At 41.3% G+C, this 72089-nt stretch overlaps 4 protein-coding genes and 1 long non-coding RNA gene across 7 annotated transcripts in view; 2 read left to right on the forward strand and 3 right to left on the reverse strand.

Moving 5' to 3' along the window:
- Positions 1 to 15254: 15254 nt before the first annotated feature.
- LOC119478824 lies at positions 15255 to 25987 on the reverse strand. 2 transcript variants are annotated; one of them, XR_005204510.1, is made up of 4 exons: positions 25896 to 25987; positions 17353 to 17621; positions 15807 to 15962; positions 15255 to 15709 (listed from the first exon to the last, which is right to left on the reverse strand). It is a non-coding gene; the product is annotated as an uncharacterized LOC119478824 (long non-coding RNA). The 2 variants fall into 2 exon arrangements; XR_005204509.1 differs by having other exon boundaries at positions 15265 to 15709; positions 17457 to 17621.
- zdhhc13 (zinc finger DHHC-type palmitoyltransferase 13) lies at positions 23222 to 41645 on the forward strand. Its single transcript, XM_037753813.1, is given in 18 exon segments — positions 23222 to 23409; positions 24540 to 24745; positions 26960 to 27082; positions 27685 to 27762; positions 29744 to 29888; positions 29999 to 30063; positions 31755 to 31917; positions 33017 to 33142; positions 33242 to 33375; positions 33515 to 33615; positions 34607 to 34731; positions 34837 to 34899; positions 34991 to 35084; positions 36163 to 36246; positions 36333 to 36490; positions 39051 to 39148; positions 41055 to 41143; positions 41146 to 41645. Coding segments are annotated over 18 exon segments (1977 nt in total). The 5' UTR covers positions 23222 to 23331; the 3' UTR covers positions 41193 to 41645.
- Positions 41646 to 45811: 4166 nt separating this feature from the next.
- csrp3 (cysteine and glycine-rich protein 3 (cardiac LIM protein)) lies at positions 45812 to 53598 on the reverse strand. The gene is made up of 6 exons (XM_037790233.1): positions 53442 to 53598; positions 51682 to 51793; positions 50235 to 50403; positions 47406 to 47547; positions 46321 to 46414; positions 45812 to 46150 (listed from the first exon to the last, which is right to left on the reverse strand). Exons 2-6 carry the CDS (start codon positions 51791 to 51793, stop codon positions 46086 to 46088), a joined length of 582 nt encoding a protein of 193 aa, XP_037646161.1. The 5' UTR covers positions 53442 to 53598; the 3' UTR covers positions 45812 to 46085.
- A 1747-nt stretch (positions 53599 to 55345) lies between these two features.
- e2f8 (E2F transcription factor 8) lies at positions 55346 to 67775 on the reverse strand. 2 transcript variants are annotated; one of them, XM_037758185.1, is made up of 14 exons: positions 67450 to 67775; positions 66236 to 66296; positions 65904 to 66149; positions 65646 to 65799; positions 64273 to 64587; positions 63877 to 64038; positions 61983 to 62120; positions 61599 to 61814; positions 61417 to 61498; positions 60036 to 60531; positions 59567 to 59833; positions 59335 to 59470; positions 58148 to 58491; positions 55346 to 56155 (listed from the first exon to the last, which is right to left on the reverse strand). In XM_037758185.1, the coding sequence occupies exons 2-14, from the start codon at positions 66287 to 66289 to the stop codon at positions 55988 to 55990; spliced, it is 2778 nt and encodes a 925-aa protein (XP_037614113.1). In that variant the 5' UTR covers positions 66290 to 66296; positions 67450 to 67775; the 3' UTR covers positions 55346 to 55987. The 2 variants fall into 2 exon arrangements, with proteins under 2 accessions (XP_037614113.1, XP_037614121.1); XM_037758193.1 differs by lacking the exon at positions 67450 to 67775 and adding an exon at positions 66643 to 66851.
- A 2523-nt stretch (positions 67776 to 70298) lies between these two features.
- The window catches only part of nav2a (neuron navigator 2a), a 412350-nt gene continuing 410559 nt past the window's right edge, over positions 70299 to 72089 (forward strand). Inside the window, 3 exon segments of the mRNA XM_037796117.1 lie at positions 70299 to 70478; positions 71082 to 71168; positions 72014 to 72089. The exon segment at positions 72014 to 72089 is cut by the window's right edge and continues 420 nt beyond it. The gene's annotated coding sequence lies outside the window, so the exon portion shown is untranslated.

Raw genomic sequence — 72089 nt, forward strand, 5'->3', positions numbered from 1 at the left:
GATATTCTTTTATTTATTGTTGCACTGCAGTATTGTTTAAGACTGGAGGATGCAGGGATGAAACAAATGATCTCAGTTATGTAGTGATCAAACTCTCCATCCTGCAAGCATGAAATATCAGTATCAGGTTGCACTAATGTCACAAAGATACATCATCATTTTTCTGGTGCCATAATTCTGTAAGTGGATGTATTTGCAGTTGAAACAAGACCTAATGATGGGTCTGTTTAAAATGTGTTGTTTAAAATTTCTAGAAAACACACTAATTCCTGCAGGAAAGACCGCTGTTTTCACTTCTAAGTAGCATTAGCTTAGCATGCCAGCTAAAATGCTTTAGCTACTGTAACAAGAGTTATACAGTGATGCTACAGCAGTCAGGCTAGTCTCATACACTGTTCGTAGTTATACCTACGAAAAGTCAATTTGTGTGTAATTCCCATAATCGTGAACCATGAAATCTAAAGAGCAGTGAACGCTGCGTAGGGAGGAGTTCGGGGTGGATGGGTCGTTCAAAAACTACCAGAAGTCAACGTTGATTTGTCACGTAGCTTCTGTACTTAAGTAACGCTATTTCTGGAGTTATTTTAAGCCAAACCATGATCTTTTCATAAACCTAACCAAGTAGTTTTGTTGCATAATCCTAACCAAGTTGATCTTTTCCTAATCCTAACTAAGTAGTTTTGTTGTCTAAACCTAATGAAGTTGTTTCCTGTGAAGATGGAAGTTTATTTTGAAAGGACTGTTTGCATGTAACAAGCGGACATTGACACTGGGCATTTGTAGGAAAATGAACGAAAAAGGAGGATTAACTTTTTTCACCAAAATTAGCACGTATAGGCAGGTTTTTTAAACCCAGGAAAACCCACCAAAAATAAGCGATAGACTAATTTCCCATTGCAAGTAGACATCTGTTTTTTGTTGTTTTTTTTCTGATGCGTCACGTTCATGTAGGAAAACAGTAAACAGTGAAAATGTTACAGTGGTTACTTCTTCTTTTAGATCTGTTACTTATTTAGTCGCTCTTCAAACTCTCAAACTCGAGTTGGTGATTGTAGGAATGGTGGTAAGATGAGAGTAAATGTTTGAAAGTGTGTTTTGATGATCAGTGAGGTAAAATGACTGTTGTCTGACTGGAGTCTGGTGGCTTTGAGGAGCACATATTAATTGTATGTCTTGTTGTATGTTAATAAATTGTAATAATTGTCCAAATCCCTGTTGATTATATTTGTTATATATTCACTTCAACATGCGTCACATAATATCGTGCCAATAAAGGGGAGAAAGTTAGCGTGTCCACCTGGGTGTCATGTTTCCGATCGCAGCTGGAGTCGATAAATACCCGTGACTACTGCAGAGTCATTTGTCCTGTGAATGAAGGCAGAATGTAACCTTTCACACTGAAGACAAAAGCCAGATGTCAGCAGGCGCTAGTAGGTTTTTTGTCCAGTGGGAAAGGGACTTTACAGACTCACCTTTGACCATTCAGTGCTCTCAACATACATGGACACGCCGGAGTCCAACAAACACAACGCTCCGATCCAGGAGACCGCTGTTCATGTCCTGTGCGTTACGTTGCATTTTCACTTTGCAACCAGCTGATCGTTTGTGTCCCGTTCACAACGTTCAGTTTCATTTTCACTTTACAGATGTGGTCATTTTAAGCCCTACCATGTTATTTTTTCCTAAACCTACCTAAACCTTTGTTGCCTAAACCTAAGAAAATGTTTTTGTTTAATTCACAACGATAAGCACGTGTTAACCTCGACTGAAAAGTGACGGTAAGAAGTCTGACAAAGCGTCAGTATGTGACGAGTTGGAATGAGAACGTGCAAGCATTAGGAAAATTAGAAATATTGCTAGGAGAAAATAGGGAACAGATAAATAGTTAAATGGATGCAAAGACCAAAAAAAGGGGAAAAAATTAGTTGAATAAAACAAGCTAGTTAAAGATAAATATATCAAGTGTAAAATAAATAAAGTTTTACATTCTCAGCTGATTGGAGGTAAATGAAAAGTATAAACCCTGTGTTATTTCAAGTTATTTTTAATTCCAATATGCTTTAACGTTTGATAACATTTCTTAGTTGTAGATGGCAAAAAAACACACAACACACTCGGAAAAAAAGGGCATTCATTATAAGCTGTCTAGAAATAATCATGTTTCACTCAGCGAGTCGAACAACAGCAGGTAGCTTCATCTGAGGCATTTATCTAAACACCCTCAGGCAAAAACACACACACACACACACACACACACACACACGACCCATGGGGTTAGCAGTGTAATCCCAGAGGCTGCACCCTGACAGAGGGCAGGGTAATCTCCAGGACAGACCACTTCAGGAGAGACGACACACATTATAACAGAGCAGACGACGTCGGTGTGGAGCAGCTGGTGCTCGGACCAGGTCGACAAAATACTGGAGACGAGGGGAGGAGAGAGAAAAGAAAAAAACAGCGCAAACACTGAGGAAAATATGCAGCCGGGATGGAGGGGAGCGCTTTAGCAAGAGGGAATTACAGAAATAGATATGAATGAAGAGGAGAGGTGGGGAGGCAGGGAAAGGTAAAGAAAAGGTGAATGTGTGAGCGTATGCACGGTGTTATCTCCTGTTAAAGCAGATGTGCTTTATCTGCCAGGAAACAGGAGGCTGCTTCTACAAAAGCCTCTTTTCACAGGTGAAGCCCCAGTCTTTACTTACAAGACTCTTACTGCCAGTTTGGCCTTTTTGAGATTGAACCTGAAATGGAGATTTCACACACACACACACACACACACACACACACACACACACACAGTCAGTTTTAAGGCATGCCAAAGAAAACGGGCGTCTTCCCACTGACGCGGCGTCCACTCTGGTTATTTTTGCACACCATCCCTCCAGGCCGTTGTTGGTGAGAGACACTCTCAGTGATGCAAGGCTGGAAATTTGTCATTTTAAAACGTGGGTCAAACGGCCTCTCTGGCTATTGATTGGCTTGTCCTCCTCTATTACTCCTGTGTTATGTATTGCACCCTTTATCAGGGCTGCGACAGCCACAAACACATTAAACTTGAGCAGCTTCGATCCGCCATAAAGCGCCACAGCGTGCCGGTCGGCGTGCCTCGCTGAGCTACTGATCAAGGACAGGTACGGGCACAATGTTCTCGCTGCTCTGTTTTCTGGAGTTACGACCCAAAGTCACAGAGTCGTGGCCAGAGTGAGAATCTACAGCTCCCCTGACTCCACCGCCTCACCTCATCACACAAGGTCACTCACTTCTCCTTGAGGAGAGAAGAACTGCCCGTCCGCAGACAACACAAGACACACCGTTTGATACTTTAACCGAGTTTCTGCAGAATATGAAAACTTAATGAATTACTTTTATTCGTCAACAAGTTAACAGGACTAAGCTGCTTATTTTTAGAATTCATCTAGCTAACGTAAAAAGACCCTCTCATTAGCAAGCAGCCCAGTTGTCAGGAAAAAAATTTTGGCATTATAAGTTTCTGCAAACCGGATACGTTGAATGTCGACGTTTTTGCATTCGGTCAGCGCAAGCAACTTGATCTCATGGGAATGGCGTCATGTTTGACCCGTCCATCTCTCCCGTCCACCATACGCTGTCTCTCTCTCACTTTTTATTCTACGTCACTAGCTCTGAGTGTAGCATATTCACGCAGATGCATTGACATTGCAGTCAGTACAGAATACATGGTGTACAAATGACACGCCAAAAGCAACAGAGGCGTCGTTACTGTGCGCAAAATGTCTCACAAATCTTACAAATTGCTGTGTCATTCATACGATATTTGATGAGACCGGGCTGGAGCAAGTGACGTAGTACAAAGAACAACGCACAGAGCAAGTAACGCAGTATATCAAGTGTCCGTTATTGAAAGTTACGAGGTATAATAACAAGTTCATCAAAGTTCAACTCGATGTGATGTGATGCCTTCGGACCTGCAGCGCGTTCACGTCATCGTAACATAAATCTACCTGGCACAAAAAAATAATCACATTCTGGTAACACAGTGTTACTTGGATTAATAATTGGAATATAACTACTGTTTTGGAAATTGTAGTCCCTTGCACTACTCGTTACTGGGAAAAGTTTTAATATTACAGTGCACAACATGTAACGTTGGTATGCTTGTTACGTTCAGTAATGTTAAGTAAGATGTTTGCTAAGGGCGGTTGTTATCTATCTACGCTAGTTGCGTTTTTACATTACATTATTATTTTAACACAGCCCATGAATTTTTTTTCCAACATTAAAGCTGCAGTAGGCAGTATATTTTTGGCATCATTGGGATAAAATTCTATAATAACCTTTCAGTATATTGTAATTCAAGTGTTCAGAGAGAAAACTAGACTTCTGCTCCTCCTCATGGCTCTGTTTTCAGGCTTTAGAACTTCTAGCCCGCGGGAGACTTTGACCAATCACAGGTCATTTCAGAGAGAGAGCGTTCCTTTTGGCTGTGCTCCGGCTGGTGGGCGGTGCTTGGTATTTCCTCAACCTGATCTCAACATGGCTGCCGGGTCACAAACTTTCTCATTTTACAGCTAAACCGTGCACTACAAGGTGATTCTGAAAACATTTGAGGAGAGAAATAGACATTAACGTAACATAATATTGATTCATATTTGATCAGCGCTGCCTAGTTTGACCGTTTGGTCGGAGTTTGCAAGTGATTGACAGCCGGCTCTCATAGACAGCAGATGGACAGCAGACCTCAGATCAGCTCTGACTGCTTGTTTTCCTCCGGTCTTTGAAATCTTGCAGACGCCGTTAGAAGCACCAGAGGACACCGGAGGACACCGGAGGACACCGGAGGACACAGAGGGACATTATTTTTTCAGATGACGTGTCTCATGCACTACTATCAGAATATAGTGACCGTTTTATAAAAATAACTTATAACATATTTGTTCCATTTCTACCCACTGCTGCTTTAACCAAGTATTTTTGTTGTCTAAACCTAACCAATCGTTTCACATCGTTAACCACGCGGCTTTGTGCGTTTCTGCAAGCGTGATACAAGGCTGATATGAAACATATTTATGAAACGTGTTTTTGATTCAGAAACGTCAACATTCAACGTATCCACTAATTTCTTTAACGCATTAAAGCAACTTGCAATTTTTAGGTTGTTTGCAGGTAACGCTCCAACGTTACACTAGATTTTGGAGAGGAAAAACTGACATGGCCATATTCAAAGGGGTCCCTTGACCTCTGACCTCCAGATATGTGAATGTAAATGGGTTCTATGGGTACCCACGAGTCTCCCCTTTACAGACATGCCCACTTTATGATAATCACATGCAGTTTGGGGCAAGTCATAGTCAAGTCAGCACACTGACACACTGACAGCTGTTGTTGCCTGTTGGGCTGCAGTTTGCCATGTTATGATTTGAGCATATTGTTTTATGCTAAATGCAGTACCTGTGAGGGTTTCTGGACAATATCTGTCATTGTCTTGTGTTGTTAATGATTTACAATAATAAATAGTTAAGATAAGATAAGATAAGATAAGATAAGATGTTCCTTTATTAGTCCCACAGTGGGGAAATTTGCAAAAATAAAAAATATATATATACATTTGTATAAAGCAGCATATTCACCCACTCCCATGTTGATAAGAGTATTACATACTTGACAAATATCCTTTTAAGGAACATTTCACAACACTCGTGACATGCTAAATACAAGTATTACAAGGACACACTTTTACCTGTTCGTTGCTTTAACCTGACAGGATCAGTGGTGTCTCATTCGAAATGATATGAAACACATTTATGTGAATACAACTGTCACTGACAGAAAGATGAAGGCTCTTGTATTTCAGTGTTGTGTTCAAATGAAAAGTGTTGGCCCAGTTCTCCTTTAGTTGCCAAAAGAAAGCTTCCATGTTTGAGTGGGCGAGGGAATCCCACAAAGACAGTGAAATTCCACTTGTACTTCATGAAATAACTGGTATTGATGTGAGAAATTTAAATAATTCACTGAACTGCTTTTGTGGCTGTGAGCAGATGGCCGTGGCGGCGGAGTTCACACGAGCAGATTAAACACAACTTGAATGCCGTCCAGTGAAGACAGTTGCCAACCCTTCACTCAGAAATGCCTTTATCTCACAGAAGGCGTTTAAAACCCACGACGAGTTAAGCTCACCTCGTACGCCGCCGGCTCACAGAGTCAGCTGTGCTGCACACAATTTACATATCCACAAAAAGGTGTTTTTATTAAATCAGTGGTGCAGATGAGGCAGCAATATATTTCATGTGGAAGACGGTTTCCTCTGAAGTTCATCTGGCTGCTTCATGACTTAATGGGAATCATTACTTTGCAGAGTGGGTTCATGTCCTCCGGGCTTAATATGAGTTATTTATCAACGCATTAATGGGACAATTGTGATGTCATTGCAAAAGGTGAAATTTACTTTCAGATATTATGACGCTGTTATATATCAGTCAGTGATGTTTGTTGTGTCCATTGGTTACTTTTAAGAGCCGTGTTGTTGTAATTATCTTTTTACCCACTTTCACTGAGTCTGCCATGTCTGCTTCCACCCTGGTGATGTCCCACATTTCCCACAGTGTAATAACTGATTTTGGTCTCAGTGTTATTTGTCACTGAAAACAAAGAAGTCTCATATTGTAGGGTTATATTATGCCCATACATTGGTTATACATTTTTTGCCTTTGTTACTAAATGTTTTTTTCTTTCTTTTGTTAAAGTGATTCAAATACTGTAGCTCTGTCATCACAACCAGTTGATCAGCTACAGTCTTGACTTTCACATTTGATGAAGGTGACAAAATGAGGAAATAATCATAAATAATAAGGACTCTCTGTCATGTTTCATGTTATATGGACTTTGCATCAATAAATACATAAATATATTCCTTTTGTTTGCCACAAAGGTCATTCACCGTCAAATAATTGTGCAGTATATCATCCCAACACGTTCTCATCCCAACACGTTCTCATCCCAACACGTTCTCATCCCAGCACGTTCTCATCCCAACACGTTCTCATCCCAGCACGTTCTCATCCCAACACGTTCTCATCCCAACACGTTCTCATCCCAACACGTCATATAGTGACGCTTAGTCAGACCCCTCAGCGTCACTTTTTGGTTGCAGTGCTTAATTTTGTGAGGTAAACAAAAACACTTAAGTTCAGGCAATAAAACCACTATAGGTAGTTTGTGGAAAAAGCAACATGGTTGGGCTTAAACTACGACGTCTGTACAGTGAAACACGTGTGAACATGGGACACGAACGAACAGCTGATTGTAACGTGATGCACGGGATACGGACAGCGGTCTCCTGGATGAAAGCCCTGTGTTTGTTGGAACCATCAGCCCTGTGTGTCCTTTCGCTCTTTAAACACTCCAGCCGCACTTCACTGCCATGGATGGGTTTACATTGTAGTTAATGGAAAGCCTGGTGCGTCTTATACAGACGCTAAAGAGCGCCTTGTGCATCGGTATCTAATGACGGCTGAGACGAAGCGTCTGTATTTGACGCCCTGGGAATGAGAATGGACTGGTCATCCTACATGTCCCTATGTGTAGGGTCAATTAGACCTCTGAGAGGTCTAAGTTCCTGTTAGACCTCTATGAACAAACTCCAATAACAGAAATATAAATAAATGTATTTTTGATTAGTAGTGCTGCATTAAAAGTACCATCGACACCAATCACAGATATCGAGCAGATGAGAGACTAAATGGTAAATGGACTTGCATTTATAAAGCTCCTTTCTAGTCTTCCGACCACTCAAAGCTCTTTACACTACATGTCAGTATTCACCCATTCACACACACATTCATACACTGATATCAGAGGCTGCCATGCAAGGTGCCAACTTTGCCCATCAGGACTTGATCTAAATACTCATTCACACACCGATGACACTTTCGGGAGCAGTCTGAGGTTAAGTGTCTCAAGGACTCAAGGACACTTCGACATATGACCGGAGGAGCCGGGGATCAAACCACCGACCTTCCGATTGGTGGACGATCTGCTCTACCCTCTAAGACTGTATGTAATGATATTGTACAGCAGGGGTCTCTGAGGCCCAGAACATTAGGGCGAGAGCGTCACAGGGTCGTTCTTCCTGTAAGATTTAAATAATGGAGGTAAATGGAGACGTGCATGGAGACAGAGAAAACTTCAAGCTTATGGATCAATAATTCTATAAACTGGACTACAGCCTCATCCCTGACTGACCCCTGCAGTGTGGTGTCTGAGAGCGACCCAGTCTGGGAGCGTATACTGTCCAGACAGCACCGGGCCCGTTACATAATGCATGACGACCGACGACACGGCGGGGCCGAGCCCTGCTGAATCAGCGACAGAAAAACGCCACTGCTCTGAGCGAACACGGGCACGCTGAAGACAGGCAGCCTGTACTGCCCTCCCAACCTCTCCCCCCGCCCCTGAGAAGAGCACTTGATCACTCAAGTAACCTTTTGCATGAGTGCACTCAATCTGCCACTCACCAGAGAGCCAGCGCAGACACGGGGTAGACAGGGGGCATTAGGTGGGATTATCACCCCCGCTGCCCTTTGTTGTTTTGATGTCCGTCCCTCGCCAGCTCACCCCTCCTCCAGCGCCCCATCCCCCCCCTCCGTATGGCCCTGGCACCGCTACAGAGAGGCCGTCCACTGACAGACTGGAAGCAGAAAACCTCCCCTCAGTAGCCCACTTTCACAGCCACAGACACATGCAAACACACTCTCACACCAACCAAAGCAAACACACAGAGACACACAGCGACTGTGCAGGATAATGGGGGTGCTTTCTCTTTTTAATGAAGGACATGATGAGGTGAATTCAGGTTAAAGCCATTATCGCTCATTGATTTCCTTTACTAAATCGAAAATGTAATCACAGAGGTGAGATGTTCATAAAGAAGGGAAGAGAGGAGTTTTGAAGCTGTGAAAACCTTTCAGTGTGGATGACTTACAAAGCAGATTGGTTCCCGAAAAGTCAGAAGTTTGAAAATACAAGATTCACTTAGCAACGATTCTTTTTAATTTACAGGAGTAGAATATATATCACAAATGTAATTGAAAGTAAGACTTTGAAGAGCACACAACTCCACCAACTTCAGCCTCCTGCTACACCCACACACATCAATCCTCTCACTTTAAAGGGGACATATCATGAAAAACACAGTTTCTCAGTACCTGTGCTCATACATCTGGTATCTGGAGTTCTTACCAACCCACAAGCTGTGAAATAAGACAACCCAGTCAGGTTTTTGACCGGTGTTTTGTTTTGTAAGTTAAGTTTTTTATTGTTGTTTTTTATTTGAAGCCCAAATCTGACGTTTTCCATAACCCTAACTCTCTTGCCTGAATCTAAGTTTGTGTTTTTTTTGCCTAACCTAACTGTGGACGTTTGTGTTGCACACAAATGACTCGTGAAAAGGCTACAATGTGTACTCATGACACGCTGACACATGCAGTCTGTGTAACTTTGTGGTATTTATACGCCTTCAGAGGGTGAATACAGGTATATTCAGACAGACAGTATGAAAAAATAATGTGTTTTTTTTACATTCAAGCATGTAAACATGTTCTAGTAGAAAGCCAAAATACAAGTATGAACCTGAAAATGAGCATGATATGTCCCCTTTAATATTTACATTAAATTGATTGCTCAAATCTGCAGATGTAATCATTTTACTTTCATAATCATGGCAGAAATCACAGGTCCAAAATCAAATCTAAATCTAAGTAACCTCAGTAGTGGAGGAAAAGTCAAGAAATCCTACATGAGTTCACACATTTATAATGTTTTCTTTTGTTTTGCTTTTCCCCCAGACTTCTCACAGATGGCCCGACTAGCACCAAATATATGTCAGAATACAAATATTTTTTGGAAAGCAGCAAAACAATCTCACCACCGGGTCTATTTAGCAGCTGTTAAGATTATATCACGTGAGCTTCATCAGCAGATGGAGCTTGCTCAATCCAACATGTTATATATCTACAGTTCCATGGCCAGTGATCAAACTCCATGTGAAGAACTTGTGATATGATTTAAACCGACCTTGTGATGAGACTGTTTTCTCAACTGCTGTTTGATAAATGTGTGATTTTCACCTGTTCTTAAATGATGTATCTGAATATTTCTGCATACTGGGGTCCCTAAACTGTCTTGAATTCCATAAATTGGGTCTCACTGTAAAGCTGAGACTCTGGTGAATCCAATGAGCCCAACTGTATTCATGTGTGATGATGTTAGTCCCCATAGGAGACATTTCATATACAGGTAGTTAGACCATTTTTTGAAACTTGACCTCCCTGTATAAAATGACCTGTGGTGACCTCTAGGATAATCACAGCCTAATGAAACTTTACAGCCACAAACTACAGACCTAGAGCATTCAGAGGATGGATGGATCAGACTAGAGACCTAGAGCATTCAGAGGATGGATGGATAAAACTAGAGACCTCGAGCATTCAGAGGATGGATGGCTTTCCTAGCTAGATTGACAATAAGGGGGTTTCTGAGCAGTTTACACAACAGAAGTGCTCGCCATACAATCACCAAAAATGAGATTCTTGCAGAAATCTCCAAATGTCAAAAGTTTTTGATCCCAAATCACAGCAGTCTTAATGTGGTATTTTTGAGGGATTATTGATCATTTTGATCAATTCTCCAGTGGTAAATATTTTTTAAATTTAGCACCAAATCTGTTTAACAAATGGTATCAACCCCAAAACTGCTGCAACAACTTATGAGCCATAACAGAGCATGGGGATGGCCATCATATACATCCATCATAATGTTCTAAACCCTTATACACTTTCACAATTTATTTTAATTCATTCATTCCTGTTTATTTCTTATTAATGACTAGAAGAACTTGACACACAGCGCTGAGCTGCATCTCAAATTAATCTCCAGGTTCCAGCTTTCAGATGATGTACATTACTTCTGTGACATCTACTGTTGACCTGCTATCTCCCCCTAAAGACCCCCTGTCCCTCACTAAAAAGACAAAAATGGGTCTTTATGGGTCTTTAACTGGATATCATCATGCACTTTTCCTTTATTTGTTGGATCATATTAACCTCTGCATATATGCTGGCTATGTATCAGATTTAAGTGCAACATTATTTGTTTGAATGCGGCCTGCAGCCTCTATTGAACGTCACTCCCCTGACCTCTCCTATCTCATCGTGTGATGTTGCTGCTTGACTCCGTCCCTGAACTCAGAGAGCCAAACAGCGACACAAAGCTCTGGTGTACCCTGAACTCTGACCGGCACCCTGAATGTCTGTCACCTGATTTTCTGGCTTCATTTATCGACTCTAGCCTTGTAAATATTCCACTCCACACAGACATAACTGCCCATATTCACACTGATTTACTTCTGAGTGTCTTTTAAAACAGATTCATTTCCAACGCCGCCACCAGCCCTGTCAGTATTATTAGCATGCAGGGTGCTGAAGAGGTCAAGCAGGGTTTTGTGTGACCCTGGCTCTCATAGGCGGCGTGTTCAGGGCCGACCTTTGACCCTGAATACCGCTGGTCCTCTCGGGTTCAAATGCAGACATGAAGCCCGTCTGTTAAACAGTGTTGGCCGCGGTCGGAGGACGCGGGGGAGACCGTAGCTTTGGTCTCCAGGACCGGAGTCTCTGCTGTACTCTGCTCCTCTACTCCTCTGCCTGCCTTCACTCACACATCGCGCTCGTTCTCACTATTTTGCTCCACTCTCACGTGCATGCTGCACACTCCACACTGCAGAAGAGTTAGTTTAGCTCTGAGAATATCTAGTGAATGTACAGTGGACGTTTGTGCAGAAATAACTGCTGCAGCTCCTCCAGACCAACAGAGGTTTCCCATGTCTTGTGAAGTGACGGGGCTCCGCAGAGAGAAACGTTATCGTCTCCGACCAAAACTCCGGTGTCTCCCCTGTTCCCTCCGGCCGCGGTCGGGAGGCTGAGGCAGGAAAAGCCAACACTAGGATCAGCATTGATTCATGGAGAGACCTTGGTCTGGTCAGCTAACATTACTGCCAAGCAGCTGAAATATAGAGTGATATTGTGCTTTTAGCTGACGTGTGTCGCCTCACTGTTTTGAGCGATGCTCGTTCATGTCTATGTAGAGCGAGCACAAGCGCGAGCGCGACGCTGACTTTCGTTGACTTAACGGCCACAGGTGTCACTGTTAACAAGCATTTCTGATTCTTACAGAATGTTTCCCTTTAAAGGAAAACATCCCCTTAAAGTGGTCAGACACTAAACATCTATCTATTCTGTTCAATGCATGTTTAGTCTGTCATGAAATTACCTTTGAAACCAATTTCTTTCTGTCTTACCCTCCTCTATTACTCTCGGGCTGTGAAAGTTAACACGATAATAATGTGTTAACGCAAATTCGTTTTAACTAACCAATAATTTCTTTATTGCATTAACACAACTTTTTTAGGATAACGATTTTTAGGTTGTAGTGGGCTCAGCTTTAAAGCTAAAGTGAAGATACTGGCATCATATGAAACTAGAAAGGAAGGAATCCATTAGTACCAACCATGTCATACTAGCTTGTCGCGACCACACTACGCTAAATAATGCTTCAAACTTATGCTAAATTTTGGCCATTTTCAAAGGGGTCCCTTGATCTCTGACCTCCAGTTGCGTGAATGTAAATGGGTTCTGTGGGTACCCATGAGTCTCCCCTTTACAGACATGCCCACTTTGTGATAATCACATGCAGTTTGGGGCAAGTCATAGTCAAGTCAGCACACTGACACACTGACAGCTGTTGTTGCCTGTTGGGCTGCAGTTTACCATGTTATGATTTGAGCATATTGTTTTATGCTAAATGCAGTACCTGTGAGGGTTTCTGGACAATATCTGTCATTGTTTTGTGTTGTTAATTGATTTACAATAATAAGAATATACATACATTTGCATAAAGCAGCATATTTGTCCACTCCCATGTTGATAAGAGGATTAAATACTTGACAAATCTCCCTTTAAGGTTCATTTTGAACAGATTGAAAATGTATGATTAATTTGCGATTAATTGCGATTCAATATTTGAATTGATTAACAGCCCTAGTTACAACAAAAAGCTCTTTTTTGCACCTATTGTGAAGTGGATTTTATGATAAACTGTAGTGACTCACCCTGGGGAAGCTGAAGTGCATAGTTGTGGTTCAGATGAAGATTTTCTGATTCTCATGCTCTCAAACAAGAAAATAAGTTGCTCACATTAGGACTCCTCCTCCTCCTCCTCTTCCTCCTCCTCCTCCTCCTCCTCCTCCTTTGTTTTATGAAGCAACCAGTAGAGAGTCCAACAGCCACAACAGACAGAGATGCAACGTTCAGTCCCACCGGCCACCACACACTTTATTACTATAATTAACTTCCGTCGGCTGGGGTCTTCTCACTTTCATATCTGCGAGCGTCTCTGGAGAGTCTGAGCACAGCTCAGCGTGAACACAGCAGGTTGCTCAGCATATTAATGCTTTATTTATTCTCATTACGATGAAACAGTTTGGTGTCAGGTTCAGGATGCGGAGTGTTCTCAAGTAACGCTGATCCTTCTAGAAAAAGTGCAAACACCTTAAAATGTTTGTCTTTAAGGGGAAACAACAGGGAGGTTTGTCTCCACTATTTTTATATTAACAGTCAATCAAATCATGTTGTGTAATGTGGCAGGTGTCACTTGAGACCAACTCACAGGGAATTATCACATGATTCTGCTGTTCCCCTCAGTTCTACGGAGCCTTTTAGCCTTTTTTATCTCATTGTTTTTATTTTACAGCACTTTTCCTGTAAAGTTTAGCCTTGCGGCTTATTTCCCAGCAGCAGGCACACAATACCTGCCCAGCACCGACCGGCAGACAGACAGAGCTAGCCATCACAGCTTTGTCAGGGTGTTGCGTTTTCAGAGTCTTTTTCTAACACAGCTATGTTGGTATAGAGAGTAGAGGTGATAATCTAGAAAGATCATCACTTCAACCTGAAGTTGAATGGATTTTCACTAAGTTAAATGAGGAATTCAACCTGTCTCCTTTTCTAGAACAACTTGTAGAACATAGTCTTGGTGAAGATGGTTGAGGTTGGGATAAACATAATGGCACTGTCACACATGCGCGAATGCAGGTGAGTGACCTGATATTCACCTGAAGGTATACACTAAAGTCGACCTCCACTCGAATGCAAAGCTGCGAATTTGCTGCGAAACCAGAAGCGAATGTTTTTTCCCCCCTTTTGCTTTCATAGAATGCAAGTGAACAGAAGGCGAATGTTAGTTTGGTGCATGTGTGACTGTGCTTTAGGTCGTTGGACAGCGAGTTTCATGAGAATTTTCGCACGCTTTCGCAACTTGTGGGTAACCGCCTAGATGACCTTTGAATACCTGGCAGCGACCAGCCCGCTGTGGACAGACCCAGATCCTGCAGTCTGAGCTCCGCACCCGGCAGCGACGGCTCCTCCTCCAGCCCCGCTGGGAGCCAACACCCATGCTGCTGGAGGCTCAGGCCGTATTACTGGGCCCGCTGGAGGGAAGGAAGGAACGGAGAACCAGAACCAGGACTGAGCGGGGTAGACTGTCAGACCCTGCTGCAACTAAATGAGAGCTTTTCTAAAGGGACTCAACACAAAGTAAAAGATAGTGGTAGCTTTAATAACAAATGTATTCATTAATGAGTTGTTAAAGGGTTTCAAAGGCCAACATGTTATGTTATTCACAACGTGCCAAAAACAGTACAAATATCCCAAATTGGAGTTATGACAGCATTGTTAAATTCCACAAAGGCTTTAATGGGAGCAAAGTCTGCTCACAGCGATCCCCTCTGCTGCCCTATCAGCTGTGAACCACACATCCTCTACATGTTTTCATTGGACGGCCCTGCTTCCTTAATCGCTCCGTATTTAACGACTCCAGTGACTCGTTGAAGAACACGGACACATACCAAACATGAAGGCCGTATATGTGTTGATGACAATGCACAATCCTCCTTTTCCCTTCAGAGAAATACTGTAATTCCTTTTCATCTTGCTTCTACTCTCACGTCTCATCAACGATAGTCATCTCGACCCTTAGTCCTCTTCACTGTTATGACTTCCTCCCTGACAGCTCAATTACTTCTGCTTGGCACATGCACTCAAGATGGTGGTGACTAGGCTGCATGTGTTTTAGTTGAAAATTAAATTCATATAAATCTGTTTTTTAACCTTAAAATACTCAACTCAAATTTGAGTAATCAGAGTGGCACAGATCAACAGGAAAATGTTTGTAAGTGTCAAAATCAGACTTTTATCCCATTAAATGAAACAAAAAACAATGAAAATGAACACCTGGCAGATGAACTATTTGTTTTCTGGCGTCAATGTGTGCTGTAATTAAAAACTAAGTGCAGTTTTTATCAGGAACAAGGAAGGTTATCGAGCTACAACAAGCACAGGCCCTCTGATATGAAAGGAAAAACTCACAAGAAAGTGTTATCGGGGTCATGCACATTACATATATATGTTCATTTTTGTGTTTGATTTATCAATACACCCACAATAACACTCTGGATTATTTAGTTTGGTCTTTTTCAAAAAAGTCCTGCAATATATATATTTTTTTTATTTATTATTTATTTGACAGGGACAATACGGAGGCATTGTTACATTTGAATAAAGTGCAACCGATGCAATGTATAGGACTTCTAGCCAAAGCTAATGTGCAGACCTTGTCTCTGGTTAGGCTTTCAAGAAAAAAATACATAATACAACATCATACATTACAATCATGCATACATACATACATGTAGCAAGCATTTAAACTTGTGAACGAAAGCTTACCAGTTTGATCCCTCGGCCGGCAGGAAGTATCTGCCCGGGGAAAGTGAAAGAACAGCACCTTGATTGTTGCTGCTGAGGTGCCCTTGAGCAAGGCCTTTAACCCCCGACCGCTCCAGTGGAGAAGCTCAGCGGCCGGCAGATCACACTGTAGTCCAACTAGTCATGTGGATGGTGAAATAAGAAGGTACAGTACGTATATTTATTCACAGTCCTTATTCATTTAACCATGGTAGTTACATTCTGAATAAATCTCCTTGGCAAAGGAGGCACACGCACTAAGACGTGGATACATTCTATGGGTGTAAATCATAAGTTTCATCACGATACGATATATTGATTCTTTGGGCAATGATACGATATTTGCTGTTATCACAAAGTCTGCCACGATGCAATTTCGAAAGCAGCTAAAATACAATTTACAATCTATTCTTTTTAATAAAAAAAATAAATATAAAGTGGGAATTTGAAAATAAAGGCGTATTTTAAAGTTGATGATATATATTGATATTTTCACTTTGCATTGATGATATCGAAGTTGTTGATCACTGAATCGATATATTGATCCAGATCGATGTATTGTTACACCCCTAATATGTTTCACCTGTTTGCACAGCTATCTTTTATATAATACCAGTGTTTGTCCATGTTTTACTACTGAGCTTACCGTTGTAGTTCTGATGTTTATTTCTACCTTTCAGCCAGGTGTTAGTTTCAATCGGAAATTGAGTTTTAAAGGCTTAAAACTGGGTGTTAACTCAGTGCAGACAAAACCTGCAACACCATGCAACACCATGCAACAATTAAATCTGATTTGATGTTTACTGTGATGGATTATCTATCTCAAGCTAATCTGAAGAATCTATTTATTAGTTACACCCCAGAATAATAACTAAATTAACCTATACATGATGTCATCTTTATAGAGATGGTCTAAAATGTCCTGTGCACTGACGACACAACATATAAAATGATCTTCCAGTGGTCCTTTTGCTGGTGGATTGAACGATGGTGCCATCTACTGCTCCTCACCTGGAAGTGCAAGACCTGATTGAGGTCTTTGGTTTACTTCAATTACATATTAGTTTGGTTATTTGGGAAGTAAACTATATCACACACACAAGAGTTATATTTGAGTATATATTTTAAGAATAAAATTATATACTTATTGTATTATTATTGTTATAATTAAGTGTTAAAGTTATTGTGAAATAAGACACTAAATTGGGTTTAGGTTTTAGCTCTCAGTTGAACAGTGGCACCATTTATCTCAGCCTCATAAAAGAGAGTATTTGGTATATATGACACTATCTAGGTGTACAGTAATGTAGCTGCAAAATAGGACTCTGCTTTTAAAATGTTAAAATGCGGTTGACTTCCTCGATAAAAATACAAAATTGAGGATATGATTTTGTCTCCTCACTTGCCATGTGAAGTCAGATTCTACCTGATCTTACAATTTGCATGAAGAGGGCATATTCATAATTAAACACAGGGCATTGGGGTCTCCGAAAGCTTAAAAAACTCCAAATAAAGAAACAAAACTCACCAGTGTGACAATTTCTGAATCAAAATTTGAGTATGAAACAAGAGGGAAGTCAACTGTTGGTGGAAATACTGTCTAGTAAAGCAGATAGGATGCTATTGTCTCACTTGATGTTTCCATGTTAATGTTAGAGTCCACAGGTCACAGTCTGTGTTCTAACAGCTCCATGGTGACGGTCACCTGCAGTCAGCTGCAGGATTTCTGAGGCTTTATTCGGTCCATGTTTACCTCCACCATGCTTAAAACCTCCTCTCCAGGCCATGTGATCTCATCTGTGGAAGCAGAGAAAAACAGATGCCAATCACAGTTTTCTCTAACGTTCATACATTACAGAGGAACATAAGATCTTTGACTATAGAATTCACTTTGCCACTATAAGATTAAATAGTTTTGCTTGCATGGTGTGTGTTTCAACATTTAATTTACGCTACATGATTCTATATTGAGTTAAAGCTGAAGTAGGCGAGATTGGAGCAAACTTGATTAAAAAAAGTTATTTTTATAAAACGGTCACTATATCGTGACAGCACTACATGAAACAGGTAACCTGAAAAAAATCATTCTCCGGCATCTGCAAGATTTCCCAGACCGGAGGAAAACAAGCAGTCAGAGCTGATCTGAGGTCTGCTGGTCACATGACCGGAGCACAGCCAATAGGAACGCTCTCTTTGAAATGACCTGTGATTGGTCAAAGTCTCCCGTCATGGGCTAGATTTTCTAAAGCCTGAAAACAGAGCCATGAGGAGGAGCAGAAGTCTAGTTTTCTCTCAGAATACTTGAATTATAATATGCTGAAAGGTTATTATGGAATTTTTGCCCAATGATGCCAGACATATACTGCCTACTGAAGCTTTAAATAACCCAAGATTTCGTGTTATTATGACTGCACCACTACATCAAATGGAAATATGTATACTTGTTTTGTACACTATAGCATTTTTATAGCATTATATACACATTTCACCAAAATTCAGCATGACAAAGTAGGCACGTTTGGTAACTTGACTAAAATGTGAAGTAAAAGGTTTGAATGACACTTGTCCACACAACATGTATTTGTAAAGGTAAAGAAGTGGGCTCAGCAGAGTTGAAGAAGCAGACACAGTAGCACAAAATATGTTTTTGTCTATGAAAACAAGATGTTTTCCACTTTAAATTGCATATACGTATATAACCAAACAACCAAAGCTCTGAATAGTACAGAAGCAATTTATAATCAATATAAATTTCCATTCAAACTGTCAGTTTCTTGGACCCCAAACTGAAGCTCAAACTGTTGTCCTGAGTTTCCGTCAGTCATTTCTGTCAGTCCTTTATTCATTCATTATCTTTAAAGCTTTTCAGTTGCCTTCGACTTCATTCAGACTTTTCCATTTATTTGTTCATGTTTTTCCATACAGCTCCATCTTGACTTCTGAGTCCGATATTACAAAAGGATTCTGATTTGAAATCAAAGGTTTCTTTGGCCAGTTAGTGAATTTCAAGATTGCACCATGAGTGAATAAACCCACCTTTCTGTTTATTTGATATCACACTCAACTGAAGACTTATTTCCCTACTGACAGTTTTGTGAGTTTTTTTTTTTTTTTACGATTTTCAATTGTTGATACTGAAACCAAAACTTGTTCATCCTTCCATCTTGGTGTTTCAACCTCAGATTAGCATGCTCCAATAACTTGTGTGAAGTAGATGTTTGGATTAAATGTCTACTTGTTACGTAACATCAGTAATGTATTGCCTCCCAACAATCCTTTGAGTCCAAGTATGGGTCTCAGCTCCATGGTGAGTCTGTTTCAATAAGAAAAACACTGCAGAAATGTATGACATGTTTTGGGAAAAATGAATTATAACTCTAATGTCTGAGTTTCAAATTCAACACAGCAGATTGAGAGGACATCTGCTGCAAACATAAAAGTATTAGAGAGTTGGGATTTTCCAAACATAAACTGCTATTGGTTTTCAGTTATGATACCAAAGCATATTTTCCCAGAGAACATTTATTTTGAAAAAGCCTTTATTCACAGTTTGGTTTGTTTAAAACCCAACATGTCTCTGATGAATTCATAATAACATAATATGCATGTGTTGTTTGTTCCAACCAAAGCAAACTTAGATTTTTCTTTGTATTCCCACTGGGACACTGAAGCATTAAATACTTATTTACTTATTTCTATTGTTGAATAATGCAACAGCAGCAAGAAAGGCCTGAGAGTAAAACAATAGCCCAATGAACATTACTGTTGCATTTCCAGGAAGAAGGAAGAAAGAGTGAAGCAAGATGCATCAGGCTAATAAAAACGACCTCAAAGAAGACTTCCTGTTTAATGCCTTTGCTTTCAAAATAAAATGTCAACTGAACTCCAGCGGCCCTGAACCCTAATTACAAGGCAACAGTGATAGTGGTATGATGTGATTAGTAACAACAAAGTCAGCAAGGTTTAGTGTAAACACCAGTACACCAGACGACTATATCATATGATTAAGTAATGATACTTAATGTTAGTCTGTATTAATATAGAACTATAATACAGTATGGGATATAAGCTATATACGGTGAAATGTAGTAGTATAGTATAACATAATATATAGTATACTACAGCAATATAACATATAATATCAAATATAATAAAGTATACTATAGTATAGTATTGTGTAGTATAGTCATCATATATATATACAGCATATATACAGTATATATATATATATATATATATATATATATATATATATATATAGCATGAAGGGGCTTTATTGGCATGAAAGTTTCAAGAGCAATGTTGCCAAAGCATCAAAATACAATTTGTATAATATCGCATATATCCAGCAAAAAAACATCGGAGAGATTTAGAATTGATATTGAATATTCTTGTACTTTCTGTGAATTAGAAGAAGAAACAATATGCCATTTGTTTTATCAGTGTATGTATACCAGAATATTATGGGTGGATGCTGAACATTATTTAAGAAGGAAAACTGGAAAAACAATTCAATTTCAGGAAAAGGACATTCTTATGTGGTTTCAAGGTAATGAGAAGGAAAAAGATATTATTTTCTTTGTGCAGTCAATTATATTTTTGGGGAAAATTTCACATTCAAAAGAAGAGATGGTCGGACTCCAAACCTAATTTTGAACAGGTTTATCAAGAACTGAGACAATACGGTGCCACGATTAAAAAAACATTAAGAATAAGAAGGCAATCAGAACTATGTGTTTGATAAATGTCTTATGGACCGATGACAATCTATTCTGATTGTGTATCACTTTTTCTCTATATAGATGTATATTTTTTCATTGTTTGTTGTATTTTTTTTCCCTTTTTCCTTTTTAATATACCCATGGCATGAACAGTTTTGTATGTATATAGTGTTATTGTACTTATATTTTCTAAAATAAATAAAAAAATAATTTTTTCCTTTACTGTATTCTCGTGACTTTTATTTTGAAAAACCCACAGCGGAAGTTGTGTGTTGATTGTGGTCCGTGCAGCGACAGGAACTTTCTCTTCGTTCCTTCAGAACAACATGGACTGGAAGGAGGACGAGAATGTGAGTCGCTTTATTATGTGTTCATGAGCTGCTTCTTTTACCTGGCTGGTACTGTCTCACCTGCTGGACACCTGCTGGACACCTGTTGGACACCTGGGTGACCTACTTTGTCCTAATAACGTTACGAGTGTCGTTGCAGGTTGTTAGCATTTACCAGCTAGCTGTGTGTTTGATTTGAGCTGGTCGGAAGTTGCTGGAACGCGGAAGAACCTGTTCTCTGTATACATCCATGGTCCGCACTGATACCCATCTGGTCCACGTCAGTGAGCTCCAGACGGAGCAGGTTACCTGACAGTGTGTTGGGCGTACTGTAGCTAGGAGTGATCAGTGAGCTCCAGACGGAGCAGGTTACCTGTCAGTGTGTTGGGCGTACTGTAGTTCGCCTGCTGCTGGTTCCCTGACGTTCAACAGCAGCTAGCTAGCTAATCTCTCCTCAAACCCAGCGGGCACATTCAGTTCATCTTCTTCGTGTAAATGCATTGATGACGTGCACGTCAGGGAAAGTGTGTGTGATGTCTGGATGACATGATGATGCACTGTGTGTTGAACCATGTCTGTACGTGGTTCCCTTTCTGGTCTTCCCAACCTGTAATCCTCTTCCACAGCTCATCTCCGGGCTGTTTTCTCATAGCCGTTAGCTGCTGGTGTTCATCCAAATCCACATGTGTTTCTACTCTTTCGAGTCAGACAGCGGTTAGCTTCTGCCAGATGTTAAGTTAGACATCTGTCTGGATCAGAATATATGAGCGTCAGCTTCAACATCCAGACTGACAGAGAGAGCATCCAGTAGATCCATCCCAGAGGAGGCACCTGGCACACTTGCACATGAGCATATTTATTAGATTTATTTATTTATCTAGATGTATTGTGTTGATGTTGTCTCTTGATTCTGTTTTACTGTGAACCCTGCCTGCAGAACAATAAAGATCACCTTGATGGAGATCAGCAGCCAGGTGCTGCCGGTGGTAAAGCACTAGTTCACACCAGAATACAAAATGAACCCATTCACATATCCATGGCAGTAAAAAAATTGTTGAACCCCCAAACAGAGCAATATACTGTACTTATAGTTAGGGCTGGGCAATATGACAATATATGATAATATATATTGTCAAAACTTTATAAAATACTCTGTACTTTTTATTTGTCAAGTATTTCATTCACAGGAATATACAAAAATAGGCTTTACCATGTGGTTATTTCATAAAGATTATTTATTGATTGATTTACCTGAAAACATGTTATATCGTCCTATATATTGTTATCAAGATATGAAATTTATGTAGGGCTGGCCATAATGCCCACCGCCTACCAATAGTAGTGCCATATACATTAAGTCTACTCAAATAATTCCATATTTATATTTTACAGTCAGCTTGTTAGGAGTGGGCCAAATGGATACAATTGTCTATTACAGTATATTTAATTATCTTAGGACTGTAACTAGCGATTGTTTTCATTATCAATTTGTTTAGTGAGTGTCAGAAAAAGTGAATAATGTCCGTCATATTATCCAAAAATGCACGAAGATACCATCAGTATTCTATAAATATTCAATTTACAGTGATATAAAACAGAATATATGGAATTTTGGCTCCACAATCCACTTGAACGCTTAATCGATTAAAGAAAAATTCACCGATTAGTTTTCTATCAGTGGACTAATTGTTTCAGCACTAATTATTTACATCATGATACATATATATATATATATATATATATTAGGGGTGGAACGGGGGTGGAACGGTTCACAAAATTATCGGTTCGTTTCATTTCTGTTACAGCGAGGAGGTCATGTTCTGATTTCAACATGATTTTCATTTATTTGGCAAAAATAAGTTCACAAATGTTTGCCTTAACAAAAGTATGTCTTCCATAAGGAACATAAACTCTTCTTCATTGTCAAATCTTAATTGAAAGAATATTATAGGTCTTCTACAGTAGTTGGTGCAAACAAAAAATGCAGCTTTGTGTTTTCATATGATATTACATATGATGTAATTATAGACTGAGGCCATCAACAATAAATTGAAGCATAAGTTTAACCAGACCTATACTAAAAAAACAAAAGAACAGTTTAACATAAGTCTCAATTCCCTGATTATCAGCTCTTTATTGAAAGATTAGTTTTTCCACTCACAAAGTGCAATATTTGTAGGAATACCTTGGCTTTACACTTGCAAAGCAACGGGCGCAACGTCAACTCGTCTCCACCGCGGCCATTCTGATCAGCTGTTCATTGACTGCACTGTGTGTGTTGATGTGTGTGGAGCTCCGACACAGAGCAGCAAGGCCTATAGAAGGAGGCTGGGTCACGGGCGGACATGGCTCTGGGGGTATGACACCTGCGCAGTGTAACTGAAGCTGCGTTGTGATTGATTCCATTTCGGCGAGGGCAGACCAGATTTTACTGCGCATGTGTTGTACCCCAAATATATGACTTGTACTCAGCCTCCTTCCATAGGCCTTGAACAGCAGCAGGAAGAGGGTACAGCTTCAGCCCCGGGGGGCTATGTACGTACTACCTATTATGCTCTGATATCGCCATTCAGTTTTTTGTCTCGATGATGCATCATCAAGTTTTTATAATGCGATATTTCGTGGCGTGATATTTCGTCACACCCCTAATGTTTACCAGACATGTACTCATAAGTTTCTTAGAAATAAGTCATTCAGCATGAAAAAAACATAAAAAACGACTGAAGAAGTCTTAAGGCGCTGACACACCAAACCGACGGTCGGTCGTCGGACAGTTCGGGGCCGTCGGTGAGCGTCTGTCGGTCTAGTTTCTGCGGTGTGTCCCGCACCGTCGGCTCTAGTCTGTCAGAGGTTTTTCGGCCGATTCAGCATGTTGAATCGGCTGCGGAGATCATTGGTGAGAGAAATCACTCTGATTGGCTGATCAGCTTTAACGAATCAGTCCACGAGAAGAGAAACGGAGGAAAGCAAGTCAACGAGTAAAGTCAAGAGCACACACACAGAAGGCTCTTCTCATGTTTCATCTTCATCTCATCTGATCGTTCCAACACACGGATATTTTCACAGTGACATGAACATCTGGAATGAAGCTAAGTGGTGAGTGAGAGTGGTGTGAAAATGGTCGGCAAACCGCTTTGTTTCACGTACGTATCATAACAACGGCTTGTATATCCGCCATCCTCGGTCTTCTGGTTTCCCTTTTTGAATGATGAATACAGACTACCGCCACCTGCTGGTGGGGAGAGTTATTTCATCTCACGCAGGCGCAGAACGTACCGGGTGTTGGCTGTAGTCGTTGTGGTGTGTTCGAGTGCAACATTTTGACGAAAACAAAGGCGGCGTGAGGCGACGCAATGGTTGGTCCTCATCGCCGCTCGTTCTTTGATATTGGGTTGGTGTGTCTAGGCCTTTAGTCTGCTAAGACCAAAACGACTGATTAGTCGACTAATCGACTAAGAGGGGGCAGCCCTACTTATTTACTTATCATACTACTTATTTTGCACAGTGACACCTGCCAAATAGAAAATGCAACTTCAACCTGAGAGCAGTTGGGTGACCGCAGTGAGCAGTGAGCAGTCAGCCAGCTTTTGTCCCTTCAAGGCTCCATGAGTCTGATTGTGTGACTGACTGACCTAACCCTGTGTGTCCTTGTGTATGTGTTGCAGGGTCACGGCCACATGCATGACAGCTGTAACCACGGACACCCAGGTCACTCTCACAGTCACGGGCCGAGAGCGGCGCCCCCCTTCATGACAGCTTTTCACGGACAGTTCGCTAAAGGTGCAGATCAGGCGATGGACATCAGCCAGCAGCCGAAGAGACGGTCGCACATGGATGACAGCGGCAGTTGGGACATAGTGAAGGCAACACAGTAAGTGGTGGGACATTAGCTCTCTGTCAGCTGGTGGACATTTTAATGTGCAGTTCCAATTCCTGCAATGCCACAACTGTCAAAGAAGGTCAATAAGCAGTAAATTCAGGTTGCCAACCTGATTTTTACCCATCGGACTTCTTTTTAGAGACGTGGTGTTCCCAGATCTACTACTGATGGAAATTATTGCCCAAACTACAAAAATACAACCCAAGTTGTAATAAATTAGATTTTTTCTTTAAATGTTTGATATATATTTGATAACAATACAGAAAGGCCTTTTTCTGATATCAGATTGTATCGTAGATATATACAGATATTGTGCAATCAGACCAATGTCTGACAGTTGTTGCATCAAACACACACTTCCTCTTTTCCTAAGGTTGCAGATGACCCCGTAAAACCTTTGTCAGATAATATTTTGTGTCAGTATTCAGGATCATATTGTTTATTTGGCCTTAAACATTTAGTTTTAGTAATATTAAATGAAACATAACAAGATATAATTTAGATGTTACTTACTAAAACCTTCCCTTGAATGGTTTATGACTGTAACCACACAGGAAAAGATGTCACTTACTGTGATTATTTGTGTCAGTGTTTTGTGCTGCAGCTCTTCAACCAATCACTGAATTCAAAACATTAGGTTTGCAGTAAAATAGTAAGACAATACTGATATTTTCTTTAGGAAGATATATATATATATATTCATATATGTTAAAACTCTGGAGCACAGAAGTAACTACACACCTTGTATGTATTTGCATAGGAGTTGCGCAACAAAACTCAAGGAATGCACAACGGCTCCCAGAGCTCTGTGTTTAATTAGCAGTCAGAAGTTGATGAAACATTTTTTTTTCCAGTTTGAAAGCAATTTAGAAAGGAAACAGTTCAAGTGACGGCTGCACAAACCTTTCGGTGTGCTTTAGTTGAGATTAGAACACAGCAACACTCACAGCAAACTGAAGAACCAGCTGCTTTTGCTGACTGATAAAGTGAGTTGAGGTGCAGCAGAACGAAGGTCGCTCTTATTGTAAGACGGGGAATAAATAAAAGAAAAGAGTTTGCAGAGCCGCTCCTATCTGTCTGTTCATCTCACTGTCTGTCTGTAAAGTGGAAACCACATAACTAAAATAAACATATTTCTTACCAGTCTAGGAGGAAGAGGGCCAATTCAGGATCGGCTTTTATTCCTTTCAAATCATGCAATTCTCTCCATCTATTGAATGACCGACCAAGGGTGAATCTTGTTTTTGCTTGTCCTCTATCACTGTCCCTTTTAGCCTTTTAGTATCAACCATAACCACAAAATATAACATCAAAAATAAAATGATCTAAGGAAAAATCTATTCCTGCTTCCTTTTAAAGGGACTGTTTGTAAGAATCAGAAATGTCTTGTTAACAGCGACACCTGTGGCCGTTAAGTCAACGAAAGTCAGCGTCGGGCTCGCGCTTGCTCGCTCTACATAGACATGAACGAGCATCGCTCAACACAGTGAGGAGACACACGTCAGCTAAAAGCACAATATCACTCTATATTTCAGCTGCTTGGCAGTAATGTTAGCTGACTAGACCAAGGTCTCTCCATGAATCAATGCTGATCCTAGAGTTGGCTTTTCCTGCGTCAGCCTCCCAACCGCGGCCGGAGGGAACGGGAGACACCGGAGTTTTGGTCGGAGACGATAACGTTTCTCTCTGCGGAGCCCCGTCACTTCACAAGACACGGGAAACCTCTGTTGGTCTGGAGGAGCTGCAGCAGTTATTTTACTGGGCAGCTTCCAGGTGTGAATGTGATCAGGGCGTTCATGAAAAACAGAGCATTGCTCTCAGTGAACCTCCCCCTGAATAAATAAAGGTAAAAAACACACCCAGCGTGTTTGAAACAAGCCGTTAGGATTTCTGTCCATTTGTGATGTTACAAATCTACAATATTTAGACCATTACACGGTTTTAAACGTAAACATTCTAAATGTGTCTCAGTTTATTTTCCTGTTGCAGTGGATGTGAATGACGTCAGCTGACAGGAAGTAAACATGTTTCAGACAGAGAGTAAATACAGGTATATTCAGACAGACAGTATGAGGACAATAATGTGTTTTTTGAACATTACAGCATGTAAACATGTTCTATTAGAAACACAAAATACAAGTATGAACCTGAAAACGAGCACGATATGAGACCTGTAATGTGTTTTACTCTGTGTGATCCTCTCAGGTTCGGTATCCTGGAGCGCTGTAAGGAGCTGGTGGAAGCAGGATACGATGTAAGGCAGGCGGACAAAGAGAACGTCACTCTGCTGCACTGGGCGGCCATCAACAACCGCTCAGAGCTGGTCAAGTAAGACCTGCAGATAATATCCTGTCTATCTCATTACAACGGACTTACCAGAGAGACACAAGGAAGCTTATACATTCCACTGCAGGCCACTCACCACATCTCTCCAAACACAGAGGCTGTCTGGTCTGAGTAGTAGCCTCGGCTCACTTGTTCAGTTTCAGGGAAATGTTTTGAAAAACAAGTAAATGAGATGCCGTTTGTTGAGACATATAGGGCCATTATATTCAAAATGTATTGAAATGAGTTAGAAGTTAGTTATCATTTTGTCTGTTTTCAAGTGAAATCCCTCTACTGTAAGTTCACATAAATAACATGAATTAAAGTACTTCAGTCAAAAAGTAAAGTAAATGGTGTTGCTGCAGTCAGCTGGACATCATATTGAGAACAACCAGCTTCAGTGCAGTCAGTCGTCCTCGGGGACTTCATGTATTTTATTTCTCACTGTCAGAAGCGTCTGAGATGAAGCACAGTGCTTTGAGCAATAATAAACGGCTTCACAAGAAACATCCAGAAAAGAAATAGAGACAAGTGAACTGAAATAGAACAAGCTCCAACATGAACTGTTCTGAACGTTTTGTTGCTCTCTGTGTCTCTCCTGACAGGTATTATATTTCTAAAGGGTCGATAGTTGACCAGCTTGGAGGAGACCTGAACTCTACTCCTCTTCACTGGGCCATAAGGTGAATGAATGACCACAGTTTCTTACATATCATTTATCATAAATGAGTAGGTATTCTGTCATTATGTTTGGTTAAAAATGTAAATTCAAGATAGATGGAGTATTGTCTGCCTGAGCAGAGAATTAAAGCTTCAGTAGGCAGTTTATTTTTGGCATCATTGGGCTAGAATTCCATAATAACCTTTCAGCATATTGTAATTCAAGTGTTCTGAGAGAAAACCAGACTGCTGCTCCTCTTCATGGCTCTGTTTTCAGGCTTTAGAACATCTAGCCTGTGACGGGAGGCTTTGACCAATCACAGGTCATTTCAGAGAGAGAGCGTTCCTATTGGCTGTTCATTCGACGGAGGCAGCTGTCTATCACTCGAGAACCGCGATCAAACGGTCAAACTATCTTGTAGTGTATTGTTTGGCTGTAAAATGAGAAAGTTTGCTGCGGCTGGTGGGCGGTGCTTGGTATTTCTTCAACTGATCTCAACATGATCTGCTGGGTCACAAACTTTCTCATTTTACAGCTAAACAATACACTACAAGATGTTTCTGAGAACATCTGAGGAGAGAAATAGGCATTACAGTAACAGAATATTGATTCATGTTTGATCAGCGCTGTCTAGTTTGACCGTTTGATCAGAATTGGAGAGTGATTGACAGCTGCTCAGAGACGGCAGACTCCAGATCAGTTCTGATTGGTTGTTTTCCTCCGATCTGTGAATCTTCCAGATGCCGTTAGGAGCACCGGAGGACACAGAGGCACATAATTTTTTTCAGATGACCTGTCTAATGCACTACTGTCAGGATATAGTGACCGTTTTATAAAAATAACTTTTTTGAATCATATTTGCTCCATTTCTACCTACTGCTGCTTTAAGTCTCTCTCTCCCTCTGTGTGTGTCGTAATCACAGCTTCTCTGTGCTTTGTTTACATAGCCAGGCGGGCCGCACATACTTTTAGTGCATGTTAGGGCATGTGAGCATGCCCCACTAGCTAGCTCATGGCCACCGTTTCAGCTGGTAACGTAACAGAAGCGTAGCATTCGCTCTCCGGTTCCCCCCCACGTTAACGCTGTTAGCTGTGTCAGCACTGTTAACGCTGTTAGCACCGTTAGCTGCGAGCCGCCAGCTCAGCCATCTCGCCATGTTGACTGCCGAGTGGAGGCATTAGATGTGCTCTGAATTTCTCATTTAGCACCTTTAAAGACAAATAACTCTACATTTTATCAGGGCTGCCTCCTTTTAGTCCATTACTCCACTAATCTGACGTTTTTGTTTTAGTAGACTAAGATTTCTTTCGTTGATTAGTCATTTTTTATAATTTTTTCATGCTGAATGACTTATTTCTAAGAAACCTTTGAGCCCATCTCCACCACCAACACCAGATTTAAAGTGGTTCTGTTGTGTGATTCTTTATGGATGAACTCAGTTTTACAGATCTGTCGATGAAATCAACTAATCAATTAGTCGACAAAATAGCGTGTGTTCGTCAACTAAGAATTTCTTTGGTCAAGGACAGTCCTAGATTTTATTGTAAACACTGCACACATACGTTAACCCATGTGTGACCAGTGATGTAGACAGACAGAAACACAGATCCCAACTTTGCTTTAATCCTCAGATTCAAAAAGCAAAAGGGATCCTCAGTTAGATCTGAATTCAGAACTGGTTCTGATACCCAAAGCTATTGATGGCCTCTGTAGGGGCTGCTTTGCTTTGGTTCGCATATGCACTTTTTCTTCCACTTATTTATCAGACCCCACAGGTCACATGTGGACAGAAATGGGGGGTACTATGTTCTTCGGTAATGTGTAGTTAAAAAGGAATACATGTAACTGCACCGCAACGGCACCAACTGAAATTAAACACAAGACAAATGATGCATTTTGTTTCCACTCGGTCACAGTCCTTTCTGCATGTTGACTTGTTTTGAAACGTAGTTAGTTCCGTGCTTCCTCCATAAAGCTGTCTGTGGGTTTTGTCAATGATGAGGCAGGGCCACCTCCCCATGGTGATCCAGCTGATGAGATACGGAGCAGATCCCTCCGTCGCAGACGGAGAAGGTTACCGCGCTCACCACCTTGCAATCCTCTTCCAGCACATGGCCATAGCAGCTTATCTTATGGCTAAGGGACAGGTCAGACTCCAGACACACTCCGTAACACCTCTATTTGTTTCAACAGTCTTTGTAAAGGCCTTTTTCACTTGGTGTAAGTTTATTTTTATTTTCCTCTGATTGATCTCCAGGAAGTGGATGGGCCCGACTGCAACGGACAGACACCACTGATGTTAGCAGCCCAGAAGATCATTGGGTAAGCATCCTAATCCTTTACAGATATTTACTTTAAACCCCAGTGGTTTCAAGACGATATGTGAATACCTAAATATGATTGACTAGTGATGGAGGGACTGCCCTTGTGTTTGACATGAAATCATTGTCGGTGTATTAATGAACAGGGAATAGGAAAAAACGATTCCATTTAGAATCAGAATCCAGTTTATTGCCGAGTAGGTTTTCGCATACAAGGAATTTGCTTCGATGTTTTTGATACATAACATAAACATAGTAAGATAAATAAAAACAAATAAATAAAAGCAAGTTGAATTCAAAATGGAAGAGCTGTGCAGTTTTTACATTTGGTAGTTTTGTGCAAAAATGTGCAAAATTGTCCAAGGAATGTACAAAGGTTCACAGGATGAAATTAGAAACGTTGTGCATAATCTGTGAAAAAGCTGCCTGCATTGCAGCTTTCTTTAATGTTTTTGTCTATTTATTAGGGCTGTCAATCAATTCAAACATTTAATCGCAATTAATCGCATATTTTGTATCCGTTCAAAATGAACCTTAAAGAGAGATTAGAAAACAATATGCTCCAATCATAACAGGTCAAACTGCAGCCCAACAGGCAACAACAGCTGTCAGTGTGTCAGTGTGCTGACTTGACTATGACTTGCCCCAAACTGCATGTGATTATCATAAAGTGGGCATGTCTGTAAAGGGGAGACTCGTGGGTACCCAGAGAACCCATTTTCATTCACTGATCTGGAGGTCAGAGGTCAAGGGACCTCTTTGAAAATGGACAGGACAGTTTTTCCTCTCTAAAATGTAGTGTAAGTTTGGAGCGTTATTTAACCTCCTTCATGACCAGCTGGTATAAGATGATGAGTTGATAGCAATGGATTCGTCAGGTTTTCTAGTTTACTATGATACCAGTATCTTCACTCCAGCTTTAAAACTGAGCCGCTACAACCTAAATATCCCAAGTTGTTGCATTAGTGCCGTTAAAATGAATTTGCGTTAACGCGTTCTTATCTCGTTAACTTCGACAGCACTAAAATAAATAAATAAAAGCAAGTATTGCAAAAAAATAATAGAAACATTATAATAGAATAAAAGAAAAATACAATAGAAATATGAAAAAATACTATTAAAAATATATACAATATATCTGAATTAAAAATGGATGAGTTGTGCAAAATTGTAAAGGAGTGTGCAATGGTTCAAACTACGAAATTACAAAAGTTGTACATAATGTGTGTAAAAAGCTGCCCGCATCACAGCTCTCTGAAATGTTTTTGTGTATTTATTAAAAACAAACTGCAAAAATTTGAAATAGTTCCTCAGATGTAAAAACACAGACCACAACACTCCAGAGAGGACCAGGTGAAGTATGTAATACAAACTTCAAGTTAATTCATGACCTCTTGACATTAGTATCCACAGAGGTTGTTAAAAACTAAACAGACTGCTACCACAGACAACAAATTGTTATAAATCAAGGTTTTAACATCTATTTATTAACATCTATCTCTGTAAATTTGTACCTTTGTAAATTTGTAAATGTGTAAATTTACTTAACTTGACTGTAGCTTTCTATTTTTTGCTGCTATTACTGTTTTCATCACTGTTTTTTATTTAACTACATCGAGAGAAGCCTGTGAAATGTCATTGTACCTGAGTATAATGACAATAAGGATCATTCTGATTGGTCTTCTGTCCCAGGCCTGAACCCACCAATTTCCTAATCAAAAACAACGCGTCTGTGAGTGCTGTGGACAAAGTGAACAGGAACACTCCGCTGCACTGCGCCGTGCTGGCAGGAAACGTAGACGCCGCCCACATCCTGCTTGAGGCCGGGGCCAGCGTGGACGCAGAAAACATCAACGTAAGTCTAATAGTTTCAGTCTGCTCTCACATCCCTGTGAGGAACACATGCCTCCAGTCAGAAACGGATTTCTCTCAGCGCTAAATGACCAAAGAAAAACATGTAACTAATAGATATCACCATGAAACTTCCCCAGTTGATTACTTACATTAAGACAGTTCTTTTTTGTATTAGAAGTTTTTGGAAATTGTATGTTTTAATATGCAAATGAGGCATTATCTTATGAAATATGTGCAAATTTGCATACATTTCCAGAACAGAAATCTGAACATTGGATAAAGCCAGGTTCAAAATTCTTGTTTCATTTTGTTGACATATTAGAGTCAAAGGATTTTATAGAGGGGATTTTGGACATCTCTTTGTATCACTCCATAAATCAGAAAATACCGTCAACAGCCATAGAAAAATACAATTTTTGCCATGTTTTTATGACTAAAATGTTGTATAAATCAGGCTATGAGTGATATATAGACAAACCCCTCAGTAATAACCTTAAGGATACAGATAGGAATGTAAGTGTAAAGTTTGGTGGGTGTGCGTGCTGCTGAAGTGGAGATCTCTGGCTCAGAGTCTGAGAAAAAACTCACTTTGAGGAAACAGCCTTTAAAGATATGGATTTCAAAATTCCATTTATTTTGAAGACACTACAGATGAATAAGGGAAAAAATTAACAGATATCACCATGGAACTTCCTTAGTTGATTACTGACATTAAGACAACTGTTTTTTGTATTACAAGTTTTCTGAAATTTTATGTTTAAATATGCAAATGAGGCATTATCTAATGCTAAGTTTTGGTGAATTTAAGAGAAATCTACAGATGCAAATAAACAAAGTAGTAAAATAAACATCTAAATGTGTATTTTGAATGTTTTCTTTCCACTAGTCTGAAAGAAGACATGTTATGGAAGCAAAATAGCCCAAAATCTCCAAATGGACCAGTGTATGAAAGACATTTTTGCCTCTAGTGTCTCGCATTAAGTGACTCACAGTGTGTTTAAAAGCAGTACGGTTAAAACACTTGTTATTACCTTAGATTTTGAATTGAGTCAATAATGCTGCATGTCTTCATGGTGTTTTTAATGCTTCTTCTTCTTCAGGGTCACACGCCCATCGACTTGGCCCACCAGGTGCACAGCCCGCTGCTCATCCACATACTCAACCACGTCAAACAGGATAGGATTCGCTCCAACTCTCGCTGCCTGCGGATCGTCAACAGATACAGAGTATACACACATACTAAAGACCGCACACATAACATCCCAAATCGCTTAAACATAAAACTAACCCAAACCTGTAACACCATCCTATTTGTATTTTTCCAGGTCTTTCTGCAGTTCTTGCTCTGCACTGCCATGTTTGGAAGTGTGGGCGCCATAGTTGATATGAACTCAGAGTCCTGGTTGCTCAAAGGGATCCTGCTGGCCTGTGTTATAGGTGTGGTCAATCTGGCATCAAGGTGACTGTTCTGAGTTTAATGTAAAAGGAAAAATGATTAAAAAAGAAACACCTTTTGCTCCAGTGCTCATGTACTCCATCTGCATGTTGTACAAACCCCATTGTTTGTCATTTAATAAGAAATGTTTGTGTCCAAACAGGAACTTCCCAACTCCAGCCTTCCAGACTCTCCTACCAGCTACAGCTCTCATGGCTTCAGTGTTCTGGATGCTCGTCACCTGGTGCCTCTGGTTCCTGCCAGATATCCTTTCTGCAAAGGAAACAACAAAACAGCTATTTGTGATGTTCCTTGCCAATCAGCATTTGTTTCGTCCTCTGGCTTTTCTTTTACCACTAGAGGATTTTAAAGGCCCTGACACACCATTTCAGGCCATCAGCGATCACCTGTCGTCATAGTTTTTGCAGTGTGATTTTTTTGGCCAATTCAGCATGTTGAATCGGCGACGGAGTCCGTCGGTGAGAGAAATCACTCTAATTGGCTGTTGAGGTTAAACGAATCAGTGCACGAGAAGAGAATAAGACATGAGGAAAGCAAGCCAACGAGTAAAGTCAAGAGGACACACACACAGAAGGCTCTTCTCATTTTTCATCTTCATTCACATCTTCATTTCGTCCGCTTGTACCCGCGATCTAGTTCTGGTCATGACCCAGCCCTCATGACCATAGGTGAGAGTAGGAATGAAGATTGACCGGTAGATCGAGAGCTTTGCCTTCCGGCTCAGCTCTCTTTTCGTCACAACGTTGCGGTAAAGTGAAAGCAAAACCCCCCAACCTCCCGCTGCTCCGATTCTCCGGCCAATCTCACGTTCCAAGGCACCGAGGTACTTGATGTCCTTCACTTGGGGCAAGGACTCATTCCCTACCCGGAGTAGGCAATCCATCGGTTTCCTGCTGAGAACCACGGCCTCAGATTTAGAGGTGCTGATCCTCATCCCGGCCGCTTCACACTCGGCTGCGAACCGATCCAGTGAGTGCTGGAGGTCACAGACCGATGATGCCAACAGGACCACATCATCTGCAAAAAGCAGTGATGAGATGCCGGACATTCAACAATATTTATAGTAGCAATCTGTAACCTATTACATTTCAAAGAAGCCTTCCCAACACCGACTATGATCAATAGCTTGTAAACTCAGCAGCAGATTTCCCTTCAGTTTAATAATGTAATGTATTCTGTTTTATCCTTTTGATCAAGCTGATGAATGAAGAATTTCTTAACCTTTGACCCCCACATGGGCACAGCGCCACAGTTCAGGTCTTGTTCACTCTGAATGCCACCGCTCTGCTCTACTACTACCTCCGCACCTGCAGGACCGACCCAGGCTTCGTCAAGGCAACCGAAGAGGAGAAGAAAATGGTGGGAGGGCCATTATAAGTTAAGCACTGAATAATATTAACTTACATCTAAAATGATTGGGACACGAATGAGCGGCGTTTTCTTTTGTTTTCTTTGTGTTGTCAGAATGTGTTGGTGTTGGCTGAAGCCGGCTGTCTGGACCCCAGAATATTCTGCACTTCCTGCATGGTGAGTTTCTGAACTCAATACCATCACTTTTTACAACAGCGTTCCATCAACACAAACAGTGACGACCTATTCTTTTACATCGTTCTCACAGATAAAGAAACCAATGAGAACGAACCACTGCCTCAACTGTGACGCCTGTGTGGCGAAGCAGGACCACCACTCCATCTGGACCAACGGCTGCATCGGTACGACGGACTGTAGAAAGTAACAAGTGATTGCAGCTGCCAGGAAATACAACAGCTTCTACTAGTGTAACTAGTGTTTCTAGTGTGAGAGCACGTACATGAACAATTCTCCAAATGAGTTCTTTTAGTAACTGAAAAGGTTTCATCTGCATCAAAACACACTTCGTGGTGAGACTACAGGGATATGGACTGTATGTGTCAGATTAGTTTCATTTAAAGGGATATTTCTGGTGTTTTGAAGGGTGGTGGTATGAGGTACTTCTCCGTAGTCAGTGTATTACCTACAGTAGATGGAGGTTTGGAGAAGCAGACAGGAGTACCAGCACAGGAGCAGAGAAACGTTCTGCTGTGGACGAGGCCGGCAGCAAAAGGACGCTATTATATATACAATATTTTCACCGCTCTATCTTTCCATCAGACAGCCCTTTCTGACGGGGAACTGAACTGAAAATGAAACTGATCTATCCGTTGAGTTTTTAGGTGTCTAAAATACGCTTTGCTGCTGCAACACCTCACACAATCCCACTTCCAAACTCCCAAACTATCCCTTTACGTTAAGTAGTCTGTGAGAAAATAAGGAAAATGTTCAAAATTAACCCGTTTCACAATCTTCAAAATGAAATCAAATAGTAGATTTAAACTAAATCTGTCCACAGGTTTTTAAAACATTCTGCTAGTTTAAGTTAACTAACAAACAAGATTATAAACTCCTCGGGTGGATTTGATGAGAAATCTTGTTTTATATTCTTTCGAGGCATGGATAAACTGTGTTCATATTAGAGAATATTAGTGAGTATTAATTGAAAATTGCATCAAATTGATGCTATAAAAAAGCTGAAAAAGTCTTAAAACATATTTGAGTACAATTCCTCATTAACCTTCAGTTACTGCCGTTATTACACAGTGTATCACTTTATTTCTGTCTCCATCCGAGGAGGTTATATGTGCGTTTTGACTTTTGTAGCCAACATTTGTTACAGTGTCAGCTCCCTCTGAAGGGCACACTCACACTATTGGGTCTTTTGACTAAGTTGAAGACGATCTTAACACTAACTGGAACACATTTGATTTCCTCCAGGTGCAAGGAACCATCACTACTTCATCCTCTTCCTGCTCTCCCTCGTGCTGATGGGAGCCTGGATGTTCTACGGTTGCCTCTCATGTGAGTGACTTGACATTCAGTGTAATACCGGTATATGTGATCACACTGGATACACATGCCTGTGCTGTGTGTGTCGTTTCTTCCAGACTGGTCGACTCACTGCGTGCTGCATTATGAGGAGCAGGGTCTGTGGGGCGTGGTCTCTGCCCTGGTCACCTGCTCTCCCTGGCTACTCGGCGTCTTCCTGCTGGCCTTCTATCACACCTGCTGGTCCGGCCTGATCCTGCTGCTGCAGCTCTACCAGGTGACTGGCTCTCAGAGATCCTATGAACAGTGTTCTCTGTCTTAAAAACCACACTCAACATGAATAGAATTATCTGCCTTCATTAATGAAATACACCATCAAGAGATATTTGTAATGTAGTCTTATAGGGCGCTTTCACAAGCCAACACTGAGTCTCTTTTCATCCAACTCTGGTGCGGTGTGTTGGGCAGTTGTAAGTAAGTAACCGTCAGCGGTCTCCAACCGGTTGTTTCCAAGTGAATCCTAGTGCAGTTCAATTTCACCAGAACATAACCTGACCCAATTGCAGGAAGGGAACCAAAATGCAGGCTGCATTTGTTGAGATGGACACAGGCAAATATGATAATACCATATGATAATACTTTTATTGTCAGACAGGTCTGAAATGAGTTCTGCATCACAGCAGCTCCATTTGCAACATCACAGAAAGGACAAAGACAAGAAACAAGGATTACATACATTTAAACATTACAATCACAGAAGACCATATTCAGGGCCCTTCAACGTACATCTGATCTGGGATTATTAAACTCCATATTTAGTTTTAGGATCGACTGGTGTACAAAAGAGTGCTTCAGTCTAACCCTATTAAATGGTGGAACCCTGCATCTCCGATTTGATGGTAACAATTTATATTCACTGTTCAAAACCTGGTTTGGGTCAGAGACGATGGTGTAAGCCAGCCTTAATATATTATTATAATCGGCTGATTCATAGAATTTCTCAAGGGGTTGACCTACAATCTTTGAGCAAATGTTCATTTGGAGGAGCAGTTTTGACTTTAAAGTAGTGGACATACAAAAGGACAGGTTAACATGAGTGGGAGTGGACTGACTCGGACTTTCGCAAAAGTCTGATGTTTGCTTGACATCTGGGCCGAAGAGAACAGAATATGATAAATAAAGTCCACAAAAATAGTGACATTTATAAAGTCATTGTAGATAAAGTGGAGGAGAAGGGAGCGGTGCACACAGCAGATCAGTGCCGAGTCAAAGTGAAAACACTTCCGCAGCAATATTTCAAAGTTCCTGATTCCCTGCATAGAAGTGGCAGCTCTCAAGATGAAAAAGATCAATTTGCTCAACAAATAATAGTTTGATTTGTGCACTGTGAAACCGAACCTGACTAAATAGAAAACAAACCAAAAGTATCAGTTCCACTCTGACTCGGACTAGCCGAGCGGACTGTAGCTTGTAAAAGCAATCGAGAAGTCCTTTACAATGTCTGCCAATGTAAAATAACGTCATACCTTTTATATTCTAATTGCATATATTTATGAAACATCCATAATGAATATATATACAGACGTAGGCAAAATTGTTGGTACTCTTCCGTTAAAGAAAGAAAACCCCACAATGGTCACTGAAATAACTTGAAACTGACAAAAGTAAATAAAAATTTACTGAAAATTAACTAATGAAAGGTCAGTTTCATTAGTTTGTTTTTTAAAATGATTCTGTTGAACCAAAATTCAAAAGCAATGTCTCATTTTCATTAGTTAATTTTCAATAAATTTTTATTTATTATTACTTTTCTCAGTTTCAAGTTATTTCAGTGACCTTTGTGGGTTTTTCTTTCTTTAACGGAAGAGTACCAACAATTTTGCCTACGTCTGTAATTAATAGGGCTGTCAAAGTTAATGTGATGATAACGCGTTAACGCAAATTTGTTTTAACGCCACTTATTTCTTTAACGCAATTTGTGATTTGTAGGTTGTAGCGGCTCAGTTTTAAAGCCAGAGTGAAGATACTGGTGTCATATGAAACTATGGGAACCTAAGCCATGTCATACTAGATTGTCGCGAAGGAATGCCCAAATGTACGCTAAATTTTGGCGAGGAAAAACTGGCGTGGCCATTTTCAGAGGGGTCCCTTGACCTCTGACCTCCAGATCAGTGAATGGAAATGGGTTTTATGGGTACCCACGGGTCTCCCCTTTACAGACATGCCCAGTTTATGATAATCACATGCAGTTTGGGGCAAGTCATAGTCAAGTCAGCACACTGACACACTGACAGCTGTTGTTGCCTGTTGGGCTGCAGTTTGCCATGTTATGATCTGAGCATATTGTTTTATGCTAAATGCAGTACCTGTGAGGGTTTCTGTACAATATCTGTCATTGATTTGAGTTGATAATTGATTTCCAATAATAAATATATATATACATTTGCATAAAGCAACATATTTGTCCACTCCCATGTTGATAAGAGGATTAAATACTTGGACTAATCTCCCTTTAAGGTTCATTTTATATATATATATTTTTATATATATATATATATGGGTCTCCCCTCTTGCTTTCCACATTTATTGCAGTAAGTATTAGACATTGATCTTATTTCTGTAATGACAACTGTCTTTTCATCGCTTAAAATGTCAAATCATGGAAATAGACCAACTCAGAGTTGGCTTTGAAGTGGCAAGTGAGGCCAAAACGTGTAGCGCCAGAGCATTAACTCTCATTCTTGCTTATGGTCTACTGACCTGCTGCGTCTATACACACAATGAGCGTCTTCTCTGTCCCATGTGGAGACTGACGTTTGTCCTCTGTGTCGGAGCAGATTGCCTTCCTGGGACTGACCACAGCAGAGATGACGAACCTGACGCTCCACCAGAGGAAACTCCGACAATCCGTCTCCCTCAGACAGAATCCTTACAAGTGAGTTCATGGTTCGTGGTGATCGCTCTTTATTTAGTGCACTACTTCTGAACATTTCCAAAATGAGTCCCTTAATCTATTTGTATTGTCTCTGGCATCTTCTTTGCACCTCACAATCTTTAAAACAAAGTTACATTTCAGTGCAGCTCTATAATGCCACCTGCTTTATTCAAGTTGGTAAACACTTTTAAATCAATACTGGATGACAGAGGATTAATGTCTTTAGTTGTAATTATGATGCAGGGGGAGCGCAATGCTTTTCAGTCAAGGTCCTGTGCAGTAATGAACGTCTCCTTGTACATTAGCCCTGATTTATTATTAATGCCACTGTGCCAAACGTGATATTAAGTCTCTATGGAAATGCAATCAGGACTTAAATCCGATTGAACATGTGTCCGCTGATGTTTGCTACTGAGAGGTTTGTGAATATGCAACAAGATGTCCAAATGATGTGGAAAACTGTGGATCATTTTCCATATTACTACATTTTCTCAGCAAGTCTGACAAAAAAATAAGGCTGTGATTTGAGATTTGAGATTCAGGACTTTAGAAACCTGAAGCCTGAGCTACTTTTCTTATACATTTGGCTAAAAGAACAATCAGTCCTGTCAGGAACGCACATACAGGCGTGTTTGTGTTTTCGGGTTGTCCGGCCGGCTGGCCATCTGTCTGTCTGACTGTCCGTACGTACATAAGCATATATCCGTCTGGCCGTCCGACCCATTTTTGTGAACGCAATATCTCAGGAACACCTAGAGGGAATTTTATGACATTTGGCACAAACTTCGAATCCAGGATGAACTGATTAGATTTTGGTGGTCAAAGGTCACTGTGACCTCACAAAACACGTTCTTGGCCTTAACTCAAGAATTCATATGCTAATTACGACAATTTCACACAAACGTCTAACAGGATCAAATGATAGCGTGAGGACATTTAGGACAGACATGGATGTAAACTGCAACTTGACTGCTTGGTGTAGGCATACAACCATGAAGTGGTAAATCTATTTTTTAGTGCCCTGAACTGATGTCCCCGTTACATTACCTTAGTAGCAGTAAGGGTGAGTTTTTCCCGATATTCTCGTGCTAAAATTGACTGTAAATTCACATTTTAAAGCTCATGTTTAAAAAAAAATATCCTCCTGGGGTGCATTCCCCACATCTTTGTCACCTTTTCCACCCCTGATGAGTTTGCATCCCTGTGCATAGTTTTGTTGTGATAATTGAAGCTCAAAAATTAAATCTTATCTTATCTGAAAAGTGTGACCTGATATGCAACCTGAAAGCAGGTACTGTGAATCAGATGAGTAGTCTGAGAATGGAACTGATGGAGCTCTGCATGGAAGACTTTAGGGGAAAGACAGGAAGTCTCTGCATGGGGCATTAATGCATTAGCTCAACATTTGGTTTGATTGAACTTCTCCAGGGTAACTGTGGTTGTGAATGAAATGATTTTGTGTGAAGAAAAGTGCAGCAATTGGTGAAATATAAAAGGCGGTCCTCTAAATGTTTTTGAGGATTGGACACAATTGAAAGCTCTTTCAAACAATGTTGGACCTGGTAGATTTAGCAAATCCCTGAGAGAAAGAACCAATTCAGGTGGAGCATATTCAGTGGTTTTATTTCCATTAATTCATCTCTTTAATACTCTCAATATAATCAGTTCAATTCAATTCATACTTTGTCGATCAGGAGGCAGTTTGAGGCAACACGAAAACACACAAGCAATTCATTTCCCACATACTAAAACCATCCAAATAGAAATATGACAAAAGTTGTAATGGCCACGGTAAATCTGTACATGACCAACACTATCCAACACCCACGAAGGCATATTATGTGAAAACAATGTTAGAGCAATTCTGAATGGACTGATGATCATGTCCTGAACCATCTCTCTACAGTTTGGGCGTGGTCCGGAACCTGGTGTCCTTTTTCCATCTGCGTTGTTGCGGCCTCTTCAAACCGGCCATCATCGACTGGACACAGCAGTTTCGCCCGGCCGCGACCAGCACGTGTTCGGACACACCGACATGGTCTGACCTCCTCGCCACCCCTCGCTCAGGTCAAGGGTCAGACTTTCACAGTGGTTCTGGACCAAAAGCACAAAGTGTATTTATTTATTTTTTTAAGCGGTTGGCTCCTTGTGAAGAGAGACATGAGTCTAGAAGTTGGGAAAACACCAAAGCGTTGTGTAGATATCGTTTCAGTTGCTCTTTGTACAGACTGCTGCTGCCTTATACTTGACCAATGGAAGTGAGATGAAAATCATTTTAATTTGGGTGAGGTTTACAAACTTTTAAAGACCTAAATTGTAAGTTTTGAGATGTTTTTTATGAACACATCAAGCCTATTTTTTATCATCTGTTCTGGGGAAAAAAGGATCTTTGTACATGTAAACAGTTGGTTTTCTGACTTTTGTAAGAGTTGCATGTGTTTAATAATGAATGACCACTATAGAACTTCAATAAAGCAATGTTGTGCCTGTCTTTTTTAACTGGCTCTGTGTGGACTCACAGCCTCTTCATACGGAGGTGGACAGTTTAATAGAAACACTCTACATCAGTAGATATACTGTGGTGAAGGTCATGATTGTCCAGCTTGTTGTGCAGATTGTTCAACTCCGGTGGTCATTTTTCATGCCTCAGTTTGTTGTCAAACATTTAATTTTTTATCCTTTTGCAACTTATGTGTCACTATTGACAAGCCTGACAATCACAGTTTTGTCTTTTAAGTCGAGATGACATGAAAAATGCTGTTTTAACCCACTAGATCACCAACCCGGTCATATTGTGCACCCATCTAACAATATATGCAACTATATATATATACAGACGTAGGCAAAGTTGTTGGTACCCTTCCGTTAAAGAAAGAAAAACCCACAATGGTCACTGAAATAACTTGAAACTGACACAAAGTAATAATAAATAAAAAATTCACTGAAAATTAACTAATGAAATCAGATATTGTTTTGAATTATGTTCAACAGAATCATTTTAAAAAAACAAACTAATGAAACTGGCCTAGACAAAAATGATGGTACCCTTAACTTAATATTTTGTTGCACAACTTTTGAGGCAATCACTGCAATCAAGTGATTTCTGTAACTCTCAATGAGACTTCTGCACCTGTCCACAGGTATGTTGGCCCACTCCTCGTGAGCAAACTGCTCCAGCTGTCTCAGGTTTGAAGGGTGCCTTCTCCAGACTGCATGTTTCAGCTCCTTCCACAGATGTTCAATAGGATTTAGATCCGGGCTCATAGAAGGCCACTTCAGAATAGTCCACTGTTTAGTTCTTAGCCATTCTTGGGTGTTTTTAGCTGTGTTTTGGGTCATTATCCTGTTGGAGGACCCATGACCTGCAACTGAGACCAAGCTTTCTGCCACTGGGCAGCACATTTCACTCCAGAATGCCTTGATAGTCTTGAGATTTCATTGCACCCTGCACAGATTCAAGACACCCTGTGCCAGATGCAGCAAAGCAGCCCCAGAACATAACCTAGCCTCCTCCATGTTTCACATTAGGTACAGTGTTCTTTCTTTGGATGCTTCATTTTTGCATCTGTGAACATAGAGCTGATGTGACTTGCCAAAAAGCTCCAGTTTTGTCTCATCTGTCCAAAGGACATTCTCCCAGAAGCTTTGTGGCTTGTCAGTACGCATTTTGGAAAATTCCAGTCTCTCTTTTTTATGATTTGGTGTCCTCCTGGGTCGTCTTCCATTAAGTCCACTTTGGCTCAAACAGTGACGGATGGTGCGATCTGACACTGATGTACCTTGACCTTGGAGTTCACCTCTAATCTCTTTGGAAGTTGTTCTGGGCTCTTTGGTTACCATTCGTATTATCCGTCTCTTCAATATGTCATCAATGTTCCTCTTGCGGCCACGTCCAGGGAGGTTGGCTACAGTCCCATGGACCTTAGACTTCTGAATAATATGTGCAGCTGTAGTCACAGGAACATCAGGCTGCTTGGAGATGGTCTTATAGCCTTTACCTTTAACATGAAGGTCTATAATGTTCTTTCTGATCTCCTGAGACAACTCTCTCCTTAGCTTTCTGTGGTCCATGTTCAGTGTGGTACACACCATGATACCAAACAGCACAGTGACTACTTTTCACCCTTTAAATAGGCAGACTGATGATTACAAGTTTGAAGATACCTGTGATGCTATTTTACAGGACACACCTTAGTTTAAACATGTCCCTATGGTCACATTATTTTACATCTTTTCTAGGGATACCATCATTTTTTGTCCAGGTCAGTTTCATTAGTTTGTTTTTAAAATGATTCTGTTGAACCACAATTCAAAAACAATGTCTGATTTTCATTTGTTCATTTTCAGTAAATTTTTATTTATTATTACTTTTGTCAGTTTCAAGTTATTTCAGTGACCATTGTGGGTTTTTCTCTCTTTAACGGAAGGGTACCAACAACTTTGCCTACGTCTGTATATATATATATATATATATATATATATATATAAATATATATATACATACACCACACACACATACTTTTATATAAAAGCCAATGATCTTTTCTTCCTGTAAAGCAAAAAGAACGTGTTCTAATGTAAGCTGGTTTCAACCAGTAATATCATGACATCCATCCGTCAATAAATCTGGAACTTTTAGCAACAAGGGAGGTGTGTGTTGAGGCTCCGTATCACACTACGTTCTAAGCCCGTCCACTTTTAAGCGGTCCAATCAAATACGAAGGATTTGGTTTAAATACCTCTTGTAACTGAACACCGCTCTAATATTTCTTTTCACTGTGAAATACTCACAGAAGTTAAAAACGTTCTAACTTTCGTTTCACTGGGACTTAACAGCTCCACTAACCAGAATTATTTTGAATAACATTTTGCAGTTTTGAACATGCAAACTAAAGACAAATTTCTGCCTTTTGCACACAAAGAGTAGACAATAAAGTATTTTCTATTCTATATTTTTATATTAACAATTTGATAAATGACTGTGTAATATGAAAGGAGTCTGTTAAGGCAGCCACTGTGATCAAAGTGTCTGCAGGTTTAAACTTAAAGGGACAGCGTGTAGGATTTGGCAACCAACTGAGTATCCCTCCGCTCACTCCTCCCTTTACAAGACTGAGGTAACCTGAGCCACCGAGTGCAAAGCCGCGGTAACGCCGTTCACCTTCCATACCATAATAAAACTACTTTAGGAGCATTGGAAGTCAGACTGCGGCTGGCGGTACTACGGTTTTACACTCTGCGGCTCACGTTACCGCAGTTTCACAAGCGAACTACGGTGGCCTTCAGGTAACATAAAAACGTGAAAGTCTCTCTAGAGCCAGAGTTTGGTTTGTCCGTTCTGGGCTACTGTAGAAACATGGAGCAGCAACATGGTGAACTCCATGAAGAGGACCTGGAGCGGGTCTTCTTAGTTTCAGGTACACTAATGAAAACATAGTTATGAATATTATATTGCATTTCTGCTAATAGAGCCCCTGAAAGTTACACACTGTTCCTTTAACAGCAGGTTTTGCACATGGAAACCAAAGACACATTTCTGCCTTTTGCACGCAAAAGTAGGCAAAGTATGTTCTATTCTCTATTTTTAGATTAACAATGAGACAAATGTCTGTGTGTAATATGAAAGGAGTCTGTGAAAGGGACTGTTTGTAAGAATCAGAAATGTGCCAACCTGTTAACCTGTGGCCGTTAAGTCAACGAAAGTCAGCGTCCTGTTGCTGGCGCTTGTGCTCGCTCTACATAGACATGAACGAGCATCGCTCAAAACAGTGAGGAGACACACGTCAGCTAAAAGCACAATATCACTCTATATGTCAGCTGCTTGGCAGTAATGTTAGCTGACCAGACGAAGGTCTCTCCATGAATCGATGCTGATCCTAGTGTTGGCTTTTCCTGCCTCAGCCTCCCGACCGCGGCCGGAGGGAATAGGGGAGACACCGGAGATTTGGTCGGAGACGATAACGTTTCCCATTGCAGAGCCCCGTTCACTAGATAGAACTTTGAGGTGTTGGTGCTTCCATGTAGTTTGTGTTGGAGTTGAGTCTGAACAGCGTAGCCACACGCGAGCGCGCATGGGACACTGACCCGGATTGATTTATACGTGGAAGAAGTTACAAACAGTCCCTTTAAGGCAGCCAAAGTGTCTGCAGGTTTAACCTTAAAGGCACAATAATAGTGTCATGACCAGAGTCCTCTTTCAGAGTGACTGTTTTCCCCGTGTTCTCATCTCTTCTAAATTAGCGGTGTGAGATAACGGCTCTAATTGAGTTTGTCTAATCCCGTCCCGCTCTGCTCGGCTGCTCACACATAATTGTTCGGTAAAAAATGAACACAACTCCGTTTGTTAATCACTTGTTGCCTTGATTATTCTAATTCATTATTGCACAGAATTATTTATGAATGCAAATTAGATTCTATTAATGATGTAACTTTAACAAGACGAGGCACTGCTAATTGTCTCCTCACAGCGGGAGGCAACAAATAAATTCATGGACTTAAAAGCAGGGTTGGGCAAGTTGTAATCATCACAACTATAATTAGTAATACAAACAAAAGGATTATCTATAATCAGTGATTTGTTATAATAATGAGTAGCTCTGCTCTTTACTGCATGTGAGTAAAAACAGTTTTTCATGATTAACCTCCATTCAGGACACATTTTAAAGTAACAAAATTTCATTCAATTTCATTTCAAAAATCATTTTATTTTGTACTCACAATGAACCTTTATAAATATTATGTTTCAACATTGTTTCAATTGTTTCAATTTTCAATATAATCGTGGCCTTAAAATAAAGTTTGACTCTGCTGTTATTTGACCTGCCCAGGACAATATGGTGTCTATGACATATTACAAACATCATCCAGTGTAAAGGTAAAAGGCTGAGTCTCCATAGCAACAGCTGCCGTGTGTGTGTGACAGAAGAGTTCAACGTCGTTACTCCAGCATGGCCTCGTTCCCCAGTCCAAATCCTTTTGGGCCAAAGTTTTTGGCGTAACAAACTGAAGAGAAAATTTAAAAACAACGCTGAGTTAATAATGACCATCATTTTCTCTCTGTGTGTGTGTGTGTGTGTGTGTGTGTGTGTGTGTGTGTGTGTGTGTGTGTGTGTGTGTGTGTTTGTGTGCATGTGTGTTTGTGTGCGTGTGTGATTGTGTGTGTGTGTGTGTACCTTTACAGTACAGCTCTCCGTCCTTGTCTGTCACATTGGTCGACTCCAGGCTTTTACCACACAGCACACAGCGGAAACAGGTTTTATGCCAGGGCTGCACACACACACAGAATTATTAATAATAATAATAAGAAGAAGAAGAAAGATAAATAAAGCTAAATCTAGCTTTTAAACAGGACAAACCCCCTAAAGCTTAAATTACGACCCCTAGGGACCCAGAAAAAAAGACATGAGCAATCACAAACTATAAGCAGAGTCTGAGAGTGATCGTTAGCAGTGTGATAGTGGAGAAAGAAGCTATAGATTGAATTCTTCTACGTTTCCCAACATAGTTAATGAAGTGTTGCTATTGGCTAATTTAGACAATCAGTCTTAAAGGAGCAAAATTATGGAACTGTCTACCAATACCAACAACCTTAGAGGTATTAAATCATGGCTAAAAGAGAAACAATATTGTTCTCACACTTGTATTTTGTGTATGTATTTTTATGGATGTATTTGTGAATGTATATTCTTTTATTTATAAAAAGTTTCATTCAAATCCATCTCGGACTTTTGGAGTTATCGTCCAAATAAACCAAACAACAAACCAACAAACCAACACCGGTGAAAACATAACCTCCTTCCTAGGCCTTTGGCCTTGGTGAGGTAACTAGCACACAACCACTTGTATTAATCCCTGAGTGTCCCCCGTGGCTGACGGACTGTAATGACTTTGCCACAGAGTTCCTGCCACAGTTTACTGTTTTGCTGTATTTTTGGTTTCTGCCTGACACTGCCCAAAGTAAAGCTTCGAAGAGAGTGTTTCTGCACTTGGGTCGTCATTATCTGCCACTGTTACACCACTTGTTTGGGCTCTAGAACACCTCGGTAGTACCGTTAACAACAACAGAAACAAATGAAAGAGATGATTTAGAGATAAGAGGTCTGAATTCAGATTGCAGTCAGTCTGCTGGGGCAACAGGAAAGCAACAAGTCTACATTAAAGAGTGATGTATTTTAAATGTGTGGAAAGAAAAAGCACAATGAAACAAATAACATTCAAATAAAAGCCAGAGACTTAAAAAGCACCACGGTGTCCTTACCTTTCCCGCTGCCATCACCTTCTCTGCTGCGTAGACGGCTTTGGAGCAGCGAGGGCAGCGGTCTGAGCATCCAAACTTCGGGGAAGATTTATGGTCTTGGTTAGGTCTAGGGCTTGAAGAAGCTGGTGGTCGTGGTTTAGAGCTGGAAAAAAAGATTTTGTGTGATGAAATCTCCGGTCACTGGAGTTAGACTTTCTTATCTGTAGTTTAATTTTTGAGGACAGATTGATCTGTTTTTAATCTGCTACCAGCCAGTATGCTTTTATGTATTCACTATCTTTGAATATTCACAGTTCACATTTTGTTCCCCTCATGTCTGAGTGGAAATCCCTCTGAAAGAGCAGTATGGGGCTGTAATAGGGCAGTATGGGGCAGTATGGGGCAGTATGGGGCAGTATGGGGCTGTAATGGGGCAGTATGGGGCTGTATGGGGCAGTATGGAGCTGTATGGGGCCGTATGGGGCAATATGGGGCCATATGGGGCCGTATTGGCCCGTATGGGGCCGTGTGGGGCAGTATGGGGCCGTATGAGGCCATATGGGGCAGTATGGGGCAGTATGGGGCCGTATGGGGCTGTCCTTGACCAAAGAGATTCTTAGTTGAACACTTAATTGTACCAAAAATAATTTTTTGGTATTGGATTGTGCCATGAACTACACACATGATGTTTGTCAATTTAAAAGATAATTACAACAACTTCCGTATCCGACTCGTGATGCCTTTGGGCCCAAAAAGACTTTCACACTGGGAAAGAGACGTCTGTAACTCAGAGGATCTTCTTTTTTTTAGGTTAATCAACATCCCAGTATGAACACTCTAATAGTCCTTATTTAAATCAATAGGTCCTAAAAGTTGTAAAATACACTAACAGCTGAATCCAGAGTTATTTCCCTTCCTCCGTTCATGTGAATGAGACCCAGACCGAGGCTGGAGCGAGGGCTGGAAGGAGGAGTTAAAGGAAACATTACCGTGCCTGCTCTATGGCAAGCCCCCAGGAAATATGCCGGTTGTCGATCCCGACTTTCGTAGTGGCCTAACGGCGGTACCGCAACTTCCGTGTCCGTCACGTGATGCCATTGGGCCCAAAATGACTTTTCCCATAGACTTCAATCGGGAAAGAGACGTTTGTATCTCAGCGGATATTTTTTTTTGAGGTGAATCAACTTCCCGGTACGAACACTCTAATAGTCCTTATTTAAATCATTAAGTTTTTAAAGTTATAAAACGCAGTAATAGCCAAATCCAGAGTTATTTCCCTTCCTTCGTTCATGTGAGTGAGACCCAGACCGAGGCTGAAGCGCAAGCCGTGACAATGGCGTGACGTTGGGACCCCGTAACCAAGTCCTGTGACCGAGCGGTCGATACTCCGCCAAGATCCGGGTACTTTTCCAGACGGAAGTTGAGCCATTTAGGCTTCATGCGCCACTGAGCAACTCTCATAGGAATGACCGGGGCCCCGCCTACAACGCTGGATCCAGTTCTTTTAATACATCCATGCTCTATCGGACCGATGGAAGAGGAAGATCACGGGACGATGTTGGTACTTTATCACTCGGCAGTCGAGCCGGTTTGGCTTCGTGCAACACTGAGCAACTCTCATAGAAATGAACGGGAGCCCGCCTCCAACCTCCATGGTCTGGAAGGTAACACGCAAATTGCGAAACACTCGCAAGATGGTTAAGGTCAGGCATTGAGCTTGATCAGTTAAGGTTAGGATAGGTTGTCAGGCAGCGAGTCTTGTGAGAGTTTTTGCAAGCTTTAGCAAGTTTCTGCAATTTGCGGGTTCTTCTAGACATGACTGTGAAACCGCTCAGTGAACTACATGTCTTTCTTCTCACACAATATATGTCACCAACACTAGCTAGCTAGCTAACTTAGCTATGACCACGCACAAATAAAATGTTATCTGACCTGAAGTGTTTGATACAGCGACTCCTGGTCTCTTTATCAGCCGAGAGGAGAAAGAATGATCAGACCTGTCCTCTTTCTAATGACGTATTTTTACAGCCTGATACTTCAACAGTTTGAGGACATCATCTGTGTTTGGTGTGTTTGACCTGGCGCAATTCAGACGGGATCAAAAAATGATTTGTCTCTCGCCATTGACTACAATTCAGATTTGTCCTGAAATAAGGTCCCATGAGGTCCACTGAAAGGGGCGGGACTTCGCCTCTCTGTGATGCAGGAATGAGTCCCAAAACCTGGAAATGAGCCCTTCTGGTTCCCTCGTCTGGAAGTCAATGGGTTTTTAGTTAGATGGCTGAAATAAGGTTGGTGGATGTGGTTAACACAAGCTAAAGAGATTTTAACGTTTCATTCTACAACATAAAATAATACTGAATTTTGAAGCCTTTACGTGTCTTAAAAAAGGCGGTTACTATCAAGTGGCTAAATGAGACTATAAATGTTATCATGCCGAACACTACTCCGTCTTTAGCGCAGTGGTGGTGACATGAAGTCATGCGACCGTGGTGTAGTTTGTTTATAGCCCAACGTTAGCTTTTTACTTCTGCCGATTGCATTCACACTTCAAAAATCATAAAAATGGTGTTCATTAGTGGAGATTATCTTGCTGAACAAAACGTGTAAGTATCATAAACGTGTTTGCTACAGAGCTGGTTTTCTGCAAAAATCCAAAACCTAACGGAACAATCCCATTGGCTTTTTGTGGAGGGAACCAGGGCGATGCTAACTTCCTGGTTGGCCTACAAAAATACGTGATCCCTGCAGCGCTCTAGGGTAAGTGAGCAGATATGTTGACATGTGATTTGGGTGGAATGAGTCATTAATGGAAGCAGACTTGTGTCTCTAAGTGCAGTGTGAACGTACTCCTGAGAGTATAGGCCTGCAGGTCGAGGAGGATCTGAGCTCAGAGCTCCGGCTCCGGCTCCGTATCCGTAGCCTTTTGGCCCGTATTTCTTGCCGTAACAGGACTTGCAGTAGATCTCAGATTCGTGCGCTGCCACCGTGGTGCTGTCCAGCCCTTTTCTGCAGCTCACTGTGTGAAAGAAACACAAATATTTTACACATTTGAACCAGCTGTTGTGAAATGAATTCAGTTTGTCCAAACTGGGGAGTCCTGGTGGAGTAATGGAAGTTAAATAAAGCTCCCACCCAGCTAGTTTTATCAGTCAACAGTGCCATTACACATAGTCAGATGTCTTGTGTTTCTATTTGTAGGAAGAGAGGAGACTGTAAGGGGGAATGTGAGCTAATCACAGAGGCCTTTCAGAGCTCCCTCTGGAACAATCCAGCAGTCACACAGACTCACTGTCCAACCAGCCGCACGGTGTTTGTGTTGTGCACAGAGCAGTAAAACTATACGAGGTGTCCCTGGATCAGAGCTGCAGATGGTTGTGGCTTAACAACTTTGGCTGTATGACAACAGGACAAATTCAGTTCAGGACGCCCAACGGTCAAACAGGAGGAGAGGAGAGGAAACTCTGCAGCCAGAGAGCAGCCATTCAACTACCACAACATGAGAGTTACATGAGAAAAAGGGTGTTTTATAGAGAACATATGAGAGATGAACTGAGAGAACGTGGTCAGTGTCAGCTGAACTGTAAAAAGGAAAGAGCATGCAGGAGGAGGATGAAGAGTAGTAGAGAAGAAGTGGTGTATATAGAATATGAAGAGATAGAGAACAACCAACGAACAAACCAACGAAATGCAGCAAGGAGAAAAGAACGAAAAGATGAAATGCTGCAAGAAAAAAGAACAAAGGAACGAAAGAAAATACCAAATGAAAGAAAGAAAGAAATTAAGAAAGAGAAAAGATGAAATTTGGCAAGAAAAAAGACAGAGAGGGAAAAAGCAACTAATAAGTAATAGATAAAGGGAAAATGAAGCAACAAAGAAAGTAAAGAATGAAGGAAGGAGGCAGCAAAGAAAGAAATAAAGTAAGGAGGTAATAAAGAAACACATAGAAGGAAGGAAGGAAGGAAGGAAGGTGTTAAGTTTGAATATCATAGGAAAAGGAAGCAGGGAAAAATAAAGAAAAGGATAAAGGCAAAATTGAGCAAGACAGAAAAAAAACAGGAGATAAGAGAAATGAAAGTAAAATGAAAAGGCAGGAAGAAAAAAGAGATACAGAAATGAAGAAAATTAAAGTAAGGGAGAATTAATAGAAATAAAACAAACTAAATAAAACCACAAAACCTGGACTATACTATACTATACTATACTATACTCTCTCTCTCTGTAACATGGAGGGAGGATGTTTAACAGCTCTATATTCTGCTGCACCAGTAAAGAGAAGAGGAACCAGTGTGCTCACTGCAGATGAAGCAGGTCTTATGGAAGCTCCTGCCGTTACACTGGATCTCCTCTGCATGGTACGCTGTCTTGTCACAGGCTGCACACTTGGCACCTCCTCCAAAGTTTGGCATCTGTAAAGGAAATTGTGGTATTAAAGGTTTATGTGCATGAGAAACAAAAAAAAATAACTGCAACAAATTATTTTATTTTCATTTATTTTTAATCTATATATTGGTTACTGACAAAAATTACCCCCATAATAGTTTTTAGAGCCTGCAACTAACAATTACTGTCATTGACAATATCTCGGTATATACTTATTTAATCAATTTAATGGCATGCTCTATTGACCAGGTCTCCCTCAAAAAGGAGATTTCAATCTCAAGGGACTTCCTGGTTAAATACAGGTTAAATAAAATAAAAATAAAATAAATATAAAACTTCAGTAAAACAGCACATTTTCACATTTGAGGAGCTGAAATTAGAAAATCTTTTGGCATATTTGCTTGAAAAATTATATAAAAGATTAATCGATTATCGGAGTTGTTGCCAATCAATTAATCAACTAACTATTTCAGCTCTTTTGTCATGTAATATCTTAAAATAATTAAAATACTAATTTGTAATGATATCAAATGAGGACGAGGCAGGACCTCCCAGCATGTTAAGATCTAAAGTGTTTCAACATTTTCATTTGATAAATGATAAGTGATTCAATGTCAGACCAAGTCTGACATTTCCTTGCATCCCAGCAGCTCCATTTATAGGATACATACATTGAATGTAGCATTACGATCACCACAGACAACATGTTCAAGACCCTTCAACCTGCCATTTAGCTCCATATTTCCTTTTGGGATTGACTGGTGCACAGAAGAGTGCTTCAATTGTTATTATTTTCAAGTTTATTTGACTGGGACTTCGTGTAATAAACATAAAGTTCAATACTTGAAGTCTGATGCATTATACAGAGATATAGCTAAAAGCTCATTTTCATCCCCAGTCTGCAGGCATGTTAATGCTTACAGCATACACATTACATACAACAAGTATAATGAAATACGGTTCACTATATACATTACATAGTCACAGGATGCATATGGTATTTACATTTGATTAGTTAATAGCAGTTCAGTGTAACCTTATTGAATCATGGAACCCTGTATCTGTTCAGGACATGGACATATCCGATGTGATTGTAGACTGAATAATAGAACTGTAGGTAACACAGGAGTGAGAGTTCAACTTCAATCCAATGAGTGTTTCCTCTGAACTGAGAGAACCTTCTGACCTAGATCTTAAATAAACCCTAAAACCCTAACCGTACCTGTGTGATGTCTTGATGTATTTCTGTCTTTTTTAACATGCAGTCTGGTGGTTCAAATCCTGTATCTACTGAAACACTCAACCCTCACACGGCGTTACTCCTATTTCCTCATCAGTTTCCATGGTTCTCATCAGATTGGACTCTAGTACTACTTGTCAGCCTGGAGATGTGTTAGTGCCATCCTGCCTGACATTCCACTTTCTGCTCATATCAGAGGCTGCCGTCCCCTCCCAGGAACGGTATGTGATATTCTAGGAGCTGAGGCTTTACTGAGACGCCACACAGACAAACGCCAGGCTGCCTCTCCATCAAACACCACAAACAATATCTGATTTATCTTGAGACAAATCAGAGATCTCACATGGAGCTGACTCCTGATGCTTAGGTTCATGTTGTAATATACCCCTCAACTACAAACAGGAAGCTTTACTACGACAGAAAGGGGTCCTTACCTTGTATCCTGTGTGCTTCGGTCCTAATGTGGCAGTGAACGCTCCCCGGGCGGCTTAAATACCGTCCATCTCGCCATCACCGCGGTCCACCGGTGACGCCTCAATGAAACTATCCTACTAAAATAACTGGTGACGGAGCAGAGCAGAGCCCTCTGACCCTTCATCACAGGCTGAAAGAGGCCTGAACATCAGCCAGTCCAACATTTGTTCTGGACTCACAGGCAGACACAGGAAGCTCTAAACAGAACTGTGAGTGACAGTGAGACATCCTCATGGTATGTTACAGGATTATGGACATAAATGATGCCTGACAACTGCACATCTGAATGGGAACACATTTGTGAGCTACACTAGTGACTCTGTGATGACCATTACACACCAGAAAACAAAACGGTTGGATGGATGAATGTTAAAGTTTGGCCTGTGGATGTCCCCAAGAGGGTCTACTTACGGTAGATCAAAATGGTTTATCATCTCTATGGTGGCCATTTTAAAGGTCCCATATTATGCAAATTTTCAGTTTCATTCTTGTATTTTATGTTTTGACTAGAACATGTTTACATGCTGTATTGTTAAAAAAAACACTTTATTTTCCTCATCCTGTCTGCCTGAATATACCTGTATTCAACCTCTGTCTGAAATGCTCCGTTTTAGCACATTTCAACGGAATTGCGTTGCTAGGCAACAGCTCGGGTCCATGTTTACTTCCTGTCAGTTGATGTTATTTACATACATTGGAACCGGAAATAAACTGGGACACATTTAGAAAATTTACGTTTAAAACTGTAAAATGGTCTAAATATTGTAGATTTGTGACATCACAAGTGGACAGAAATTGTCCAACATTGTCTAACAGCTCGTTTCAAAGGTACAGTTTCTGAATACGGGCTCCATGGATTGAGCATTTTGATACTTTCACAGTATTTATATATCACGTCAACCTGCTCTATCATAAAAAAGACGTGAAAATATCACTTTTTACAACATGGGACCTTTAAAGGTACTGTTTGTAACTTCTTACACGTATAAATCAATCCGGGTCGGTGTCCCATGCGCACTCGCGTGTGGCTACGCTGTTCAGACTCCAACACAAACTACACGGAAGCACCAAAACCGCAAAGATTTAGTGAAGCCTGTCTGTTAAACGGTGTTGGCCGCGGTCGGAGGACGCGGGGGAGACCGTAGCTTTGGTCTCCAGGACTGGAGTCTCTGCTGTACTCTGCTCCTCTGCCTGCCTTCACTCACACACCGCGCTCATTCTTACTCGCTCCACCTCTCACGTGCATGCGTGCACACTACACACTGCAGAAGACGGAAGTCTGAGGCAAGAAACACAGTATCAGCAGTGATTCATGGAGAGACCTTCGTCTGGTCAGCTAACATTACTGCCAAGCAGCTGAAATATAGAGTGATATTGTGCTTTTAGCTGACGTGTCTCCTCTCTGTTTTGAGCGATGCTCGTTCATGTCTATGTAGAGCGAGCACAAGCGCGAGCAACAGGACGCCAACTTCCGTTGACTTAACGGCACCAGGTGTCGCTGTTAACAAGACATTTCTGATTCTTACATAGAGTCCCTTTAAGTGATTTATCAAGGAAAAATGGTAAAAACATTTGCCTGTCCCTGTTTCTTAACATGACAAAGTGCCACTTTTCATCATTGTAAATGAGCGTCTTTAGGGGTTTTGGACTGTTGGTTCATCACAACAATCTGAAGGTATCACCCTGGGTTCCCATCTGAGATCACCAAATTTCACTATTTTCTTCCTTTATAGACTAAACACTGATAGATTAAAAGTAATCAACACATTAGTCTATAATGAAAATATTTGTTGGTAGCGACCTCATGTCTGTTCTAATTACAGTCCAACAGTTGTGAAACGAAAACACAGACCAACATCACATGATGTTCATAGAAAACAATGTATTAAAATTCAATTAGCATTTTACATTTAGCAGGACGTCAGAAAACGAAGGTCATTTCCTTATAAATTAAACTCATCTGATTAGTCTTAGAATCACAAACATTAACATCTTCTTCACAAGTCCATTTGGACAGGGCTAACAGTCAACATGTACATATGTGCAAAAGCCGTCTCATTGGGTTTAACTTAGAGACAAAATGATCCATCAACAATGTGTCCAATCAAACTTATCTTTCAGTCAAAACGTTCATCTGACTTACGTTAAGTGTGTTGCTCTTTACAGCACTGATTTTTAAATTGGTGTTCACATCACCCCCATTAGCAGAAAATTAACAAAGAAAAAAGAAATCAACAAGAATATTTAACGCTCCTCCATTCAATTATGCAAATTTAGTCCTGGAAATACAACTTCTACTCATGACCACAGTGTTCATGAGTTTCTGGTGAACTTGATTTGAAATGTGTCCACTGGGCCGAAGCTGCTTTAGAGCTGGCTGCGATGAGAATGAAGTGAAATGTTCAGAGGTAATGAATACTGTAAAATGCTAACCAGACAGAAAATAAAAGACACCCACCCACAACACACACACATACATAATGTACAGTCATCACAGGGGTTCCTTTCAGGAGTCCTCTGTGGCCACGTCCAGCTTCCTCTGAGGGATGTAAACAGTTTTGGTGGCCAGGTGTCCACTGGTGGTTACCATGGCAGCCAGGGGGGAGACGGGGACCGGCGTATGGAAGAAGCTTTGCTGGGGGAGCGCTGTCCCTTTGGGGGTGGTCATCAGAGGCTGGACAACAGACAGTGTTCAGTTAGTTACGGTAGTCTTAATAATGTGGATGATCCACAGACCTCATGGTGAACAGGGTGCGAGAGGAAACATTCTGGGCAGTAGTTTGAACCCTAATACAGTTGTTGTGGTATAAAGAGAATGTGATGATGCTGAAGACATTCACACTTCATAGTGGATGACACCTCCTCACGGTTCTATCAGCACGTCGCCACTGCTCTCAATCAAAACAAGACTGGCCAGGCAAGCTGAGGTGAGCTGGATCACTAGTCACAGTTCGTCACGTTCACGATGGAAATGACCGAGCCAATCAGATTTCAACAAAAACGAACATCAGTCCAAATTGGGAGGGGTCTCTCGTATTCCCCCTCAGTATCGAAAGTATTAGATTGACCCAATCCGACAGGCAGCGTTCCGCTCTGTGCTGTCTGCCTGCAGTTACTGCTATTGGTTACTTTTTATTATTATATTGTTATTAGGGATGCTCATTTTGAAAAATGTTCTTAACTGATAACCGACCATCGTTAACCGATTATTAACCGTTAACCGACAAGATTTGTGCGTCGCGCCAGCTGCAGTGTATGAACACAACAGACAACTGAGTCTCCAGTTCAGCGTCCGGGAGCGTTAACTGAGCAGCTACGATGCTGCGTGTAGTGTCGCGGACATGCAGCCACTTTCCCAGTAAAAGTCTCCACCACACATTTAGATTAGTTTAGCAGGTTGTCAGCTGTGTGTCTGCCCGGATTAACGACACTTTGTCTGCCCGGCGTAAGGATAGCGATTGTCCGATAAACATTGTGTGTATTTGTGCTACGTTAGCAGCTCTAGCATTGCCGGAGGCTTCTTGCTCGCCGCCGCCGCCGCCGCCACACACATACAGTCTGTCAGCGCAACGTAACTTTAATGAGTGTCCGTGTGTGTGTGTTGGTGGTGAGTGTGAGGTTGTTGGTGGCGTTCTAGCTGTGAACGTAGGTGTAGCAGTGTGTGTTCAGTTTATTTGTTGGTAAATAAATACTGCGAAACTACAACTCCTCCACTCCACTCAAAAGAGCCAGAGACCGGAGCCGACTTCCTGTATCCTGCAACTCCGGCTCCGCCTCTTAAGGTGGTCTGTTAAGGGGGACCAGCTTTTCTCCTTAAAGTGACGAGCCGCTCAGCTGTTTAATTAATTATTAATATTTCTTTTAACCGTTTTAACCGATAGCGTTAATCGGTTAAAATGCTTAATGTTGGTTAACGGTTAAACGGTTAATTATGGACATCCCTTGTTGTTATTGTTATTTTACTCATAATGAATAGTTGATATCCATATAGGAAACTGCGTAGTTGGCCTATATGGTCGTTCTGGCCCTGGGTGTGACGTACAGGCGTAGGGGCAGCTCTGTGTAGGAGTGTGAATTCAGTCCCACGCCATAGCCTACTTCTCGCCTTGCTTTCAACGACATCAAGCTTGCTCTGGCCCACAGTGGTACACATTGTGGCTGTACTGGCTGCTCCAAACACCATGGAAAACACTCTGCTTGTATGATCAATTTACTTTTAGAAATTCTGAATTTTATATTTTAGAAAACAGAATAGAGGCAATATTCTGGAAACAAATGTTTTTCTATTCTCTCTTTTCTTTTTTCCATACTTATCTTATCGTGGAAATTACTAAAATCATATTCCATACTGCCGAGGAACCCTGAATTCACGTTCAGTTGGATTTGATTTGTCCAGTAACCTGGAGCACTTTTATTTTGAGGTTTGTTTGAGCGAGAGAAGGTAAGGTGAATTTCAATTTTCCATGAGAAAAGTTACAAAACTGTTTGAGTATTCTGTCAATAATAGTTCTTAGAAAGAAAGAAAATCGGATCGGCAGGTCAGACTTTTAAAAAAATCTGAATCGGCCAGGAAAACTGCAATCGGTGCATCTCTAGTTCAAAGTGTCCCATTCATTTGAAAGAATAAAAGGCAGTGAAGTTACTGTTTAAACACAAGTGGTTTTACCTGTTGTACACTGAACAGGGCCATTGGCTGCCCTGACACAGCCTGCTGGAGAGGCACAGGGGACACGGGTTTGATGAACACCATGCCTCTCTGCTGCAGAGCCAGTGGGCCCGGCAGTGGGCTGGACAGGGTGTTGGCACACTCTGGAGTCTGGGGGGCGGCGAAGGTGTTCCCTGGGCTGGAGCCTGAGATCAGACCCAGGTTCTGCAGGGTGAAGTTGAGGATGGCAGGGCTGGGGCTGTGGAGGCGGTGGGCCTGCTGGATGGCGTGTGGCGAGGCAGCGGCTGATCTGTGAAGACGAAGGCTGGTGGGTGTAATCTCCTGAGCTAGGGCAGCTCTGGAGCCTGTTAATGGCAAAATAAAACAGTTAAAACAGTAGACGCTTTCTCTAATCTAGTTTTTAGTAGGGCGATGTATTGTCAAGAATCCGATACGTATCATCGTTAAGGGGTTACGATTCAATATATTGCGATACTGTAAGGCGATATATTGCAATTTTTTTAAAATCACATTTTATGAAAACTGTCCTAGTAAAAAGAACATCAGTGGGATCTGCATTTATTACTCTGTAACATCCAACATCACAGCTCTACTCTGAGAGGGAGCATCTCTTTGCAAATGAAGTATTGACTGGTTTCATCTTTGCATGTAAACTATTAATTAAAAATCGATATGGTGTTTTTGAGAATTGATACAGTATCACAAAACGTAATATCGCGATATTAAATTTTTTCTTTCACCCCTAATTATTAGTAAGTTAATTTTGAGCTATTAAAAAAACACAAAATCAAGAAAAACCAAGACTAATTTAACAAACGAAAAGCAAAAGCCCTAAAAGTAGAGAAAAATCATTGTCCATGCCTAAAAGATTAGACCATTCATAGATTAGTTAAGCTATAGAAAATTAATCAACAACAATTTCGATGATGAATTAATGGTTTTAAATCATTGTCCAAGAAAAACCATCTCTGGTTCCAGATGATCAGGAGTGAGGATTTGCTATTTTTCTCTCTTTTATATCATTGTACATTCAGACGGTTGGTTGGACAAATCAACTGATCTGATCAACCAAAAGAGTAATCAGATTACAGATTAACTGATATGAAAAGAATTACTGGCAGTAATTTCCCACAATGGTTTTAACAAAAGACAAGTCCTCAAACCAACATGTTGAGACCGATCTTTACCTGCAGTTGGTGTTTGGTAGATGTTGTAAGTGGGAGTTGAAGCCCTGCTGCTTTCTCTCCCTGAATCTTGACTTTCCCTGTAGCCGATGAGGGACTGCTGGGAGATCGGGATCAGGTATCCGGCCGGGACTAAAGTCTGGACAGGCAGAAAAATAAATGTCACACATACTGCAAATCAAAAGCCTTACTGGCGTTAACTGAAGCCCGGTAAGCATCGGGTTTGTGCGTTTACCTCGGCGTGGAGCTGTCCTGGCGTGAAGGGTACGATTCTGACCGGTGTTAATCTCGCCTCGCTGTCGGAGTTCGCCGTCTTGTCCTCTCTGTCCAGAAAGGTCTCCAAACTCTGCTCTAGTGTCTGACTGGCTGCAGCACCGCCGGGGGTGTTGACGAACTCCGGGTCCAGATGGAGGGCGCGAGGCGAGGACCGGCTCGATTGCTGAGTGCCGCGACGGGTCTTCAGACGGGCCTGCAGGATCTCACACAGCTTAGGAGAAGCGTCCTACAGGAAGAGGGGGACAGAATGTCAGAAATAAATAACATTCATATTTTTAAAGTGAATTTGTATTTTAAACATCAGTTTTATTGATTAATTACCACCTGCCCTTTGACATTTATAATTTAGAGGAATTTGCAAAAGACCAACCACTCTCAACATTAATTAATCAGACTGTTATATGAAAGTATGTTGATTTATTTTTTACCTTAAAGTTGGGGTCGGTCCTCTTGGCTTTGGAGGGGCTACTCTCTAAGGCTGAATCTGATCGCAGCCGTTTGAGCGCCAAGGGGCTGACGTCTGACGCCCTGACGGCCGGCCAGCTCTTCGCTGCACACTGGCCCGTCGGGCTCTGCCCAGTCTTATCCTCAAAGGTCATAGAGCGCACAGCGAGGCTGGTCGGCTGCGGCCTGGCCAGAGGGTTTGGCCTGGGGGAAGAAGTGTGCATATACACGGCGTAGGGCCCGCTCCCACGCGGCTGATGTAACAGGACGGGGATTAGGGGTGAACACTGTGCGGGGATGTAGGCGACGGAGCCCGCGGGCAGGGCTGCCAGCGGCGTGTTGGGGGTGAGGTGGACAGTAGTGTTGACTCTGGTCTCCTGGGTTGGAGTTAGTAGCGGTGCCTGAGGCGGTTCCATTGAAACAGAGGAGGTCGGTTCTAGCCTCACAGCAGCAGCAGGCTTTGGATCCTCAGCTCCAGTCCTGGAACAGAAGCAGGACTCTCAGTTAACACTCTAGAGATCTATAATGACCGTATTATAAAATGTAAGGCTGGGAGCTGAACCTGTAGTATGGTTCTCATTGAATGATCTACTGCTGCTAGTTTTCATCTGTTTGAAAACCACTCCAGAGTTGTAAAAATGAATCCCAAGCTGACAGCTAATTCATTATTTGGATCTTTTTGGTGACCAGTGAGCCTGCATCCTCAGTACAGTGTGACCCCACACATGAAGGGGGAAATGGTTGCCATAATGAGCAGATGGATTTGTTAAATTTATTAAGTTTACATATCAAATTATTTCAAGTGTCATTTATCCGTTTCACATAATCCAGTGACTGATCAGGGAGGGCAGTCTGCTTGGAAGTGAACTGAGAAAAACATTTTCAGGTGGTCAGCGATGTTGTTACTGATCCCCCATCAACGCCACTAACAGACAAACGCACCAGATTTCATTTAAATAACCCAGAGCTGCAATGATTCATTATCTGTCAACTATCGAAATAAATAAATGTGATCATTAATTAATTGGTTTGAGTCAGAAAAAAAGTCAAACTTCTCTGAATGCAGCTTCTTAAATGTGAATATGTTCTGGTTTCTTTCCTCCTCTATGACAGTAAACTGAATATCTTTGAGTTGTGGACAAAACAAGACATTTGAGGACGTCATTTTGGGCTTTGAAACACTGATTGACATTTTTCACCATTTTCTAACATTTTCTAGACCAAATAACTAATAACTAAACCATTTAATTAATCCAGAAAATCATCAACAGATTAATCCACAATGAAAAGTATGGTGAGTTGCAGCCCTAAACAACCCCAAACCATTTAGGTTGAACAGTCTACTCTAAATGGAACCAAACTTACGGCGCCTTCTGGTCAAGCTCGATCTTACAAATAGCAGCAAGTTGGGCCATTTTGTTTGGGAAGTCAGTGTTCCATGAGTCGCCTGAAGACAAAAGAGAAAAAGATGAGTCATCACGCCATTCATAAACACGCTCCACAATAGTAAACCTTGTCTGAAGTGAAGAAACATGTTGTCTACTCACTGAGGGAACTCTTGACAGGACTGCTGGGGGCAGAGTTGATCTTCCGGCGGTCGTCCTGAATGCTCTTGGCCAGCTTTATGAGGGAGGGGTGCCGGGTGAAGCTGCGTTTCGCCCCGGGCGATGAAAATAGCTTTTTGGCACAGTTGTCTACAGACGCGCGGGACTCCAGTACACTTTTCTTCTTGGTAGAGCATTCGGACGTGGAGTTCTCCAAGTCTGAAACAATCGTTTAATGTTTAGTCGGTGAAACTAGGAGATAATAATTTAACACACAATAGTTTGTATCTTAAACATGAATATAAATGTGATGCTCGGCCCTGAATCCCCTGTAATGTGGACTAAAATGTAAATAAAAAGTAAATGGGAAAAGAGGTCAGGTGATACCTTTGACTTGTGGGAATTCTTCGGGGCCGACCCATTCAAAGGCCGGTTTCCTCCCCCTCATTTCTGTCACATGGACTTTCTCGATGAGCTTCAGGCTCCGCAGCACATTAGCGATATCATACAGCCGGCGCACTTTGGCTGCAAACACATGAAACAAACAGCAACATTATCTACTGCCAATACAGAGAAGCACAACATATTCTAACTAGCACATCAAAACACATGACACCGCACCTGCATCTAAAACTTGTGCATCCAGCTGTACAATGAGAATGTGTACAATGACCATTTCTATTCAAATTTGTTTTAAAGTCTGAAGTAGGCGAGATTGGAGAAAATATGATTAAATAAAGTTATTTTTATACAACGGTCGCTATATGGTGACAGTAGTACATGAGACAGGTAACCTGAAAATAATCATGTGCCTCTGTGTCCTCCGGTGCTCCTAACGGCATCTGCAAGATTTCACAGACCGGAGGAAAACGAGCAGTTGTGATGAGCAGCTGTCAATCACTCGTGAACTCCGACCAAACGGTCAAACTAGGCAGCGCTGATCAAATATGAATCAATATTATGTTACGTTAATGCCTATTTCTCTCCTCAGATGTTCTCTGAATCATCTTGTAGTGCAAGGTTTAGCTGTAGAATGAGAAAGTTTGTGACGCCGCCGCCATTGTGAAATCTGTTGAAGGAATGCCAGGTTACGGTCACATGACCGGAGTACAGCCAATAGGAACGCTCTCTCTATGAAATGACCTGTGATTGGTCAAAGTCTCCCGTCACGGGCTAGATGTTCTAAGCCTGAAAACAGAGCCATGAGGAGGAGCAGAAGTCTAGTTTTCTCTCAGAACACTTGAATTACAATATGCTGAAAGGTTATTATGGAATTTTTGCCCAATAATGCCAAACATATACTGCCTACTGCTGCTTTAATGTTGCTATTTCTTTTAACATATTAACGCAACTTGTGATTTTTAGGTTGTAGCGGACTGCGAAGGAGGTTAAATAACGCTCCAAACTAACGCTAAATGTTGACGAGGAAAAACTGTCATGTCCATTTTCAAAGGGGTCCCTTGACCTCTGACCTCCAGATATGTGAATGTAAATGGGTTCTATGGGTACCCACGAGTCTCCCCTTTACAGACATGCCCACTTTATGATAATCACATGCAGTTTGGGGCAAGTCATAGTCAAGTCAGCACACTGACACACTGACAGCTGTTGTTGCCTGTTGGGCTGCAGTTTGCCATGTTATGATTGGAGCATATTGTTTTATGCTAAATGCAGTACCTATGAGGGTTTCTGGACAATATCTGTCATTGTTGTTCATTGATTTACAATAATACATATATACATAGATTTGCATAAAGCAGCATATTCGCCCACTCCCATGTTGATAAGAGGATTAAATACTTGACAGATCTCCCTTTAAGGTTCATTTTGAACAGATGAAGAATGAATTTATGATTACTATGGACAATCATGTGATTAAATGCAATTAAATATTTTAACTGATCGATAGCCCTAATATATAACAATACTGACTTTAATCATGGTATACAGGTAATAAATGTATTTTGTTTAGACCTTTTAAAAAGATTTAAACGGCTTTACAGTGCATGAAAGTTTCACATTAGGAAGATACTGTATCCACAAACATATTGAGGTCTTGGGACAAACTTTATAACATCCACACATTAAAATGACATCTACGATCTGATACTAACACACTGCATTTGACAGCAAACACATTTTGAACAAGCTGGCAGTGAAAGAAATAGCCTAATGTGAACTATTTTCCAAGATGAGATCCAAAATCACACACCAGCATCATTTTACTTTGACCCTGCATAACAGTGAGAAACGCACTGTATCTGGCAGGCTCTCTACTCACTCTTGAACTTGTTCTTGTCTTGATCTGCGCCCTGGTCCTCTCCAATCAGGATCTTGGCGGCCACGTCCAGACTGACCACGCGAGGATTAGACACCAGGAAGAGCATGACGAACTTCTGGCTCATCACCCTCAGAGATTTGTCCTTCCGACTGTTAACCGAGGCTGGACAGGACAAACGGAAAATAAAAATAAAAACTTACGGCACCACAAAACCAAGAAATGAAACATTTACAGCACTTTTGTTTAAATTTTAATTTTCTGTCTTATGAAGAACTTTTGTAAACTTTAAGGGGTTATATTCAAGGATATGTAATGCCTGTGGAAACCCAGGAATAACCAAAAGGCCAGCCTGAATACTGAAACTAAAATACGATACACAGCACTCAAGCTTCTTACCTGCTTTGAACTCTACTCCTGGAAGCTCCACAAAGAAGAGCTCCTTCAGTCCCTGCTCCCCACTCTCCAGCTCCACCACCTCCTCGTTCTCCTTCTCCTCCCCGTCAAGGTCAAACTCCCTGTCCAGGATACGCTGCCGGATGTGCAGCATCTGCTGGCCGTACCTTTGCTCCTCGCCCACCTGCTTCAAGATGGCCAGAGTCTGAGCCAGTTTGGTCCGCCCGTGCCACGTGTAGCGGTTCTTGGCTGAACGGCTCACCATGTGCAGGCTCTCCAGCACGTTCATGATGTCATAGATGCGCCGGCGTTCTACACCTGTGCAGGCGGGAGAGAAAACACACGAAGCAAAGTTAATACTAGGGCTGTCAAAGATAACGCGATAATAACGCGTTAACGCAAAATCCTTTTAACGCCACTATTTTTTTTAACGCATTAACGCAATCGATCTTTCTGAGGTTATAGCGGGCTCAGTTTTAAAACTACAAAAACCGAAGGAATCCATTGGTACCAACCATGTCATACTAGGCTGTCGGGAAGGAGGCTAAATAATGCTCCAAACTATGCTAAATTTTAGCAAAGAAAAACTCTGGACAATATCTAGCATTGTTTTGTGTTGTTAATTGATTTCCAATATTAAGTATATACATACATTTACATAAAGCAGCATATGTCCACTCCCATGTTGATAAGAGTATTAAATATTTGACAAATCTCCCTTTAAGGTTAATTTTGAACAGATAAAAAATGTTATATATATATATATATATTTTGAATGGATTGACAGCCCTAGTTAATAACTGAACTAGTATCACAAAGAAACTGATCGCACTGCAGAAATTCAAACTGTTTATAAAGTTAAATGATGTGACATTGCCACAAATTCACATATTTGCGTATATGAGAATAAACTAGACATTAATTCATGAGCAATTTGGAAAATATTTGAAAATCAGCTTTGAGCGTTTAATTTAGTTTGGTCCCAAATTACTGATATGATATTCAGAGATATGATATCATGTAACGCCGACTTACATGTGATACACACATTATTTGTATTTTTTTTTTGCATTACTGCAGTTATTACAAAAGCATATCGTGATTATGATTATCAAAAAACTAAATATACATTGAAACCTTTTATTACTAATATGCGACAACTACTACATACAGCAATTTGTAAATATTTGGGCTCCAGTAGGTAACTTCTAATGAAAATATGAACTGAACAGAAACACAGTTCACAGGTCAAAGAGAATTGAAAGCAGCCATTAGCTGCTGCCCTGATATCTGACATTGACTGCGATCTTAATAGATGGATATTGTAGAATTGATTTTGTTAAAATGACAACAAATATTTGATAGAGACGACATACTGAGCTCAGTGGCCACATCATCCAGGCAGATGTAGTTTTTGAGGGCAGGGTCTGGGTGATCCGGGTAGCGGGCCAGGAATTTATGACAGAGCAAACCCAGACTCTTCTCTTTCCTGCTGATCATTTTCTCTGACTCTTCTCCATTTTCTGTGTCCTACAGGAAGATAACAGACAGCAACAGATAAGAAATGTATTCATTTGAACACCTCGACTGATCAGAAAGTGTCTCTCGTGTGTTAATGAGAAGTTTTTAAGTACCTGTGACGGGTCAAGACCGTCCATGCACAGCTCCTTCTCTCGGTTCCTGATGTCAGGACTAGCAGCACTGATGAGCATCTTAAGGTTGGAGGTTGGGGTCCAGGGGTCAACAGAGCCTACTTCCCTTCCTTTTTTCGGTGTAGTGAGGGGACCCATGGTCAGCTGGTTCTCCACTGACACTGCACAGGGACCTGATAACTTCTTTGGAGTATTTCCTGGAACCTGGGGTGCTACAAAGCCATCATCCTAGTCAGCAAGAGGAGAACAGAATAATGTTTAAAGGTACAAGCCCAAGCATGTTATATCAAATACAGATGTTTGTCCGTACTGACCTTTGAATGTGATCTCTGGGTCAGCGTTTGAGATTCCAGGGCTGTACTTGACATGTTCCACCTTAGCAGAAGAATGTCATAAGGATAGTATTAGCTAATGTTAGCTGGCAATATAGTGATAGATTGAGCTCAGTGATGGTATCAAACAACTATTGACATCTGATTAAAACACGTATAATATGCTCCACCAGTACGGGTAAAGAAACAGCTATTCACTGATCCTAGATAACATCTGTTCCAACAAACAAACTCAAACTTGTGGAGTTTGTCCTACTTTGTTACCGTAGTTGATCTACCGTATTAACGAGCAGTAATCGATCTGAAACCGTATAACCTGTTTATTAGCTGACCTACATTAATACACGGTGCTCATTCATTTCCACATACTTTCGGAGGAACATCCTTACCGCTTCTTCAGTGAAACAGCGCGATAAAAGAAGAGCTCAACTATGGACCGATGGTTTGATGAGATCACTTCACGTCTTTCCAGATCAAATTAATATTATTAATCACTAAAATCAATTTAAATCGAATCAAAACAGCAGATTTATATTGGCGGTAACTGACGTGCGTTCCATCGAATCGCCGGGCCCAACGGACGCAGCGGTCCCGCCCTTTTTTGTCGGAAGCAGCCAATGGGAGCGCCGCCCGAGGCAGCGTAGCGGAAGTGGAGAGACTGTCCCGCGCAGGTAAACAGTTTTTTGAAATGCTTGGCGCGAGACGTCTCCCCGGTAACAGCGGCGCGAGACGTCTCCCCGGTAACAGCGGCGCGGAACGTGTCTCCGGTAACAGCGGCGGTAACAGCGGCGGCTCGCTCTAAACTCTGCTACGTTTGTGACCAAAGTGTGACTCGTTACTACCGGACAATGTTGCAATAATAAGGTCACGTGAAGAAGAAGCGTTCAGTTCCCCCCATAAACATATAAACACATCTGTGTCACGTCACCAGCAGCAAGCAAGCACCGTCTACTTCTCGTTAGTAAAACAGTTTTAAAACCGTCAAACCGGAGAATCCAGACAGCTCAACGGCTCCGTGTTAACAGACCCAGCAGCGACGTTAGTGAACGTTTCATAACCAGCAAGTGAAGCCGGTAATACAGAGGAGAGAGGAGGCACCGAAACCAGAGCTGCAGTTAAATGAAACCTATGAATCCTCCTCCGGTAGATCAGGTTCATAAACTATCTAAAAAAAACACAGATCTGCGCAGACTCACCGTAATCCGTGAAGACGTCGCTCAGGTGAACCGTCCCATCCTCCCGGTACCGTGATGTGTTGTGGATCCCTGATGTGTTCTAATCCGAGCTCTGAGATGGTGCTTTCAGCAGCACACGTTTCCACGCAGAATGATGACTAACGCAGCCAACAAGCTGTTGGAGTTGTTCCCGTCTGCTAGTCAGAGTCAGGAGCACCAGGAGGCCTCTCGGTCAACTTCACTACAGAGGGGTAAAGTTTGGTGACCAGCAGCATTTGGCCCGCCCATGGGCCCGCCCTATGCGCGCACTTCCTGCCTGTGGGAGAGAGGCGGGGCCAGGCCAGACCAGACCAGACCATACCACATACTGGACATGGGGTCTTCATCTCCACTCTAGATTCACATTATGATGAGTTATTTTAATGTGAAATGAAAATGATGATTCATTTCCTACAGTAGTTCTTTACAGGCTGCTCACAGCTGTAAATGTAATCTCTGTTTAGTAATGTCCCATATTATTAGGATGGTATTCCTGCAGGGAGCATGTCTGGATTAACCGTTTATCGGAGGGACTTGAGCAAAAATGAGTTGTGCCCTTATTGACCCAATGGCAAATGTGCAGCAAGCACACAAAATATCCCATACACCAACAGCATTGTAAACAATAATGCTGATAAGCACATATTTCACGTGGCTCAGTTCTAATAAGGCTGTGTACAATATTTCCACTACCTGCTGTTTTTTGATTTTCAGATGATAGAGATCATGTAATGCTTAGTCAATTCAGTTCAATTCAATTCAATTCAAATCAAATGGCTTTATTGGCATGACGTAACACTATACATATTACCAAAGCATATTCAAATGATGAAAATTTACAATAGTTACATTTCATTAACATCAATCAAATCAAATAAATAAAACTCATAACAAGTCCAAATTTGTTGGAACAACAATATCAACAGGAAACAAAGCAAACTAACAAACAAACAACAACAAGGTGCAGACAGCTGTCCCTGTCCCTCAGTTGATGTCCCTGTCCCTCAGTTTATGTCACTGTCCCTGTCCCTCAGTTTATTTCCCTGTCCCTCAGTTGATGCCCCTGTCCCTCAGTTTATGTCCCTGTCCCTCAGTTTATGTCACTATCCCTGTCCCTCAGTTTATGTCCCTGTCCCTCAGTTTATGTCCCTGTGCCTGTCCCTCAGTTTATGTCCCTGTCCCTCAGTTTATGTCACTGTCACTGTCCCTCAGTTTATGTCCCTGTCCCTCAGTTGATGTCCCTGTTCCTGTCCCTCAGTTTATGGCAGGCAGCAACATAGACTGCTACCAGCTCACAGCTCCTAGTGTCCTCCCCCAGTAGGACAGATCATTTGTCTTCATCTGAGAGCTGTAGAAAACCTTTAGTTCTGAAATGTATTTTTTTTAAATTATATTTCCCTGATGTTTTTATATTTCTCACATGTGGAGAGGAAGTGTAGCTCTGTTTCAGGCTCACTCAGACTGCAGTGAGAGCACAGCCGTTGCTCTACAGGGAGCCAGGTTTTCCTGTGTCGCCCCTGTTCTATGGGAACTAATGCTTAGTCCCTAAATGTCCCCGTCCTTGCTGCTATGTGACAAGTAGCATGCTGGCACAGCAGACTACACATGGCAGCTTCATATACAGTAACTTACTACTAACTTAGACCAACCAGTGGGCCTACTCATGTGCTGGAGGAGTACTTCATGGCTTCAGGTTTTCTGTGTATTTTCAACTAACACAACTTTATTTTGGAATATGTACAATGTGAGCACAATAATAAAGGTCTTAAAAATAGGTTTTGACTCAGGGACCCTGAACATGATAGTGCCACAAGATAAGATACAAGGGTAGTTCTATATAGATATTGTATTTTAGTGAAATTAATCAAATGAGTTGCATTCATGACTGGTAGTCTAGCTGTGGTATTGCATTTTTTTTCATGCATGTATTACTTATATATTACCTCTCTTCTTTTAGTAGCCTAAGAATGTAGGGAACATGATAAAAGACGGAGCGAAACTGCCCTTGTCATTTTAGTTCTTCAGTTTAGGACAGCTGTGATTCGTGCCTCATGTTTATATGCACAGATGCACACTATAACCAGACTACAGGCCTGCAGTAAATATAATATAAACCAAATTAATATAATTGTTTGCTTAAGGTCTTTGTATGTTTACAGTATCAGCACTAACTGGGGGGGGGGGGGGGGGGGGGGGGGGGGGAAGGGGCATACAGTAGTACCCAACAGCAAATGTTAGCTCTGCTAATCTGCTGAGTATTTTCTTGTTAATCCCAGAGCACAAGGTGACTTATTCAAATGTCTTGTTCTATCTGACCAACAGTCCAAAAGCCAAATATATTTAGTTTGTTATGATATATTACCAGAAAATACAAGACAAGAAAAAACCCTCCCATTGGAGAAGGTGGGATATGATGGGTGAGGTGGGCCTATGATATTTTTGCTTGAAATATTCCTGAAACATTAATTGATAAATTTCCAATTAATATTTTCTGTCAGGTGACTGATTGTTTCAGCTCTCATTTAAGAAGATTTATTTTCATTTTCCACCACTGCGCTGTTTGAGCAGTGAAAGACTGCTTCCTATTAAACACTGAATCAAATGAGACCATGCCTTTACATGCAGGAAAAAGTCTAATTAGTGAAGTGAATAATTAAATGATTGAACAAAAATGAATCAAGACATGTTAAATCATGACAGGGTAGTCCGAGCTAGGGCCATGGTTATCTCATAGATCATCTGATGTGAATTGATTAATTCTAGTGTTGGACTCCAGTTCAGTGTTCAGCTGTAGTGGCTCTGGGTCTGTGTTTGGCCGCTAGGTGGCGGTAGAGCCCTGCTTACCGGGTGTCGCCATGGAAACCGACGGGCGCCTTCAAGGATGCTGGGAGAGAACAGCGGAGCCTGAAGCATCCAGTGACGTAATGTTACGGATGTGAGAGAGAGAGCGAGTGGGACCCTGATGCTGCCTTCAGAGGCTCCTCGTAAATTAAAGCACCCACTCCGACCGGGTAAGTACAGTACAGGGTTTCTACTGGATTTGATTTAAAGATGGAGCCAGTCTGCCTGCATAATATCAGAGAAAAACAGTCAAGGTAGAACTATTTTAAACATATCTGCCTTTGGCTAAGCAAAGGGTATGTTGGTTAATATATAATTATAAAACTTTATTTCAATTGTCACATACATCACATACATGAAATGTGACCTCTGTATAAGAGATAAGAGTGTATAGGTGTAACAAGCCCGTTTTTTGTGCTTTATACTGTAGCTCTGCCGGAGGAATGACAGATCCAGCATGTATTTTCCTTAGTGTAAAATGTGTGACAGCTATCTTTACGTGAAAACTGTCTAACAACAGCGAAAAATACGTTTTCTTTCTCCTCACTCCTAAAATAGACTAATAATAAATGTTATGCAGCACGTTTCAGAACAATGTCACAAAGTTTTTTAGAAAAACCAAAACACCAAAACAGCCTCAGGGCAAATTAAATAAAAGTCACTTAAAAGCACATTGGTAAAAACTTACTTTAAAGCAGATTTTAAAATGTGAAAACCGTTTTGCTGCAAAGAAAACGTGAAATGACAAGTGGTAATATTATTTTGTCCGACAGCACGTGAATGCAGCAGCTGGCAGCTCCGCTCGCAGTCAGAGGAACGCGCAGCGCTGTGCACGAGGCAGGACCATCTCCAGCGGGAAGGTAAGAGACAGAGAAGTGCGGGACGAGCATCACTAGTGACCACAGAGACTGCTCTGGGACTGCTCCTTCTCCTCCTGCTTCAGTCACTCAGTCATTGTTGTTGTGTGATGGAGGAGGACCAGTTAGTGGACAGCTGAGAGCAGCAGCAGCAGCAGCAGGCTGTCAGGCGCACAGACGCACATTCTGCTGGAGGGATGCTGCAGCAGCTCAAACCCTCAGCAAACAACTTGCTCCAGGTTGTAGGCTAACTACAGTTCGTGTTTTTCTGTTGTCAGGTGTAGACTGAATAGACGACGTGTTTACTACAACTTGCAAGAACTGCGTTGCACGATAGCAAGTTTTTCACACAAAGAAAGTTGGTTATTATGTTCGAATAAGTGTTTTTCACGGTGTTAGTGGTGAACAGCTCACACCTGCAGCAGTTAGCTGGCGGTTTGTTGAGAGATGAACTCATTTACATCCATCAATAAACTGTTTCCTAGATGCAATAGAAACAAATGGTACCTCGAAACATTTAGATACTTTGCAAGTCAGGAGGAACTTTGAAATAATTCAAACATATCTCCCATCAGATGTGGTTTATCTGCTGGGAATACGGCTGCATTTAGGATGTCTGTATGATAAATATGTGTCCCTTTGACACCACAGCCTTTGCTTCAACACTGTTCACTGTCAGGAGACAACGTTGACCTTTGAGCTGTGAGGGACACCAGCTTTCACACATCTCCGGTTTCTCTGGACATTTTGTTGATTGTCTTTTTGATATTGGTGGATGCTCCTGCTGGAAAACTGAACTCACTTGCCTGCATAGAAACTGAAACCTGCCCACATTTCTTTTTTCTCAGTGGCAGATTTAATCTCGGGCAGCAGAAAGGATCATGATGATCATCAAGATCATATCTCCATGGCAGCGGTGATAGT

The sequence above is a fragment of the Sebastes umbrosus genome, chromosome 2 (genome assembly GCF_015220745.1).
Source record: "Sebastes umbrosus isolate fSebUmb1 chromosome 2, fSebUmb1.pri, whole genome shotgun sequence".
Taxonomy (NCBI): Eukaryota; Metazoa; Chordata; class Actinopteri; order Perciformes; family Sebastidae; genus Sebastes; species Sebastes umbrosus.

Bases quoted from the DNA above. Each gene is read 5' to 3' on its own strand.
- e2f8 (XM_037758185.1), bottom strand. From the start codon at position 66,289: ATGTCAAGTACAGCCCTGGAATCTCAAACGCTGACCCAGAGATCACAT. The intron at 62,121-63,876 runs GTGAGTAGAGAG...ATGTGTTTGCAG, and splicing joins AGACAAGAACAAGTTCAAGA to CCAAAGTGCGCCGGCTGTAT. The intron at 56,156-58,147 runs GTAAAACCACTT...TCTGTTGTCCAG, and splicing joins CCCTGTTCAGTGTACAACAG to CCTCTGATGACCACCCCCAA.
- csrp3 (XM_037790233.1), bottom strand. From the start codon at position 51,793: ATGCCAAACTTTGGAGGAGGTGCCAAGTGTGCAGCCTGTGACAAGACA. The intron at 47,548-50,234 runs GTACGTTCACAC...CTTTTTTTCCAG, and splicing joins GCAGGCCTATACTCTCAGGA to CTCTAAACCACGACCACCAG. The intron at 46,415-47,405 runs GTAAGGACACCG...GTGTGTGTGCAG, and splicing joins AGGTGATGGCAGCGGGAAAG to CCCTGGCATAAAACCTGTTT.